This window comes from Chenopodium album, chromosome 19, assembly GCF_948465745.1.
Source record: "Chenopodium album chromosome 19, dcCheAlbu1.1, whole genome shotgun sequence".
NCBI lineage: Eukaryota > Viridiplantae > Streptophyta > Magnoliopsida > Caryophyllales > Amaranthaceae > Chenopodium > Chenopodium album.
The window spans coordinates 38,709,044-38,781,132 of NC_137852.1; the positions used below are offsets into that span (position 1 = coordinate 38,709,044).

The 72,089-nt window shown below is 33.4% G+C and overlaps 4 protein-coding genes across 4 annotated transcripts in view; all 4 read left to right on the forward strand.

Annotated features, from left to right (window-relative positions):
- The first annotated feature begins 7,070 nt into the window (after window positions 1–7,070).
- LOC145595467 (RNA-dependent RNA polymerase 1-like) lies at window positions 7,071–14,324 on the forward strand. Its single transcript, XM_081651885.1, has 5 exons — window positions 7,071–7,221; window positions 8,958–9,506; window positions 10,196–12,060; window positions 12,541–12,691; window positions 13,314–14,324. The coding sequence occupies exons 2-5, from the start codon at window positions 8,985–8,987 to the stop codon at window positions 14,142–14,144; spliced, it is 3,369 nt and encodes a 1,122-aa protein (XP_081508011.1). The 5' UTR covers window positions 7,071–7,221; window positions 8,958–8,984; the 3' UTR covers window positions 14,145–14,324.
- Window positions 14,325–19,327: 5,003 nt separating this feature from the next.
- On the forward strand, window positions 19,328–27,730 carry LOC145593640 (ABC transporter B family member 15-like). The gene is made up of 7 exons (XM_081649933.1): window positions 19,328–19,764; window positions 21,825–21,879; window positions 22,194–22,372; window positions 22,736–23,193; window positions 23,770–24,310; window positions 24,570–25,478; window positions 26,233–27,730. Exons 1-7 carry the CDS (start codon window positions 19,519–19,521, stop codon window positions 27,616–27,618), a joined length of 3,774 nt encoding a protein of 1,257 aa, XP_081506059.1. The 5' UTR covers window positions 19,328–19,518; the 3' UTR covers window positions 27,619–27,730.
- Window positions 27,731–46,780: 19,050 nt separating this feature from the next.
- Window positions 46,781–57,879, forward strand: LOC145595468 (ABC transporter B family member 15-like). The gene is made up of 7 exons (XM_081651886.1): window positions 46,781–47,277; window positions 51,657–51,711; window positions 52,641–52,819; window positions 53,118–53,575; window positions 53,995–54,535; window positions 54,905–55,816; window positions 56,143–57,879. Exons 1-7 carry the CDS (start codon window positions 47,062–47,064, stop codon window positions 57,508–57,510), a joined length of 3,729 nt encoding a protein of 1,242 aa, XP_081508012.1. The 5' UTR covers window positions 46,781–47,061; the 3' UTR covers window positions 57,511–57,879.
- Window positions 57,880–61,547: 3,668 nt separating this feature from the next.
- Window positions 61,548–72,089, forward strand: part of LOC145593642 (ABC transporter B family member 15-like) — an 11,477-nt gene continuing 935 nt past the window's right edge. Inside the window, exons 1-7 of the mRNA XM_081649934.1 lie at window positions 61,548–61,751; window positions 65,096–65,150; window positions 67,722–67,900; window positions 68,157–68,614; window positions 69,167–69,707; window positions 70,168–71,079; window positions 71,440–72,089. The exon at window positions 71,440–72,089 is cut by the window's right edge and continues 935 nt beyond it. Coding sequence (XP_081506060.1) covers window positions 61,548–61,751; window positions 65,096–65,150; window positions 67,722–67,900; window positions 68,157–68,614; window positions 69,167–69,707; window positions 70,168–71,079; window positions 71,440–72,089 — 2,999 coding nt within the window. The remainder of the gene's footprint in view (window positions 61,752–65,095; window positions 65,151–67,721; window positions 67,901–68,156; window positions 68,615–69,166; window positions 69,708–70,167; window positions 71,080–71,439) is intronic.

Genomic DNA, 72,089 nt, shown 5'->3' on the forward strand with positions numbered 1-72,089 from the left:
GGGTGCACCATCAAAAGAACATTTAGTATCTTTAAAAGAATATGGGTAAAAAATGAACATGTTTTTATTTTCTTGCAACTGCAAATCCATCACTCTCTTCTCCTGCAATTTCTCACTCCTCGTTCCCTTCCTATCACTCTCTTTAATTTCTTGCTGCCAATTTTCTCTCTCTTTTACACCATCGTTTTCATCTAAGAATTTCAATGAAAGTCTCAAATTGGTCTCACTTTACTGTCAATCTCGTAATACTAGAACTTCTTCTATTGTTTGGGTAAAAATCATTTCCAAAGTACTCATTTTCTCTCTCTAGTACTTTTCTCTCTATCTTTTTCAATTTTTCAGAAAAATTTCAAAATAGCAAAATTGTTCATCTTCAAAGTGAAACCCAAGAAAAAAATTAAACTTATTTCAACAATTCAACCTTCAAAGTTGAACAAATGGTGGATTCAAGTAAAATATAAGTATAAATTTTGTACATGCGAATTGTTTTTCATCAATAATTTTAAAGTCAAAGTGTTTAATTTTGTGAATTTGGGGTTTTTTTTTAAAGAAAAAAAATTAATTAAAGCTATGAAGTACAAGTTGTTCAAAAAAGAACAATTGGAGGAGAAAGAAGAATAGTAACGAATTGAAGCCAACTGGAAGATAACTAAGCAAGGTTAATTTTTCAAATACTAGCTTGTTCTTTTTCAAACACTAACGTGTTCTTTTTATTCCACGTTCTCTAAAATATGCCTAATGTTCTTTTCGGAGGCCATGTTCTTTGTTAAACACAACATGTTCTTTTGTTGAACACTATTATGCATGTTCTTTTTCAAATACTAGCATGTTCTTTTTCAAACACTAACATGTTCTTTTTATTCCATGTTCTTTAACATATGTCTAATGTTCTTTTCAGAAGCCATGTTTTTTGTCAAACACAAACATGGTCTTTTGTTGAACACTATTATGCATGTTCTTTTTCAAATACTAGCATGTTCTTTTTCAAACACTCGTATGTTCTTTTTTTTTCTCTCATGTTCTTTAAAATAAGCCTAATGTTCTTTCCGGGTGTACCATGCGCATGGTGCACTCGGGTGCACTATACTATTTTCAAATAGTAGGCCTTAAATTTATGGATCTTAAATATCTAACTAACGCCCGCAAAGTAAACTAAAATTACAAATTTACCCTTTTTAATCAAAAAAATTACCCCCTCAATTTAACCCCCAATCCTCACTCCTTATTCACTTTCTTAAACATTATTCTCTCTCTAAACAACAACAACCACCACTACCTCTTCATACTACCCACCACTGCCACAACCACCCCCTCCTCCTCGATCTTTTAACCACCAACTCCTTACCTCTGGTTTCACGATCTACACAGCCGCGGTAATGACGAGTAAGGACAAAGGGTAGTCGGTCGCCGGCGGAGAAAAGGTTTTTTTTTTTAATTTTCTTAATTCGCGGCAAATGCCTAGATTTTTCACACATCCTAGGCTCAAACGCCTAGTTCGTGTAAACAACCGTGTGGTTGTATGAAAAATCTGGGTGTGTTGGTCGCCGGCGGAGAAAAGGTTTTTTTTTTTATTTTCTTAATTCGCGGCAAATGCCTAGATTTTTCACACATCCTTGGCTCAAACGCCTAGTTCGTGCAAACAACCATGTGGTTGTATGAAAAATCTGGGCGTTTGAGGTGAAATGCCTAGTTTGTTAGAATACCCTAGGCTGAAACGCCTAGTTTGTTAGAATACCCTAAGCTGAAACGCCTAGTTTTTTCGAATAGCCTAGGATGTTTCAAAAAAATTAGGAGTTTCAGCTTGGGGTATTCGAAAATCCTAGGCGTTTTTTGGGTTTCGAATTTTTTTAAAAAATTTATCGCGGCGTACCGATTCTGTACGATTCGACGAGCTTTCGGCGAGCGTCTAAGGTTGTGTTTCTGGTATTTCGTCGTTGTCCATAAGATCTAACGAATTTGATTTTGCAAAATTTAAAAAATTTGTTTGATTTTGAAACTCACGGTGGTTGGGGTGGTTGACCAATGAGCATTGGTGGCCGTTGACCACTACAGAGAACAATAAAAAGTTTTGTGTACAGTAAAAGTGTGAAACTGAGATAAAATTGATTATTATTATAATCGTTATTATAAGGATAAATACGTAATTTCAATTTATTATGCGGGCGTTAGTTAGATATTAGAAAGTGATATTTAACAACCCCTTCAATTTGCTTTTCTTTTCTTTGCTTTTGTTTTTTGTTTTTGTTTTTTTTTTCGGTGATAGAATGAGGCTTGCTCCACATGACAAATTGGTATGGAACGATCATTTATTTTGTCTATTCTATCATATACAAAGTATTATTCATAATTTCATATCTTTTTTTTTTTTTCCTTTTAACGGATTCATAATTTCATATCTTTATACTCATTGGATCCGTACAGAATCCTTGAGACCTTTTTTCCCCTGTTTAAAAAAAAAGGGTATTCTTCGTACTTCTTCTTTATAAAAAAAAAAAGAGGATCCATTCAATAAAAAAAAGAGGATAATGATAAAGTTCATTGCTCCCTGGGTCCTACCAAGTAGCTTGGAGATTAAGGAAATAAAGTGCTTTGAAATTCTTGCTCTGTTTGTAGTCGCACATTGTTATGAATGCTTACGAGTCGCACCATTTTTGGAAACACAACTAATTTATACGGTAAATAAATAATGTGATAACTCTATTAAGGGTTTGTTCATATTTACTGAACTGAAGTGATTGGAGTTGAACTGAACTGAATTGATTGAAGTTGAACTGAACTGAACTGAACTGAAATGAATATTTTATGAGAGAAAAAAAAAATTAGGAGCTGAACTGAATTGAACTGATTGGAGCTGAATTGAACTGAACTGAACTGATTGGAGCTGAACTGAACTGAAATTAAGTAAATCTGAATAGGCCCTAAGACCCTGTTCTTTTGAGCTTCTGGGCGGAGCAGAGCAGATTGAAGCAGAGCAGTGCAGATTTCAGCAGAGCAGAGCAAATTGAAGCAGAGCAGAGCAGTTTAAAAGAACGGGGCCTAAGTATTTTAATAAAAGTTGTATCTCGAAAGTGTAAAGGATAAAAAGGAACGGATGAAGTAATGTACGGTAAACTATATAAATTATTGCAAATTATGTATTCCCTTTGTTTTTTATATAATACTCCCTCCGTCCCCGATTGATAGTCACTTTTGAAGAAAAATCACGGGAATTAAGGATAATTAAAGAAAGTACATTGAAAAAGTAAATTTACATTGAGTGTGTAAAAAAGTAGAGAGAGAAAGTAATTAAAGAAATTAAAGTACATGGAAAAGTAAATTTACATGAGAAAGTTAAATTTGCACAAATATTTTTGCAAATGTTAGAGAATTTTGGTAAAAATAAAATAATATTAATGGTACTTCAATAAAGCAAATGTGACTAACATTTTGAGTCACTAAAAATGGCAAATGTGACTACCATTTTGAGATTTTGCACTATTTATATGTTATCTTTAACTTAATTTTTATTTTATTTTATTTTATTTTATTTTATTTTTTTTTTAAATAGGAGTATTATGTAATATATAATTTATTATAATCATATAACGTCTATTTTATAAATAATTTTTTTTTAGTTTCACTAATATCTGATTAAAAATAGGGTAATTCTAAGTTATGCCTCCATTTATGGTTGTTGAGTTTTTAAGGGGTATCCATGCTTTTTCAGAATTACAAGATGTACCCTCTAACTTAAGGTGTTTATTTAATCGTACCCTTTAACGTCAAGCCAACGCTAGCAATTGTCTTAACTGTTAATTACCCCACTTTGGAGGGAAATTTCACACCCAAATTGAGTTAGAATTAGATAAGAGAATTAACATTAAGAATTTTTTCTACATTTTCTCATCTACTTATTCTTTTTCCAAAAGCAACTTTGATATGTCAAGCTCTCAGTGTCCTTTTTTTTTTTTAATTTTATTTTTTTTCTCATCCGCTTATTACTACTTCCTATTTTCTTACAATTATTAATATCAAGTTAACATCAGAGGGTACAGTTGATTAAATAACTTAAGTTGGAGGGCACAACTTGTAATTTTGAAAAACCATAGGCACACCACCTTATAAACTCAACAACCTTAAGGGTATAGCTTAGAAAAACCCTTAAATATTACTCCCTTAGTCCCTTTTTTACATTCTTATTTCTAAAGTTACACGAGAATTAAGGAACTTGGAATAAAACAAAGAACAATAAAAGAAAAATTTGCAAATTGCAGCCATTCAAAACTTGTATTTTGAATTGCAGCCATTTAAAAAATAAATTGCAAATTGCAGCCTAAAAGTTGTTATAAATTGTAAATTGTAGCCTAATTCAATTTTTTATCGGTATGCGTGTCAAAAAGTGTCTGTTTAAGGTTTTAGGGGCCATTATTTTTGCCCTTAAGTTTCAGAATTTAGCTCGGAATGGGCAAAAAATAGCGTAAATGTCTCGTTTTGCGTAATAAAAATGTATCGATTTGTGGGTAATTATTTTTTTTTCTAGTAAAAACGAGGCACTTACGTTAATTTTTGCCAATTTCGAGCTCAATCTAAGTTCTTAAGGGCTAAAACAGCCTCTAAATCCTTAACCGAATATTTTTCGACACGCAAACCGATTAAAAATTGAATTAGGCTGTAATTTACAATTTATAACAACTTTTGGGTTGCAATTTGCAAAATACAAGTTTTAAATGACTGCAATTTACAAATTTTCTAACAATAAAACAAAGTACAATGAGAATTACAAAACATTAATTGATGTCTTTGAATAAAACAAAGATTGAATAATATTTAATGAAGCACATGTCATCAATCCTTTGAAAAGAAAAAGGACAAATAACATTTTTTGGTGAAAAATAAAATGACCAATCATATTCATCTAAAGTGATGCACATGGATTCTGAATTTTTTTAAAGGCATTAATAAGAGTGAGAAGTTAAAATAGAGAAAACATTAATTACAAAACAAAAAAATAGGGATAATTTGGGATATTTGGCAAAAATTTACTTGCTAAAAAAGGAAAGTAGGGAATTCAATTTTGAAATACCCAAAAAGGAAGGAGGCCAGGAATGTAAATAAGGGACAGAAGGAGTAATGATCAAAGTTGTGCCTCGGTAAATGTGCAAACTCTAAGTGTAGCATTTAAAAAAATGAAGGGAGTAATATCTCAATTTTTTCTAGAATCTCGTGAAAATTTCAAAATAGGAAAAACAAAGGGTGTAAAATTATGTATAATTCATAGAATTTTTTTTCCAGAACTACTCAATAAAATGCCTGTTTTATGAAATAGTCGATTTTGTTTTGTAAACAACTATCTCATAAAAGCAAAAACATTGTCTATCTAAGTAATTTAATGTGTGTAATTCATCTGCAATGTAAAAGAATAGAGTTTATCATTTTCTTAAATTATCATAATTAGGGATTCAATTTAGGGTGTAGGGTTTCATTAGAATTAGGGATTGTATATTTTAGGGCTTTAAGTGGTGTTTGGTTCATCAAATTGAAATGGATTGGCCTGGTATGAAATATCATACTAGAAAGTTTTGGATTCTAAAATTCATATTACTCTTTGGTTTTATTGTTGGTATAGGTTTCATACTTCATTAATAGAATGGATTAGAATTCTTAGCTAGGGGGAGAGGTGGTTTTAGTACATGGGGTTTCAATTGAATTAGGGGTTTTGCATTTCAGGGCTTTTCTTAATTCTCATAATTAGGGACTCAATTTAGGCAGAAAAATAAAAAGGCGATTGAGCTATTAAAATACTAATAAAAAAGGGAAGAAAAAAAAATTGAGTATAAAAAATGGAATAAGTAACAGAGGAAATAGTTAGAAAGGTGGAGTGAATTACATTGGGAGGAAAAACAAAAAATGTGAGCCCCGGCCGTAAACGACAAAAGTAGTGACCAGCACATATAAAAGTTAGTGATGTGTCTATGTTTAGTTCACCTTATTTTTTTTCCTTTTGTCCGGGAACTATTTTTTCTTTAATTTGATATGATGTGAATTTATAGTTTAATAAAAGCTAAAATGTTTTTTTTTATTTATTTATTTATTTATTTATTTTTATGATATAATTTGATTGCTTAATTGGACTAAAACTTGTTCATTTTTGTATGCTAACCCTTAAAAAAATGTATATCAACTGAAGTCTTATTATTATTAGTACATATAGTGTAAAATGATAAACTAAAGCTATCAAAAAGTTTAGTCGTGTCGGCTTGTTGGGTTCGTGTTTTGCCTCGTGTTCATTTGTGGTGGTCATAAAAAATCTGAACAAAACTATATAAAATAATTGAATAATTTGAATGATTTAGTTAGACGGGTCTTGTTTAGATTAGTTTCGTGTCATGTTGACTTTGCATTTTCTTTCAATATTTTTGTGTTTAGATTGGTTCGGTTTCAATCATGTTCTGTCAAAGATTGCCATTTTTTAATAGGGTTGTGATTTGAAATAATTAATTAAGTACAATTTGTGAATCTTATGCTTTGCCACATGTAATTTAGTGTCTTGTGATACATGCATTATGCTTAATCAATACTTTGAAGTCCCAAAAACTCAAAGAGCTTCTACTAAATAAAATTAATCAATTAATTAGCGTTCGTTTAGTATCATTGTGGTTTTCTGTTTTTTGGTTTTTTCTTTTTTAAAATGGTATGATATATGTCATATAATGAATAAAAAATTATTTAATTTTTTTGAAATCAAGATCATGTTGAAAACTGACAACAGAAAAGTGAAAACACCTTTTTTTTTGTTTCTTATTTTTGGTTTTTAGTTTTTAAAAATAAATAGAAAACTGAAATAAAAAACGATGCCAAACAAGCCCTAAACTAATGTTGACTATTATTAAAACCCAAAGTCACCAAGGTTTAAAAACATCAGTACCAAACAACCAAATAACACCGCCAATGAAACGAAAAGACGAGGAAAACAATGTTCAAATCAAATAATTTAGCTTCATTTTTACACATCACTAAAGCAAAAGAAGAAAAGAATAATTCTTCAATCTTTGCAAATTTTTTTTTTTTTTTTTTTTTTTTTTTTTTTTTTTTTAAAATTGACCTTGACGTTGACGAGTGACGACTATATTGGAGACCAAAGATCATAATTCTCCTCACTCTCTTCTCCCCACTTCACTCCCACAATTCTGACTTTCACTCTCTTCCAAATGATCGTTGCAGTTATTCTGATTCTTAATTAAGGTAATAATTCTTTCTTTTTCATCTTTTTATTTCTGGGTTTTGTCGTTTTAATGGGGTTTAATGCATGATAATTGGGGTTTAAAATTTTGAATTTTTTTTTTTTGTTTTTTTTGTTTTTTTTTTTTTACTATTTACAGCAATATTAATGAAATATGTTTATGGGTTTTGATTGTTATTGATGTTGACTGACAACACTTTAATTTCTCTTAGTTTTGGGTAAGGAATATAAGATGACTTAACTTGATTTAGTAAGGTTGAAATTCTGTAATTCATGATCGTTGTATATTTATTTTACCTTTAAAAAGTATATAGCATATTCTAAACCTATGATCTTAAGTTGGTTTTGTTGCAATTATGCTTTGTAATTTTTTGCTTTTGAGGGTTGTGAGGTATAAGTGTGCCTAGTCAAAATGTACATCGTAGTAATTATTATGAGACGGAAGGAGTACCATTAGTTACTTGAAATCCGGAATTACCCGGATAAATAACTTAGAATCTGGAAAAATATAACAAGATTTGCAAGACTGGTAGATGCATTATGTGTTTCCCTTGTGAAGTTGTGAGGACTAAGGAGGGTCTCCTAATTTTTCTTTTTGATTAATTAGATATCTGATTTAATCAGAGAATATTAGAGGAAAAAATGGATTATAGGGGAAAATTAACAGTTAAGGATAAGGGTTAACCCTTACATGCCTCAATTTCCTGTTTACAATCAAGATATATTATATGTTGAGGTTGTATCAATGTTTGAATAGCAATATGTCACTAAAAATCATCATATATCAATGTGATCATCTCTATCTTTTATATTGTTTGGTGATTATTATCGGAATAAGTTGAAATGAGCAGTAAATAATATAAATTTTGAGATAGCTGATCATTAATTTCACTTAGATGAACTATGTAATTCAAATGTTTCTGAACAGGGATTCATTTGTTTGAAATTGTGTTAAGGTCTGCCTGGTGAAATTGCCTTCTTTCCTACAAAGAAAATGTCTTCCTTTCTGTTAAGAAAAGGCCTTTTTCTTAATTCTATTGCTTATTTAAGCAAATAACTCAAATGGGGCAGAGTTTTTCTTTCATCAAAAGATGTCCAGTAAATGGTTTACCTATTAAAGCAGTGATTGGAAGTGTTTCAGGTACCTTCATACTGGTATACTTGGAAGTCAGATACACTTAAACCTCATGTATATGAGGATAAAACATTCTGCTTTTTTTCTTTGATCAACCAAAGAATATTTTCAGTAATTCAGTAAAAAAACTTAAAATTGTACTTCGTATATGGCTAATGTAACTAACTTGTTCAGTGATGGAAAACATTGATCATCATAATGGAAGATCTATTCTAGCTTAAGTGTCATGTTCACTTTTAGATTTATGTTTCTCAATCATTATGCTCCTAAGAGTGAGATAATGCTAGACATATAACTGCCTTTTTAACTCTTAGCAGCAAAAAAGTCTCTTTTCTCCTCAATTATCTTGTTATTGGAATCCAATTTGCTGCTTTGCTGGAAATCTTTTTAGTTTATCTGGCTAACTGCTCTATGCTAATGCAAACCACTTGCATTTATTTCTATTGAGTCAATATCTTTGACTCCAAATGTAGATGTATAGTCAGATATATGATACACTGAGATCGCTGTTGTTTTGGAAAAGCTTGTATTCCATTTCTTTGTTGTTGCGTGTGTGAAAATTGGTGTTGAGTATAATTTTATACCTGACTTGGCATATTGCAGTAATATTGATTAATATAGCTCAACTTCATGGGTAAGACACTTCAGCTGTCGGGTTTTCCTTCTACTGTGACTGTTGAAAATGTCACCGCATATCTGGAGGATATAACTGGTAAAGAAACTGTTTATGCTCTGAAATTAAGGCAGTTTAAAAGTGGTGGGTCGAGATGTTATGCTGTTGTGCAATTCACCTCTGTCAGGTTGGCAAGTCTTATCCTCAGTCTCTCTCAGCCTCCAAAGAAACTTTGGTATTATTCCAATTACTTGAAGGTACGAGAGTTGGAATATGATATTGTGCCCAAGCCAAGAATTTATCAGCATAAAATGGACAACATAATGCTTCATGTTGGATGTCAGACTTCAAATGACAACTTCAGAGCATTTTGGAGTGTTCAGGATGTTTCTTTATCATTTGGCTCAGGATTGAGGAAGTTATACTTCTCCTTAGAATATAACTTTAGGGAATATAAACTTGAACTTTCTTATGAGAGTATTTGGCAGATTGAGCTAAGACGTCCACGTGGTTATCATTTGAAATATCTTCTAATTCAGGTTTGGTTTCTATCCTGGTTATATTTTAACAAATTTTCATAAATCTGGAAAAAAGTGATCTTATGACATAATTATGATATGTTCTTGGCAAAATTGGTTAACAGTTAGCGCCTATGAGGCTTCAAGGTGCATTGGAAGCATGCCCTCCCAGCCTCCCTTTGAGGGACCCCGTTGACAATTCTTGACCCTTCTATATTGTTAAATTCATTGCCTCATAAGATATTAGCTGTATCCGTAGGCGCACCTTACATCTGTGGTAATACAATACGAAGTAAATTATTTTGAAGGGCAATTTTGTTGGCATTGGATTTTCTTTTTCCTAGTTTCTTGGCAAAAATGAGCTGCATATAGCTCTCTGTTTCTGGACAGAGGCAATTGGCAGCTCTCTTTGTCCTCAAAACTTTGTTCATTTAGGTGCTAAGCTTGACCCATTTCCCAACACCTCACAATACCATTTGAGGCTTTAAGCAAACAGTTGACTGTATACTCTTGTGGTCAGCACATGCAGGCAAGCAACCATAAATCAAGAATCTGTTGGCTAATTTAATTGCTAACTTAACGGAGAATATGACATACATATATATTTTTTATTGTATCTTTTTTTTCCCCCTTGATTACTTGTAGCATGTTGGTTATAATGAATTGATGAAATTTATGATAGTCTTAGATCTGTACTTTGAATTTTTCAGCTGCTTGGGATGCCTAGGATATATGAGAAGGATGCATGCTCTTTAGGACTGGCCTTTGACTATTATAAGGATGGACAAGAGGATCAATGGGACAGGACGACAGATTTCACCTCCTTAAGTTGTATTGGTCAGTCATCTTTTTTATGTTTGGAGCTTCCATATAACTGCCAACTACCAGACTTTAGAGCCAACTTTGCATATTTTAAGGAGGATGATGGCCAATTTACTATAGAAAATGGCAGTACCTTCTCCCACAACATGGGACTTGTTCCAATTGTAATTCTTCCAAGAGGGGTTGATTTACCATTTAATATCTTGTTTAAGGTAAATAATTTGGTTCAATCTGGATGTCTTCCTGGCCCAAACCTTGACCGGAGTTTCTATCAGATGGTTGATCCGAGGAGATTTGATATTGTTTTTATTGAGTATGCACTTGAAAATCTGTATTTTCTGAAGGAGTGCTGCTACAACCCAGTTGGGTGGCTAAGACAGCAGTACACAAAATACCTTACATCTAAGAGAAGTCCTGGGAAGCCAACCCTTTCATTGGATGCAGGATTGGTTTATGTACGCAGAGTACAAATAACTCCATCTAGAGTGTACTTTTTTGGCCCAGAGGTGAATGTTTCCAATCGGGTATTGCGAAATTATCCTGATGACATTGATAACTTCCTTCGCATTTCTTTTGTTGATGAGAATCTAGAAAAGTTATACTCAACAGATTTATCTCCACGTGCCGGAAAGCGGACTGAGATCGATGGAAGGATTCGTTCTGTTCTCAGCAATGGAATACATATCGGTGATAAGAAGTTCGAGTTCTTGGCCTTTTCATCAAGCCAATTGAGGGAAAACTCTGCATGGATGTTTGCTTCTAGGCCAGGATTGTCTGCCACAGACATCAGAAATTGGATGGGTGACTTTAGAGAAATAAGAAATGTTGCAAAGTATGCTGCCAGGCTTGGTCAATCTTTCGGCTCATCCACGGAGACTCTAACTGTTCCTATTGAGGAAGTTGAGATGATACCTGATGTGAAAGTTAGTGCTGGGAGAAATACATACATCTTTTCAGATGGAATTGGGAAGATATCAGCTGATTTTGCTTGCAAAGTGGCAAAAAAATGTGGTTACAGCTCCACCCCATCGGCCTTCCAGATTAGATATGGTGGATTTAAGGGTGTTGTCGCTATTGATCCCCTGTCATCTAAGAAGTTATCATTGCGAAGAAGCATGCTCAAGTATAAATCAGATAATGATAAACTTGATGTACTAGGACATAGTAAATATCAACCGTGCTATATGAATCGTCAGATAATTACTCTCTTGTCCACTCTTGGAGTGCAAGATCGTGTATTTGAGAAAAAGCAAAAAGAAGCAGTAAATAACCTAGATGCAATCCTAAAAGATCCACTAAAGGCACAAGAAGCGTTGGAGCTCATGTGTCCTGGGGAGGTTACAAGCATTCTCAATGAAATGCTTAAATGTGGCTACAAGCCTGATGGTGAACCATTCCTTTCAATGATGTTGCAAACTTTTCGGGCTGCAAAGTTGCAGGAATTGCTGACCAAATCAAGGATATTTGTGCCACGTGGTAGAACAATGATGGGATGTCTAGATGAAACTAAAGCCTTGGAATATGGTCAGGTGTTTTTGCAGGTTTCAGGCTCAAAATTTAGGAATGTTGGTAATGAACTCCTCACTTGCACTGACTATGAATCTGAACCCAATAACTATGTTGTGAAGGGAAAAGTAGTTGTTGCGAAGAACCCTTGTTTACATCCTGGTGATGTCCGTGTTCTGATGGCAGTAGATGTGCCTGCTTTGCGTCACATGGTTGACTGTGTTGTGTTTCCACAGAAAGGAAATAGGTATATGCATTACTTGATTCTCTACTATCTTAAACTTTATTGTCAAGACATCTGTTTTAGAAGATTTGTGGTTGTCTTTAATTGAATTTGAATTGAAGCATATGCTGTTAGTGTGACACAATGCTGGGGATCTTACTGCTGCTCAAAAGTGTGATTAGTTATTAGCTGTCATGATTTCCTTATCTATGAATAAAGCTTCCTTTTTTCTTGCTCAAGAGCATGATCTCATGTAACTAAGCAGCTATATTTATTCAGAGTCTATTAATTTATTCATTTTCTATCCTCATTCATATTTTCTTCGCAATTCCAAGCATGATTAGTAGTTTAAAGTTCATTAAAAGCAATCAAAGTAAAGATTAATTTGATCAACACATATAAGTTTTTGCAAAGAATAAATGGCACATGGCTTGGCATATGAGTTTGAAATTTATTCTCAGTCTCTCAGATATGCTTTCCTTGCACATTAAATGTAAATTTCAGGCCTCATCCAAATGAATGCTCTGGAAGTGATTTGGATGGTGATTTATACTTTGTTTGTTGGGATGCCGAGCTGATACCACCTCGCCAAGAAGAACCTATGGATTATACCGCAGCTGAAAGCACAATACTGGATCATGATGTTACCATGGAGGTTGTTTTCTTTGCCTCTGATACTTTCTACTTTATATATTTGTGTTAGGCTTTTAAGACTTCTAATTTTCTGTTCGTAAGCATTTGCACTACAATCTGTCTGATCAAGCCCTATATGTTATATGCTAGTTTCTCAGATGATGGGAAATACATCTAATTTTAAGGTTTAGTTATTGATGATTGTATATTTGTATATATACTTATTGCAAACCACATAAATACCAGTGTTCTGATGCATGTCCTGATAGAATGGCTACCTGATACATTAAACGTTGCACCTTGTGACTGGAATACTTTAGGGTGAAAATGAAATAATGCAGAAAGATATACTAGGATGTTTCAACTACGAGTAAATATCAGTAAAAAGTTAACACCATTGTTTTTTCTTGACCTTGTTGATGGTATTGATATCTGTAATTCTGCTGATCAACCAGTAATAAATTTTTTTTCCTTCTGCTGTTGAATTATGGAGGTTTCAGAGTTTTTATTAATTTCCTATATACATTTCTCTTAAAGCTTATCTGTAATTCTGTGCTCATGATAGATGTTTGTCTGAGTAGCTGAATAACTGTATTCCTCTGTGCTTGACTTACATCATAGTGGTATATGCTATTGATGTGCAGGAAGTGATTGATTATTTCACCAACTATATAATCAACGACAGCTTAGGCAGGATTGCTAATGCACACACAGCCTTCGCAGATAAGGAGCATGCAAAGGCAATGAGTAGCCCATGCATACAGCTCGCTCAACTTTTTTCGATTGCTGTTGACTTCCCCAAAACTGGCATCCCTGCAGTTACACCACCTTCCCTCAAAGTAAAAGAATACCCTGATTTCATGGAAAAGCCTGATAAGCCAACTTATGAATCACACAACATTATTGGCAAACTGTTTAGGGAGGTCAAGGAAAGATCCCCTAGTTCAAAATCCATTAGATTATTTACCAGAGAAATTGCTGCGCGTTCCTATGATCCCGGCATGGAATATGATGGCTTTGAGGATCATCTAGATGATGCTGAGTTTTACAAGAGCCAATATGATTATAAGCTTGGTAATCTAATGGATTACTATGGGATCACCACTGAAGCAGAGATTTTGAGTGGGAATATTTTGAGAATGTCTAAGTCTTTTGATAGAAGGAACGATGCAGAAGCTGTAACTATGGCTGTCAGATCCTTGAGGAAGGAAGCTCGGGCATGGTTTAATAAAAGCGAATATGACTCAGAAGGTGACGACCTGTATGCAAAAGCATCAGCTTGGTATCATGTTACGTACCATCCAAGTTTTTTTGGCAAGTATAATGAAGGGATGAATCGGGATCATCTCCTTAGCTTTCCATGGTGTGTTTATGACAAATTGATCACCATTAAGAAGAGGAACAGACGGTCTCATGCTTCACTGTTGGAAAGCCTGGAATATCAAATGAGGAATGGATTCAATCTTAATGGTTAAAGATTGTACTTATATCGGTATGTTACTGAACCTCATCTATCATCCATTTGTAAATTTACTCGATATCTTTTATCGTGCATTGTCATTTAGAATCAAGAAACCTTCTATTAAATATCTTGGTTTTCCTTGCTTGTCCACGAGATTATGTAAATAAGACTTTATAAAGCGTTTCACCACTAAATTTTCCATTAGATTTGTAAATATCTATACTTGTCAGTTTCTTTCAAATCAATAGTGAGTAAGTTCACTTTTCTTGGCACCTCTGAATATAGGGTTGGTGAAAGTTGACTCGGCCCAATAACTTGTCATTAGAAAAGTGGATTCGGACTGAGATATTAACCCATTTAAGTACGAGTTAATCCAATCACCAATTAAATCAAATGAGTTGGGTTAAGGTTGAAAATTTGATCTCGTAAATAACCCGAACCATTCGGCTACTTGGCCACTGAGGGGAAATGATATGACAGAAACTAGTTAGTGGTAGGATTGAAAGGACTGAAAGGTGAGTGGCAATATCCTCCATTTGGTTCCCCATGCTATGTTGTTTGGCGAGTGGGAGTTGCTTCTCTCAAATTACGGATGAACAAAATTTCTTTCATTATTAGTCAGCAAGCATATGATCATCATAGAATAGACATGCAATAAATTAAAGTAATAATAGCATTTATATGCAATTTGGTTCATCCCCCTCCTTTCTCATACAATAAGTACATAATTCAAATGGATAAATGTAAACGCAATTTTATTTGGGTATTATAGATTTTTGAAGAAGTATGTGTTGTGAATTATGCCTAATTGTTGCACTTTAAGAAGGAAAAATAGTGATAAACATGTTTTTCATGGGTATTGCCATACTGGGATATGCTGATATGCATGAGGAAGAAACTTGTCTTGTTTTTAGTATGCCCCATTTGTTCCCCGAAACTTAGCTCCAATTACATCCAGATTCGACCTTGGTCGCATACCTGGTTTATGTGGGTGAGTTATCAACAAGAATTTTCTGCATTCGGAGAGGTTCGAACTTGATACCTCCCTTAAGCGATATCAAACTGCTTACCACTGTTTAAAGGTTAACTTGACCTGAAATGACCCGATTTGAATTTGATCCAAAGTCTTGAAAAAAACTCAAATTGACCCGAAATGTCTGAACTTGAAGTCTTGACCCTAAATTTGACAGGAAGTTTCGACTTAAAGTCCAACTCGACCCGAATATTAATTGACACAAACTTACTCAAGCTAACCTGACTTGAATGTATAATAGACTTGAAATTATTTACTTGATCCTTACCCAACCTGAATGACTTTATTGCCATGTCTAATTAAAATTATGAGTTGACAAATAACAATTGACATCTATTCTTGCAATCTTGCTTATTGCAAACGACATACGGAGTATTATCTATATGGAACATGGTAAGTGTAACTTATTATTATTGAAATAATAAACTTACATTTTATAAATATAAACTCCATTGACTTTACGTACTCCGTATCAAGTATGTATGAATTAGGAGAAACACCGGTCTCAAATAAGTCTGCATCTTAATTCTGAAATTTATGGCTATGGAACAAGAGGGCCCACTCCCTCATTAACTTAAACATATTAATTAAAACAATAATTAACTAATTCATTAAATTACTAATTATGCCAAATGTTCTTTCAATTGTCCATCTGGCTAAATTTTTGTTCTTTAATTAATTTATTGGTGTACATTAATAAACTTTATTGTAGCTTAGTTTGCAAAACACATAAAACGTCACTAATGACGATAACTAGGTTGAAGGGCTACTTTGGTCAACCGTCATGCTATATGTAAGCCTCCCTTCACAAGCTCACATGTCCCATTCATAGATATACTCGAAACGTTTTCTTTTTGCATAAAATATTAATTTTTGTTTTATCGACTTTTTTTTTTACTTTATTTACTACTTCCTCCATATTTTTGTAGTTGCAACACACACTTTATCACGGTATTTAAGAAAAGTGGACCTCACATGTCATAATACACATAAAATGGGGTTAAAAGGTTGTTAGGAGTATAATCAAGTGGGTCATGTGCTTTAATTAAAGGTAATAGTATAATTTTCACCATTAAAACCTTCCTTTTATGGTGTGTTGCAACTATTGTGACATTTCCATTTTAGGAAAGTATTGCAATTATAAAAAAACGGAGGAAGTATAACATTTTTTATCAAAAATTAGTTCTCACATTGTATTGTCTCACTATTTATATTAAGCATGTGATACAATTTTATGAATAATAGTTGGATAATTCTCAAATTTTTACAACCTAAAATCCAAATTTATCTCCTTGATAAACTTATGGCCAAAGTATAATAGTTTGGGATAAAAATGATAAAAAAATTGCAAAAATTAGGGTAAAACTACTAAATTTACCTTTTATTAACTCCAAATTAATATCTAGTGATTTTACCTCTTACATATGTTTATCAGGAGATTAATTGGAACTCCCTCCTTTAGTCCATTATTTTTACCACACCACTCAATCTTCACAAGAGTACAATAACATACTTTTGTCACAACCCTTTTTAATTAACACTAAAGGCAAGTCAATTACAAACAATTAACCATATTATTATGATACTTCCTCCGTTCTATTAATATTGCAACAAGGATGAAATTAGTAAATTACGCATCCCAAAGCACAGTTTATCTGCTAAATATCTATAATTGTGTAAGAGTAAAAATTATAAAAAGTTGATATTGTGAAAGTATTTTATGAGACGAATCCAATAAGATCCTACATGACTATATTTTGCTTAACGTATAAATTATATTATATGGTTAAACAAGAGTGATAAATAGTGCAAAAGTCCATTGTTATAATATTAATAAACGGAGGAAGTAGTATTTATCGAGATGGTTATAAGGTTATAAGTATAAATAATTGAATAATGTAAAAGTTAAAGTGAATAAGGAAAAGAATGGAGGGTATGCATGTCTCAAAATGAGCAATTAATCAAAATTATTAAATCAATTAAATGAATGATAATGACCATTCCCTTTAATTTGCTACCATTCACATATTTACAAGCTCTATTCTTATCATTATAGTTTTTCTTTGAGTCTCTGCTTCTTTTGATGGAATACATTTTTCATGGAAAATCAATTTTTTAAAAAAGTTATTATTAATGGAAAACATAAATGTATGGAGAAAAAGGAAAATGAACTTATAAGGAAAGTGAAAAATAGAGAAGAAAAAGTAGCTAGAATTGTGACAATTAAAAAAAGTAACTTTTTACTTATGAAAGGGAAATGGTTATCTTTCTATAAAAAGTAACTTTTTACTTATGAGAAATTTATTTTACTCATTTTAAACACAAGAAGGAAAATGAAGGAAAAAAAATGTTTCCACCAAAACAAACAAAGCCTTAACTTGTTTATGTTAAGATAACTTAATTAACTCATTATAGAGAATATTAGAATAAAGGTTAAAAAAAAAAGTGTATATCATTAAGGAAAAAAAAAAGTGAGTACTAGTAAAACATTTAAGAACCAAAAAAATAAAAAAAAAATAAAAAAAATAAAAAAAATACTACAATACTCAGTACATTATTGGAATACCTGTTCTGTAATAGATTATGAGTTTATAATGATGCTCTCTCCCATTTTTCCAAATTTATTTATTTATTTATTTTTTATTATTTCCATTTTTCCGTTTAGTTGTGTTCTTAATTGATATTCTTGCTTGCTTTATTCCTTTTAAAGGGGGAATAAAACTCTTTCTTTTACTTTCTCATCGGAAATTGATTTTGGCACATCTTTAATTGATTTTGGCACACCCCTATGTGAGAAGAGCATAGAAAAATGTGCTCTCACATAGGGGTGTGCCAAAATCAATTAGGGGTGTGCCAAAATCATTTCGCACAAGTAGTTTTCAATTCGTTTATTTAAGTTTGTCTCAATTTGAATATATAGGCCTCATTTGATAAAGAGTTTTTTGGAATCCTTTTAGTTTATTGAACTTATTAGAGGTTTCACCATTATCATTATTAAAATGCTAATTTTAGTATTTGGTAAAAACTAAAAAGCGGCTTAATTAGTGAAAGAGCTAGGTTATTAGTACTCAAATACCTCTTTTTGAAGATGCTCAAACATGAGCTTTTTAAAATTAGCTTATTGAACATTTATTTTTTTTTAGTTGTTTCATATACAAAACAAGTAACAATTTACCAACTATTTACTAAACACTATTACAAAACCATATATTTACAACTAGCTATTCATTTATATATATATCTGTTAGTCAAACTAGTTTATATATAACCGTTACTCAAAGCAGCTAATGATTGTTATTAGAATCACATCCGGGATCGTAGGATTCAGTTTTTACCAAAGGATTCAGCCGTTAACAAAATTGCAATTAAGGTGGGATTGTAGTAGGATCGTATAGGATCGCTAGGATCATACAGTCCCATCGATCCTACCTGATACTGCAAAACAACTAAATGGTGAGGAATATCAGCCCAAGTTATATATGGTAGGATCGTTGTAGGATCAGATAGGATCATGTAGGATCGTACTATCCTACTTGATCCTATCTAATCCTACTTAGATTTTTAGATTATTTAATATTTTAAATTAATTTTTGGGTTGTATTGTTAGATGGTTAATTATTTCAAAATTATTGATTTTAGCATCAATTTCACCCCAAATCACATGTAATAAATCTTACTATTGTCTTTTATCACCCCTTTCATGAGTTTATGTAGATCTTACGATTCGATTTTACCGATCCAAGCAATCTATTCACCCCTTTTCAATCTAAAGTACGATGCCGATAACATTGCAGCAGCCAGCAGTTACCAGCTAATTAATTACCAAACAGGGACATATATCCTGTTATTTATTTGATTTGTAAGCTGAAAATTAAATAAAAAGTTGATTTATTTATTGATAATCTAGTCAAACAATTAAGATTAATTGAATACTAACATCAAATTTCATTATTCTTTATTTATATACAAGTTCTATTCTTTATCCCCTCAAAAAAAAAAGTTCTATTCTTTATCATTACTATAGTACAAGTATTATAATTAGATGACAACATGAATAATATAAATAGTTACACTGATTAAAGTGAGGCCGAATCTATATTCCCCAAAACAGCTCCCCCACAATAAAAAAAAAAAAATAATATCTCCCCATTTATACAGCATAATCCTTGGGTCCACACCTCTATATATACAAGTACGATCTCTTCTCTACTCTATCTATCTATAAACGTTACAAATTAACTTTAAACACCTTTTTCATTTTTTTTTTGGAAAGAGCTAGTATTTTTTTCTAAGAAAGAAATTTTTGGTAGTAGAAAATTTGTATGGTTTTTTATGATCAATTAGTGTTGATTATATGTTAGAGATGGATGAAAAGAGCATTTCGAAGACGACGGCGAAGAAGAAAAAAGGATCAATATGGAGCATCTTCATGCATGCGGACGGTGTAGATTTAATTTTGATGTTGTTTGGGTTCATCGGAGCCGTTGGTGATGGTTGTACAATACCGTTGACATTGTTCATCACTAGTAAGTTGATGAATAATATTGGAGGAAGTTCCAATTTCAATAGCTCTGATTCTTTTACCAGCCATATTAATCAGGTTTGTTATTTACTTTATTGTTCTATCACTATCGTATTTATTAGAGAGTGAAGGATAGCTCAGCTGGTTAGAGCTTCCTTCCCGGTTTCAGGAGATCCTAAGATCGATTCTCGCCCCCGCCCTTGTGGCTCTCTAAACACCAAAAAAAAAAAAATTATCGTATTTATTACTACCTTTGTTTCCTCATAAGTTTGGACAATTAAAATTGTTTCACAAAAAAATTAAAGCAGAATAATGAACTTTTTAAAAAAGAGGGAATATCATTTTATGCATGTAAACTTGTTGTAATATTAGGAGGGTCTTTATTTGAAATAGTTGAGTATTCTATTGTCAATAAAAACACTTTTTGATTATTAAAAGAGAAAAAAAAAATGGAACATTCACTTTTTTTTTAATAGAAATGGAACATTAGTTGGATATATTATTGTCAACCCACTATTTGAACATACTTGTAATTAAACTTGCATGTAAATATGCAATGAAATTAATTAACTAGATCCCATCATTGAGAGTGAAAGATAGCTTAAGTGGTTACTGTTTCTCTTTCTGTCCCAAAAAATCTTAAAATCGATTCTCATTACCTGTTCTTATGGCTTTCTAAACTAGATCCCATCATTTGGTAATATAATCTATATTTTTGATATGTAGTTAATTATAAAATACAGATAAGTTTGACCGTATAAATAGTAAATAGGGTGAATCTTAAATAATAAAGTTGAGTAAATCACCCTCTTTCTACAACCCAAAAAAATTAAAAATTTTATTTTCTTAATTTTATATTGGGGTTGTTTAGTGATCACAAAATAATTTAATGGGTGATTGGACTGATTTTGGTTGTCCATGACTACCGATGGTAGTGAGTTGTAAACTTTTACTTTAAAATTCTATTGATAGTAAATTTATTTTAATTTTGTGGATGAATAAATAAATGGAGATTTATTTCCTTATTGGGTATAATTGTGTCTTTCTTTTTATAAAGTCAAAATATAACTAGTTAATTGTTCTATTTAATTTTTTTTTTAAAAAAAATACTTTGTCGCATTAAATATTTTCGGTTGATATCACCATTTTGCCGCTTAAAGTAGCGTAATTCTAAAGAATATGTCTAACACAAGTATGATTGTTATTGTCTTGTACAAATCTAAGACTAAATCCTCTGCCCCATTGTTGTTATATCACGTGTGTTCTACCTCTTTTTATTTGTTGATGCTACTTCGTAGCACAACATACGGAGTACTAACTAATAACCTATTTTATCAAAAATTTAAGGCATATAAAGTCTAGCTATCTTTTTTTTTTTTTTTTTTTTTTTTTTTAATCTCTTTTTTTTTTAATCTCTTTTTTTTTTTTTTTTTTTTTTTTGAAAGAAAATTTTAGCTATCTTTAAGCACATAAAAAGTTTATATAAAATATTTATGGGTTTTTTTTTATTTTTTTATTTTTTTTTATAATTATAATACTCATATATGGTAAAAAATGATTTTAACGTGTGTTTTATTAATTTGATGTTTAGTCATCTAAAATCTATTAAATTGAAGGCTTAGTTGAATTAATTTTAGGTGTACTTAAACTTGGATAGTGCTTATTGTTCCTTAACTTTATATGAGCGTGTATCTCCTACATTTACCTTGTCATCAATTCTTTATTCTTATTCAATCTTATGTCAACTTTTTTTTTAATTCCGTAATATACTCCATAGTTAAAGTAATTAATTTATTGCATATCACCACATACATGCATGTACTCCCTCTGTAACCTTAGTTTAAAAAAGAATACTCGAAGGTTAGGAGATTTCATCCAAAAATAATGTGGTAATACATAAGAGAGTAGTATCTTTGTTTAATTAAGTTTTTAAATTTCTGTTCTTCTATTAATGTGAGACAATCATATATGTATGTGTTGTTTAGGAAGGTTATATTTTAACAACTTATACAATTTAATATTAAAAGAAAAATAAAGCATCACCTCTTTTTAGTTGACAAAAAGAAGTTGCTGTTTTCATTTTTGTTTTTAACTAAAAAGTCGTCTAAACATATGATTTAATTTTTGTTTGATGACAGAATGTAACAGTTTTATTGATGATTGGAGCAGGAGCATGGGTACTTTGTTTCCTTGGTGCGTGTACACTTGTATTTCATTTTATTTTACAAGTATAATATGAAATAATGACATGCATTGACTTCTTTTTTTCTTAGTTTACTCTTAAATAATCACATTTGTTGACTTTTAATAATTGGTTAATCAGATAAATTGACAAGCAAAATTAATTATCTCTATTGTTAGAATATAATATCAATCATGGGCTCTAACCATCAGCTTAATCTTTTAGCTGAGTTGGTCCTTTGACATCTACAAAGTTACAAAGTATTCACTATAATAGTCGCGACCTTCATTTCTTAATTCAGAATTTATAATTGATTGGCATGCAGAGGGATATTGTTGGACAAGGACAGCAGAAAGACAAGCAGCAAGAATGAGATATAGATACTTAAAAGCAGTGTTGAGGCAAGATGTGAGCTACTTTGATTTGCATGTTGGAAGTACCTCCGAAGTTATTGTTAGTGTTTCTAGTGATAGCCTTACCATTCAAGATGTAATCAGTGAAAAGGTAAGCCTCCTTCTAGTAATGTCGTACAAGTACATAATTTGCACGGCGTATAATTCAAATAATTTGGCTCTTGATACCATGTATAGAATAATGAGCGGCTCAACCCTAAGCCCTATCGCATGTATATCTAATGATTATTAAAAGGTTACGTTACACTTTTAGTACATAGTTGTAAATCACATAAATTGTCTATTAGTATAGAAAATCTAATTGTCATATGATAGTCATTCTAGTTATGGTATGTACTTACCTATAAGAAAAGAAAAATGAAAGGCATGCCATAAATTTCTTGATAATATTGTGCTTGTTGGAATGAAAAATATGTTTTTCCTGATGTTTTGTATTGTGAAAATATATAATTAGGTACCGAATTTTGTGATGAACACGTCCACTTTCTTTGGAAGCTATTTGGTAGCATTCCTATTGCTATGGAAGCTAGCAATAGCCGGTTTGCCCTTCATAGTTCTGCTCATTATACCGGGATTGTTGTATGGAAGGATATTGATGGGGCTAGCGAGGAAGCTAACTCTCGAGTACAACAAGGCAGGGAGTGTTGTGGAGCAAGCAATATCGTCTTTAAGAACAGTGTATGCCTTTGTAGGAGAGAACAAAACAATGGATAAGTTCTCAACTGCTTTGGAAGGGTCAGTGAAGTTAGGGCTTAAGCAAGGTTTGGCTAAGGGTGTCGCGATTGGTAGCAATGGTCTGAGCTTTGCTGTTTGGGCTTTTAGTACTTGGTATGGTAGTAAGCTTGTCATGTATCATGGTGCTAAAGGTGGTACCGTCTTTGCCGTTGGTGCTGCCCTCTCTATGGGAGGACTGTAAGCTCCTTTCCCTTTATTCTTCCTTAAAGTTTTTGTTGTTCATATATTCTTTTTTGATCCAAATATATGTGCTAAATTAAAGTTGGTTATTTTGTTTTATGTTCATTATTGTTGTTGAAGTGATGTTAAAGTTGACATATTTTTTCAACATTGATGTTCCCTTAACTTTGCTTTTGTAGTGTGAGACTTTGAGGCATCTTGAAAAGGCAATTTAATTTTTTATTTTTAATTAAAGTGTCTCCTTGTACAATACGACGAATATACCTAATGGAAATTGTGAAGACTAACAATAGTACATAGTTTGTGGAATTGGCTAGTGAAAAACAATTTTGTGGAATTGGCTAGTGAAAAACAATTTTCTATGTACAATTGGTCGTACCTTATTATAACCGTTGAGCTTGCATGATTTTTGTACAAGAAATTAGATAAATTTGACTAGTTCTATGTTGGATACTCAGAATTGAATTTATGTATTGTAAGATTTTAATAATTTACATAACTCTTACAAGAAAATTTATGCCCAAGTCATATATATATTGACTTTGTAATTATATTTTTGTAACACATTTATAGGTCTCTTGGTTCTGGTTTATCAAATGTCAAGTACTTCTCAGAAGCAGCTTCAGCTGGAGAGAAAATAATGGAAGTAATTAAGAGGGTACCGGAAATTGATTCTGAAAACATGGATGGACTTACCTTGGACAATATTTCAGGGGAGGTTGAGTTTAAGCATGTCAACTTCTTTTACCCTTCAAGACCAGATTCAATAATATTCCGCGACTTTTCACTGCAAGTTCCTGCAGGGAAGACAGTCGCGTTAGTTGGGGGAAGTGGTTCAGGGAAGTCCACTGTAGTAGGTTTGCTTCAAAGGTTCTATAACCCACTTGATGGGGAGATACTTTTAGACGGGGTGTCTATTGATAAGCTCCAACTTAAGTGGTTGAGGTCACAAATGGGGTTAGTCAGCCAAGAACCTGCATTATTCGCGACTACAATTAAGGAGAACATACTTTTTGGTAAGGAAGATGCTACTATGGATGAGGTTATTGAAGCTGCAAAAGCGTCTAATGCTTACAATTTCATTAGCCAATTGCCTCTTGGTTTTGATACTCAGGTATATGTTGCATTCCTCAAGTTTTAGCACAATATACTCTTCTTGAAATTCTGTCATTTTAGAGGTATTGGGATAATGATAACATAAATGTATTGATGTATCATACTTCGTACTAATGTATCAAACAAAAGCTTAAGTTGATGGTTGAGGCCCAAGAATATGTTTTATACTCTATCAGATCTATTATAAACTAACAATATAGTCGTGTTTAAAAATGTCTATAACAAGTCGCTCATTTTTCCTGTATCTTGTCTTACAGGTTGGAGAAAGGGGAGTCCAAATGTCAGGAGGACAAAAGCAGAGGATTGCAATAGCAAGAGCTATAATCAAGAAACCTCGAGTTCTGCTTCTAGATGAAGCAACAAGCGCGTTAGATTCAGAGTCTGAACGAGTTGTCCAAGAAGCACTTGACAAGGCTGCTGTAGGAAGGACTACAATAGTGATTGCTCATCGACTGTCAACAATTCGCAATGCTGATACTATTGCTGTCATTCAGAATGGTCAGGTGATGGAGAGTGGTTCTCATGATGTGTTGATTCAACGCGATGATGGGTTGTACACTTCATTAGTCCGATTACAACAGATGGAAAAGTCTAAAGACGAGAGAGGTCTATCTCACCCTTCAACATCAAACTCATCGATTATGAACAATATGGAATTGAGGTACAACACGAGTAGTCGTAGAAGCTCATTGGTGAGTCGGTCAAGCTCAGCTAGTTCATTCCGGTCAGTTCATGATGATGTTGTCCATGAACCCGTGGGTGAAGAGAAGGTGCCTGTCCCGTCATTTAGAAGATTATTGGCCTTGAACTTACCCGAGTGGAAGCAAGCCAGTCTGGGTTGTGTTGGTGCCATGCTCTTTGGCGCGGTCCAGCCACTTTATGCATTTGCTATGGGTTCCACAATATCTGTGTACTTCTTGCCAGACAATGAAGAGATTAAGAGGAAGACTACAATTTACGCGTCATGTTTTCTAGGGCTGGCCGTGTTCTCATTTATAGTGAATATTGTTCAGCATTACAATTTTGCTTACATGGGGGAGTTCTTGACTAAGAGGGTAAGAGAAAGGATGCTGTCCAAGATGCTCACTTTCGAGGTTGGGTGGTTCGATCGAGATGAAAATAGTACTGGTACCATTTGCTCTAGGCTTGCCAAGGATGCCAATGTGGTAAGTTATCCTCTAAGGTTTGATATAGTTCCATCTGATAGTATACTTTGGTAAGCTTTTAGTTTTTACTGCTTTATTTTACTTGTAGTAGTTTGATAGAAAATGTTGTTCTGTTTAACTGCCTAACAATCTAACAACTACCACTAGGTACAGTGTATGTTTTTACCATATGCCCTATTTTGACAACATTTAAGACAATTCGCTCCCTGTTAGTTGACTAACTAGTTAGGTAAATAGACTCTTTTTTCCAAACGGAAGTCCCTGTCTAGTTTTCAATCTTATCATGACTTGAAGACGAGCATTTACATCTTCCCTTATAATTTTTGTCACATCTAATGCTAATTGTTGGTAGTTGTGATTCAGTTGATTGTAAATGTATCTAGGGACCAAAATGAATTCTGGTAATTTGACTTAAACAAGTATGTTTTTCTATTGGTCTAATAATGAAAAATTATAGGACCACAAATTACAAATGTTGATTTGAAATTGCCAAAATTTAGGCAGTTAACAACCAAGTGTGAATATTAAATCACCTAGTGTTGCCTTGGAATGGTAAAATATTGCAACTTGCATCAATGCATTTGGATGAACAAACATAATTCACCTGCTCATAATAATGCATGATTGAGCAATGAACTAAATAGAGTTATTTTGAAATTCTAGCAATGTATTTCCCTGATTTATCATGTTTGTTTTCCTGTATCTAAACAGAGGAAATTTTGTCCTAAACTCGTGTTTTTTCGACTATATGTAGGTGAGGTCGTTGGTTGGAGATCGAATTGCACTTGTAGTCCAAACCATCTCAGCAGTTGTAATTGCATTTACAATGGGCTTAATCATTGCTTGGAGGCTAGCTATAGTTATGATTGCAATCCAACCCTTAATCATAGTCAGTTTCTACACGAGACGGGTTTTACTTAAGAGCATGTCTAAGAAGGCAATCAAGGCACAAAATGAGAGCAGCAAGTTGGCTGCAGAAGCTGTATCAAATCTCCGTACTGTCACGTCTTTCTCATCCCAGGCTCGAATCCTAGCTTTACTCGAAAAGGCTCAGGAAGGCCCTCGAAAGGAGAGTATTCGACAATCATGGTACGCAGGCATTGGACTAGGAACCTCTCAGGGACTTAATATTTGTACTTGGGCCTTGGACTTTTGGTATGGTGGTAGGCTAATTAGTCAAGGTTACATCACTGCCAAGGAGTTATTTGAAACTTTTATGATTCTAGTTAGCACGGGCCGTGTCATTGCTGATGCAGGGAGCATGACCACGGACCTTGCTAAGGGAGCTGATGCTGTCGCGTCTGTTTTTGCTGTCCTGGACCGAAAAACCCAAATTGATCCGGACAATACCGAAGGGTACATACCTGAGAAAATAATTGGTCACATAGAGGTCCTAAATGTGGACTTTTCATACCCTACTAGGCCCGATGTAGTGATCTTCAAGGGGTTCTCAATCAACATTGAGGCAGGGAAATCGACGGCTCTAGTAGGCCATAGTGGGTCAGGTAAGTCGACAATTATTGGATTGATCGAAAGGTTCTATGATCCCCTTAAGGGTTGTGTGAAAATTGATGGACGTGATATTCGAACATACAATCTTAGGTCCTTAAGGAAACATATAGCTCTAGTGAGCCAAGAGCCTACATTATTTGCCGGTACCATACGTGATAATATCATTTATGGAGCAAGTGATAACGTCGATGAATCAGAAATCGTCGAGGCAGCAAAGGCAGCCAATGCTCATGATTTCTTGTCCGGACTAAAAGACGGATATGATACGTGGTGTGGGGATAGAGGGGTTCAATTATCGGGAGGACAAAAGCAAAGAATAGCTATAGCACGAGCTATTCTAAGAAACCCGGCAGTACTATTACTAGATGAAGCAACAAGTGCACTCGATAGCCAGTCTGAAAAGATCGTGCAAGATGCACTCGAACGAGTAATGGTTGGTAGGACGAGTGTTGTAGTGGCTCATAGGTTGAGTACGATACAAAATTGTGACTTCATTGCCGTGTTAGATAAAGGCAAAGTTGTAGAGAAAGGTAAACATTCCTCTCTTTTGGCCAAGGGACCTAAAGGAGCTTACTATTCTTTGGTAAATCTTCAAAGAACACCACATCCTTCAAATTATGAAAATTAGAAATTTATTTTTGTTGTTTACCCCAAAAAAAAAAGAGACATAGTTTATGGAATGTCTTGTATGGTAAGAACTTGTATTGAATGAAATGATCGTTTCATATTCAGTTATATGATGAGCATCATCCGTCTAAATAAATTGCCAAATCTATACTTTATTAGTATTTAAAAACTATAACCAAGAAACCACTAAAGACACATGTCCTCATCCATTATATTACACTTCTCTAACTATAGTGCCACATGTCATCTTACACTATTAATTTTTTATTGCACCATTTTTTTTAATTCTTTCATTAAACTTATACTTAATCTTTCATACACACTTCATCTCTTCATCTTCATCTCTCCCCTTTAATTCAACCTTTTCCTATTTTCTCTTTAATTTTAGCTCTACCACCTTCTATTTAAGCCTCTTTTTCGATTAAAGTTCCATAATTTTAATTTCTTTAATCATGTTTCTGATTACATATTATACCCTATAATGAATTACTGATATTTCTTCACTTATCTTTCAATACAATTTTATATGAATAACCCGTGCATTGCACGGGGCCAGAAGGCTAGTTACAATTGATATGTAGACTTTGTTACTTTTTCCATTCCTAGTTGATTGCAACACTTGTCTTTTTTCATATGTTTATATTTAATTGTAATATTTTCCATCCACCATTATCTTGTTATTGTATTCCTCTTCCACCAATCACCTCAAGTGCACGGTTGCACTTGCAGTTGCACTAGCCTCTAACAATTAAATCATATCTATACCTTGACTCATTTAATTTAATTGAAGAGTTATAAATTTTCACTTTCAATTATATCCTACAGTTTCCCTTAAACGTATTGTAAATTGACTATTGCAATGAATTAAAAATGAATAGAAGGAAGTAATTGTTTGTTTAATATTACAATAGTTAAATTTATAACAAAAAAAAATATCACTTGTTAAATTGCAAATAAAAGGTCTAAAGGACTCATAGTTTTGGGGTCAATTAAAATACTTGTAATTTGTAACAGGCTTTATTTATTTATTTTTTTAATTGAAAAAGAACACGGTACTAGTAATCTCCCTATATCAGAAAAGACTACTAGAATTTAAAAGTCTCCCTATCTCAGGAAAAGGAATTAAGGCAAGTTGAGAGTACTAACGTTTGGGAAAAGTTGCACAAAAGGGACTCAAGTTTCACAAGTTGCACATAGGGTACTGAACCTGTTATAGGAGGTAAAGAATCTTGTACTAACTTGTTAAAACCGGTTAAAACAATTTTTTGGTTTTACAAAAAAAAAAGGAAAATAAAAAAACAAGCTACCCTCATCATTTCTTTTTACAGAAAAGAAAAAAACAGAGCTCTTCCTTCCCCTTGAAGCTCAACGCCATTAATGTGGAAATTCGGTTCAGAAACATCATCCAAGAAACAGTAGTGATTTACGTTTGCCAATTGGTATATTCTATTTGTATTTACTCTTTTCAACAATGCTTCCAATTCTTCCCTTTTTTTTTTTTTTTTTTTCCAAATAGGAGGCTCAGATCCACATCTCATCAAATATTCAAATTAGGTAGAAATTTTCATGGTGGGATAATCAACCATGGCGGCAAATCGCACCCAAATAATTTCCAACCAAACCAAACCAAACCAATCCAAAACACAAAACAAAACAAAACCAACATTTTCTCTTCTTTTTCTTTTCTGCCAAGCCAAATGGAAAAATTACCCCAAAACCCTCAAAAAAATTCTCGTGACCCAGATTAAATTTGACCGTTTTAGAGGTGGTCGGAGAAATCACCGGCAAAATACAACCGCCGTTGTCGGTGGTCGTCTAAGGAGCGGGGCAAAACGGTCCTCGGAAAACTCCCATGGCCTCTCCTTACCTCATTAATACCACTTCGTATTTCCTGTAATTTTTGTAATTATTTCTTCTGTGTTTTTTTTTTTTCAATAGATGCAAGGTGGAGAAGATGGCTATGGAGATGAGTACATAAAACAATTACAAACGTCAGTACCTTCTGACTTTATGTCAGAATTTTAATTTCCTTTTTTTTTGTTTGGTTAACCTGTTGTAGAAGGTCACTTATGTGGTGAGTACTCTATCTGCAACTTGCCAAACTTTTCAGGAACTTTTTGTGCAACTTTTCCCAAACGTTAGTACTCTCAACTTGCCTTAATTCTCAGGAAAAGACTAATAGATTCATGTAAATCCAACACCAACAAGGGCAACAACCCTTCATATGTACGTACCGTTCATGCAATGAATAGTCGAGCTGAGACGTGTTGCTTCGATTATGACTTTTTTTTTTAATAAAATTATTAGTTAAAATAGTAGGTGACCCGTACAATTACCACCTTCTATTATGTCCATTTTAGCAATTACCACCTTGTATTTTTTTTTTTTTTGAAAATTACCACCTTCTATTTTCAAAAACATCAAAAGTTACCTCCTTCTTGCCTCCCAATTACCACATGACGTCATTTTGAGCTCATTCTTTCTCTTCCTTCCCTATTTCCCTCACATTTCTCATTCCTAACTCGATTCTCATCCCCCTTTCACTTTGATTCCTCCAAAAAATCAAAAATACTTCAATTCACTCCTCCAAATCAAAATTTACGAACAATTATTGGTTGTTTGGGGGGAAAAAAGTAAAAGGAGATATGAGAATCCAAATAGGAATGAGAAATGAGAGGGAAGGTAAAGAATGGGCCCAAAATGACGTCATGTGGTAGTTGGGAGGCAAGAAGGTGGTAACCGGTATTTGGGATTGAAGAAAAAGAACACCCCCAAAGTTCGGATTATTCCAGAATAATCCAAAATTGGGATTATTCAACCAAAATTGATGAAAGTTGGGATTATTTTTTTATATTTTTCCTTATATTTATGACGAGCTTTATTTGTGTAAATAAAAAACCAAGTTGCAATTTGTTTCAAATAAAAAAAACCAAGTTGCAATTAATATATGGACTTTATCACTAATTCAATTTTGATTAATTGCAACCTTAGGTTTTTTTTTTGGATTTTTTTTTCTTTCTAAAACTACCGTATAAATTTGAGATTTTGTAGAAACTACCATATAAATTTGAGATTTTGCGAGAACTAAAAGAAAATCTTAACCGGTAAAATAAGTTGTAGCTAAAAAGAATCATCTTAAGAACATATGTTTTAAATACGCTACTAAAAAACTAAGGTCGATTTTAGAATATGAATGTGGAGTGAAAAAAATAAAAAAAAATAAAAGCCACTTATCTTGAGAACAAAGGGAGTATATAACAAGGGTTATAGACTTATAGGTATGATAACGTGAGAGCACTGGTAGATCGAATAAGAGGAAGCCCCAGTTTCTCACCGTGATTCGTTTCTTATGGGGGCATTTTTGTGAATAATTAAACAACAACTTTTTCAACTTTATTCAATTGTGGAGCCCACAATATTGAAAAAGTTGTTGATTTATTCACGAAAATGCCCTCATGGGAAACAAATTTTATTTCTCACCATGAGAAACAGGGAATTTCCCATCGAATAATTGTGGTTGCTTACAGGAGTTTGAGCTGCAGGAATCTAATCTTCTGGTGGTGGCGTGTCTGGCATCGGCATTGTATCGTTTTCATTACCTGTTGGTGTTTGAACATTATTGCTTGGCGTTGGGGTAACAGGTGGAGCGATTGGTGGTGGAGTCATAGCAATTACACCAGAACCTGGTGCCGGAGTAATGCCAACACCTATCGGAGGAGGGGGATCATCTTCGGGTGGTTCAGGCACTGGCACTGGATTCTTTCCCCCTGACGGTACTGGAGGAAGGGGATCATCTGCAGATGGAGGTGAAGGGGGCATTATTGCCCTTGGAGGAGGAGGAGGAGGAGGAGGCGCCGTAGTTGGAGTTGGTGGTAAATCTGTTTGAGAGATGTTAAGAAAAAATAGTGCCAGACTAAACACCTTAGCAGGTGGCAATGCTAAGGCTGGCGCGAGCGCAGGAGGCATGGCCATTTGAGGTTGGGATTGGGAGGTGAAAGCCATAGTTGCCAGTAGTGGTGGGCATGGGCCGTGCCGGGCCTGCCGTGGGCCGTGCCTAGGCGGGCCATGAACAGTGTCGTGCCGGGCCGTGCCGGCCCACGGTGGAGGCGGGCCGTGCCGTGCCGTGCCGGCCTTCAAGGTTTCCCTGTCCACGGCACGGCACGGCCCACCGTGCCGGTCGTGCCGTGCCGGGCCGCCCGTCGTGCCGGCCACCGTGCCGGCCCACGGTGGAGGCGGGCCGTGCCGGCCCACGGGCCACGGCTTACCCTTTTTTCTTTTTTTTTTTTTAAAAAAAAAATTAAAAAAAACTTTAAAAAAACTTGAATTTTTTTTATGAAAGAAAAAATTGAATTGAATAATTATACAATTTAATATTTGAATTTAATAATTATTAAATTTTTTATGGAGTTAAGTTATATTAAATATTGTTTAAATTATATTAATATTTATTGTTCATTCATAATTTACTATATATCATATTATTCATATAACTATATAAGTATTAGACAAAAATTAAATAACAATATAACATATTCCATAAAATTAAAAGTTGAAAAAATTCATTCATAAAAATTTATTAAGTAAAAGATAATATGAAGTACAAGGGTACAACTAACAGTAATTGATGAATAACTTATTTTGTTATTTTATTATACGGCTAATGTTAATAGAGTACATAGCCAACATAGGAAATACTAACATTTTCACTAATTAATAGAGTACATAGGAAATACTAGAATTTTCGCTAATTAATATTAATTCTCGAGTTGTTGGTAATCTTCAATCAAGGTCTTCATTATCTTCTTCGTCTTCATCTTCGGCTTCATGTTCACTAGCTAATGCGGAGGAGCTAGTTGAACCAGAACGATCGGAACCATCGATGTTGTCGTTGGCCGTAAAAGTACGATCTTGGATGCGTTCTTGGGCATCCATCCAATCCTTCAAGCAAACACACATTTCTAGTGTTTCGGGCTTCAAACTTGTTCTTCTATCGTCTAGAACCCTTCCCGAAGCACTAAAAGCTCGTTCCGGGCAACGGAGGAGGCTTGGATGCTGAAAATATCACGTGCCATTGCCGCCAAAATTGGATGCTTTGTGCTTTGGGATTTCCACCAATCTAGGATGTCCATCCCCAACCTCGAATCTTCGTCCAAGCCTTTCATGAAGTCGTAGTTTAAGTACATTTGCAACTCCGAAACATCGCTTTGTGTTCGCCTTGATGATGATCCACTACCTGAAAACTTAGATAACATGTTAGCAGCTTGGGCCGCCAAACTTTTGCCCGTTTTACTTACGCTTTTGGATGTTTGAGAAGGGGCAAAATGAGTGACGGTTCCATATTTAGATTCATAAACTCTATATAACTCAAAAAATTTATCTTTCACATGATTTTTATATTGTTCGACACCATCACCGAGTTGCATGCATTCATAGTAAATATCAATTAGCATAAATGTGCCATCATACTTTGATCTAGGATCTAAAATAGAAGCAAACATATAAACCATAGGAAGCTTAGTGTAATATTTACGCCATTTAGCCTCCATTTGTGGAACATAATCATTGTAATCTTGTTGTGATCGATGTTCATAAAGAAGTTGAGCAAATAAACATGCATTTTGAAGGAAAGAATGAATGCAAGGAACATAAACAGAAGAAAAACAGTGAGTCATACTATATAATAATTGTAAAAATTGCATATATTTTTCACAATTATCCCAATCGGAGTCTGCTATCATGAATTGTGGATACTTATTATTGTAAAACAATGAAAATGGAACTCTATACGAAAGTGCCTGACTCAACATGTCATAGGTGGAGTTCCACCTAGTTGGACAATCCGTTTTAATTCTAATAGGCTTTATCTTATTTTGCTTAAGATATCGCCTCCATTCCTGATACCTACTGCTAGAAGACATAATAGACAAAACAGCATTTCGAATTTTGGAATAAGTATGGACCAATTGCTTCTTGTCCATCCTTAACACACAAGTTTAAAACATGACAAATGCATCTAATATGTAATGCATCTCCATCCATTATGACATTATGCAAGTTTGGTTTAATTAGATTAGCACTAGCTGTCATGGATGTTGCATTATCAAACGTCATGGACATGATTTTGTCCCTAAGACAATATTCATCAAGAGCACTCATAATACAATTAGAAATATTAAAGGCCGTATGGGGGTATTCAAGCAATTTGAAATAAATAATACGTTTTTGCAATAACCATTCACTATCAACCCAATGACAAGTAACACACAAATAATGTAAACCATAACCACCATCCCATGCATCAGAAGTTATAGAAACTCTTGAAGTAAGAGTTTTAAGTTCTTCAATTAATTTCATTTTGTATTCTAAGTAAGTTTTCATGGCAGCTGTTTTAACGGTTTTTCGGGAGATTTTTTTGTGTTGGGGTTGTAGTGCTCGTTTAATGTAATTGTTAAACGGATCACTTTCAGCAAAAAGAAAAGGTTGTTCGGCTTGGACTATCATTCTCCCAAGTTCATCCCTATCCCTCTCATAATTGTAAGTGAAGCCATAAGGATGGAATTGAGAAATTTTTGGTTGAGTTGGGTCAGTACTAGGGGCACCACATTTTTCACTGTGTCGGTTTAGGTGCCCCGTACCGCCTTTGGCTGGAGCCGAATAAATATTACCACAAGTTTTACACTTGGCTTTTTCACCATCTCTACTTAACAAGAAATATTGCCAACATTTACTCTTTCGGTTTTTCAAAAGGGTCATTTCTTCTTCGGTGTACCATTCAATGAATGGGTTATCAGATGGGGGAATAGTATTTTGGACGGATGGGTCACTAGAGCCGGCAGGTTGTGTGTTGCTTGCTTGAGTTGTTTGATAGTTAAATTCAAAAGGCATATCATGTGCGGAGGCATAATAAGGTGGAGATTGGGTGCTTTGCCATGGTTGGAATGTCCCTTGTTGATCTAATCCGGTGGGAAAACCGGTAGAAAACCCGGGGTGGGTGGGATTGGCCATTGTAGGGATTTGCATAGTAGGGATTTGCATTGTAGGGGGGGGCATAGAAGAGCCTTCCAATGGTCGTTTAGATTTGGCTTTTTTAGAGGAGGATTGGTTCGAGTTTGATGCCATGATTAATTAAGATTATTAACTAATAAATAATAATTAACAACAATATTAACAATTATAACAAATTAACAATTATAAGTTTATAACACTAACAAAGTAACAAATTATAACAAATTATAACAATTAACAAGTATAAGTAAGTTTTTTTTCTTAATTATTATTTAATTAGTAAGTTAATAAATTTTCAAAAATAATTATAATAATAGTAGATTATCTAAATCAATGAGATCCCAGGTAGGTTATGGTTAGGATCGACGTTGTCCAGAGCCCAAATCCCGCCTTAGACAGATTTCAACAATCCAAATAACCCACAATTAAAATAGAAAGTAGTTTTTATGTAATTAAGTAGTTCCAAGTATACAACAATAATAATAATAATAATAATAATAATAATAATAACAATAATAATAACAATAACAATAACAAATTAAAATAAAGTTGAGTTAGATCTTACAATGACGCTTCAATGCTTTCCCAAATTTATAATTTCTCGAATTTATAATTTCCCGAAATTATAATTTCCCGAATGTAAATATAACAATTTTTTTTTTTTTTGGTAGTAGACTAATAATATTAAAAATGTAAAATTTATAATAGAATAAGAGATTAAGAAATATTAAGAGATTATAATTTATAAATTATAATATATGAGAATAAGAGAGTAAGAGAGTAAGAGAATGAGATGAGAAGATGAGTATTGAGTTGTGGAAAGAATTGGAAGTTGAGGGTGGTATTTATAGGTGAAAATAGAGCCGTTTATAGCCGTTTATGGCCGTTGGAGGGAAAAAACAAGAGCAGCGCCAGTTTATAGCCGTTAGCCCGCGGGCCGTGCCTGCGGGCCGTGCCACGGGCTATTGGCCGGGCTCGTGCCGTGCCGGGCCACTTTTGGGTTTTTTTTCACCGCAGCCCGCACGAGGCACGAGGGGCGTGCCATCGTGCCGGGCCGGGCCTGCCGTCGGGCCGTGCCGTGCCGGGCCATCCTCGTGCCGTGCCCGGGCCGCCCGCGTGCTGACCCGGCCCATGCCCAGCTCTAGTTGCCAGTATTATAACCATTAATAGTAAACTCACCATACTATTATGGTTTGCCATTTCAATAATTTTATTCTGATCCTACAAAGTTTGTGACTTTATATAATAACTCTTGGGAAGGTTTCGTAAGGTCATTTGACTTGGAAATTGTAGAGTTGTAACTTGTAAGTGCCTTTCCACTAATCAATTAAGAAGAGAATTAGTAGTAGTGGGCTTGCAAAGTGTTCGCTTAAAATTCAATAATTAAAGATTATATGTTCTCTAATTTTATGTCTTCAGTTTATTTTACTCCCATTTCTGAGAATATCACAATATAATGCTTCATATCATATTACAAATTTACAAGTAGCCTCTTTTATTCTTTAAAAAAAAAAAATAGCCTTTTTTTCCTTGATATATTGGGTTATATTTGGTCAGTTAATGCTTGTTATATTGTTGAGGACACCCACTTAAATGATACTAGAATGATATAGCTGTTAGAAGCTGACTCCACCTGAAAAATGTATCCGAATCTGATTATTAACCGTTTGTTTCAATCCGGATAAATGGTGACCCAAACCCGATATGACCCGACCTAAAAACCTACCCTACAGCCGAGTTAACCCGAGTATTTGAGACTCGAACTCGAATATGAACCGACCTGGAGCCCAACCAGAATATAACCCGTAAATTATTGACCAAAACCGAACCCGACCTGAACCGAGATTGACCCAAACCTGTTTTGACCCGTCAAAATCCAAATTTAACCCCACCTGTTACTAACCCGATCTGAATTCAACCTAACCTATTATTAACCCAACCTAAATTCAACCCGATTTGTTACTAACCCGACCCAAAATCAACTCGACTTGTAATTGACCCGACCCAAATTCAACCCAACATGTTCCCGACCCATTTCGAACTCAACCTAGCTAACTTGTTATTGACTTGACCCGATTTCAAATCACCTTAAATTCAAATTAGACCACCTTATTATTAATATATAGTAACATACTCCTCTCTACTAAGGACGATGGATTTGATGTTCGCCGCGCAAATAAGAATATAAGATTATATATTATTTGAAATTACAACATTTTAAATTTTTCGATATTTTCACTATATACACCTAAAAATTTTCAAATTCATTATATACCCTTGAGTTCTTAATAAATTCACCATATATCCGTAATGACAATAAGATAAGTGGAATTCGGTTATTATGCTTCGAAACAACCTAAGATCTCTTCCCCCATCCCTGAAACCACTCATCTCCTTTCTCCAACCTTTGAAACCACTCCAAATCTCCATAACCATATCTGATGATTCATTATGAGGATAAGAAAATGAAATTTGGGGTGGTTTTGAGGGTGGGAAAAAGGAATGTGGGTGATTGCAGGGGTAAGGGAAAGTATTTGGGGTGGTTTTGGGGCCATAATTAACATTAATGACTGACAAATTTAACAATCATTAGTCATCAAGAATATATGGTGTATTTTTGTGAAAACTCTGAGGTAGATAATGAATTTAAAAAAGTTAAGGGGTATATGGTGAAAACTCTGAGGTATATAATGAATTTAAAAAAGTTCATGGGTATATGGTGAAAAAATCGTAAATCCATATATGAACTCATTAGTTCAAAATTTGAACTTACATGTAATTATTTATCCTAATATAAGTGGGAAAAAATGTAATTTAATTAAAACTTGATCAACTCGAATATGAATTTATCTGAAATTAAATCTCTTACAATAAATGAAGAAATTGATAATTATTAATTTAAACGTGAACGTCATACCCGAATTCAATATGACCCAACCTGAAATCAAACTGAGACCAGATTACCCAATATTTGAGACCCGAACCCATCTCAAACCCAAGAATGACTCTAACTCGATTTAACCGGTTAAAACTCGAATTAAACCCAACCTCCCGACTCAAAAGTAACCTGACCTATTACTGACCAGACCTAAACTCGACCCTAACTCGATAAGATGCATGACCCGATGCGACCCTACTCAAGCATGACCCAACCCGAACCTGACCCGCATAGGTTACGACATTAACTCAAATTTACCCGACTCGAGCTGACCTGACTGACCCAAACCCTACCCGTTTACCCGTATTAACTGTTCTACTAGAATGTACAAAATTTAATTTTTTAATAAATCATAGAAAAATTTGTCAAGAATAAGCCAACTTTTGTGTGATTAGCTCAAAATTAAATAAGCCAACCTTTTAATTAACTGAAAATAAGTTATATTTTAATACAAGTATGTATTTCCTTTTAATAGGTCAAATTGCCCACAACCTACCAAACAAGTTACTTTATTAAAAATAAATTATTTAATTTTCTTTTAAAAAAAAGTCCAAGTCACATAACATACCAGTCCACCCCATCCCTACCACCGCACCCATCTCTCCCACCCCAACCCCGCCAGGCCACCACCGCACGCACCTTCCCCACCGGCCACCTTCCCTTTCTTTCTTTCTCCTCCCACCATCATCCCTCCAATCCCTCACCCCTGAGCCATTTCGACGTCGGCCGACCCCTTTCTTTGCTTCCTCTTTTCATACCGCTCTTTGCTGGATGAAACCCACCTGAATACCACCAAATCCACCTCGAATCCCCACCATGCATAACCTCCGAAATATCACCCAAAACCAGTGCCTGGCCACTGCAACCCACTCCTGACCACTGAAAACCCAGCCCACACCCCAAATCAACCTAACCTAAAAAGTTTAAAAAAAGAGAGATTGGCGAGGGGAGAGAGAGAGAGAAAGAAAGGGGTGAACAGCGGCGGCGGGTGAGGGGTTATTGGCGACGGCCGGTAGGGGGTGGGGGTTGACGGGTTGTTCTACTGGGATGAGAAGGGTTTTTTTAATAAAAAAAAAATTACAAAAAAGTTAATTAAACAACTAATTTGATTAAATTTTTTAAAATGTATGAACCAATAACATTATAATACGTGGCATATTTAACCTATGAAATTGGTACCTCCGAGGCTAACAAGTCATGACTCATTTCGAGAAGATATGCTATAAAGATCAACTTATTTTCAATTAATAAAAAAGTTGACTTATTTTGAGCTAATTAACTGCACAAAGGTTAGCTTAATTTTGACAAATTTTCCTATTCATATTAATTAAGAAATTTGATTCAAACTGCTTAGATTTAGGCCCTGTTTGATTCACCTTAATTTTGCTGAAATGAACTTAATTTTACTGAACTGAACTTATTTTTACTGAACTGAACTTAATTTTACTGAACTTAAATTATTTTTACTGAACTTAAATTATTTTTACTGAACTGAAATTATTTTTACTGATTTTTTATTATAATTCTTCTTTAAGAAAACTGAATTTTACTAAACTGAAATTAATTTTACTGAACTGAAATTATTTTTACCGAACTGAAATTAATTTTACTGAACTGAACTTATTTTTATTGAACTGAAATTATTTTTACTTAATATTATTTTTTTAAGGTGAAGAGAACAGGGTCTTAATTAGTAGGCATCCGGATTAATTTATTTTCTGTTGTTTTTTTCTTTTTTTTTAAATGACATATTAAATGCTAGAAATGCAAATTTATTAGAAATTTATATTCCTATCAATCCTATATAATTGGAATTGCTAGGAAATGTCAAATTGTGTTTGGTTAACCATGGTGTTAAATTAAGGAAAAAAAATATATCTTTTATATTTTCTCATTATATTTTTTCCATTCGTAATATTCGGTCACATCACAATATATATATAGACAATAGTAATATGTAACCCTAAAATTCCTAAATATCTTAACTTCCTAAATAAATATAACAATAGCTCACATATATCTTTTCACAAGATATACTCCAAAACATTATCGCAAGAAAATATCACACTTCATCCTATCTCTTAATACTAGAATCCTAGTATTACAATAATATCTCATATATATAATATTATTCTCATAATATCATATCACAATATACATTCCTATCTTACCATGGGAAATTACACTTACTTAGATCTCCCTAGTTAATTTTCCTCCAATCGGTAGGAAATGAAATTTCATTCCTAGGAATGACTACTTTCCATGAATTTGTCAATCAAATAATAACACAAATAAAAAAAATTTAATTTCTAAAAATTTTAATTTTTTTTACGAGGACTCCTAAGAATTTCAACTTTCCATATTTTTTTTCAAACAAACAACATCTTAAGCAGACAAATAACTATATATATTCCTTTCGGAAAAAAAAAAAACAAAAAGTTACACTACTGTCTCTGTTTTTTAGAGATGAGAAAATAAAGATGATAAAAAAAAATGGACTCGTGTGATAGGAGAGGGAGAGAGAGTTTATTAACTTACAAGGAAAGTGATGCAACTAATTTAAAACTTCTGTTTCAGAAAAGAGAAGCAACTAAAAACAAACGATTGAAGTATATTATTAAAAAGAGATAAAATTGACTAGTAGGTGCGCCCTGTCAGAATCACACTAGCCCTCTACACCTTGTGGATGCGACACCAAGCAAATGTCTTACGTACTGCAGGGTCAAATATTAGCAATTATCCACTTAAGACTAACTGCAGCATAAGAACGAGAATATGAATCCATATAAAACTGTAATTGTTGTTGAAAAAAACTGGTTGATTCCAAGCAGTGGCAGATCCACGAAGGCACAAGGGGTAGCACATGTTACCCTTGGAAAAAAAAAGTTCAAAGAGACTTGTTATCTCAAATAACGGGTCTCTTAGAGTCTTCTATAACAAATGCCAACAATCCCGCTTCTTACCTAGTTAATAGAAAAGAGACATGTTTATATAAAACAGGTTTCTTAGGTTCTAACCTTTTCTTTTTATGATTTCCTTGTTAAAAGAAAAGAGTCCTATTTATTAGTTTGATTTTTTTTTCTTTTTGAAACAAATTAATTATAGTTATAATTGTTTATAATATAATTTTTGTAAAAACCCTCATTTAAGTAAACTTACAAGTTAGTAGAATCTTAAAATTTTAAATTATATATACTTATACTTTAATTATTTTTGTTTCAAAAAAAAAAATACTTTAATTATTTTAATCACCGTACATAATACAGTACCAAATATAATAATAATAATAATAATAATAATAATAATAATAATAATAATAATAATATAAGAATAGAATATTATTCTTAAAAACTCCTTCTTTGATGAAACTTCTTCCCATTTGTGTTGCACTTTTCAAGGCACATATTTATTTGGTAAGTAATTAATATATTTTTTAGTTTCATTTGAGTAAATCAATAACTTATTTTAAATAAAATAATTTGAAAATTTTGACTTTTAGCACCAAAAAAATTCATGAAATTATTTTTTACCACCATGTATTTTAAAATTTTATTTTACCACCCAAGAAAAAATTAAAAATTGTTTTTTTAATCACCTGTCGCCAAAAATCTAACAGAATACTTTAAATTCTTTGATTTTCATGCGCAAAACATGTTTTTCATAGGTTTAAGGAAGCATTTTGGCACTATAGTTCCAATTTGAAGTCAAAATTGACAAAAATGATCGTAAATGCCTCGTTTTGTGTGTCTAACAATACCTCAAATTGCGTGAAACACGCAAGACGAGGCATTTTGATCAATTTTTTGTCAATTTAGGACCCATAGGGCCAAAAATGCCCCCCCTAAACCTTTGAAAAATATGTTTTGCACAAGAAAATCGAAGAATTTTTTTTAACACTACTAGATTTAACGGTAGGTGGTAAAAACAATTTTTAGATTTTTATTTGGTGGTAAAATAAAACTTTTAAAATATATGGTGCTAAAAGTCAAAATTTCTTTGTAGTTTTATATTTACCTTTTGAATAGTAAATTCAGAGGAATACATACAAAAATATACTATTAAACCTATGAAATAGTTTTTGATTTGATCATATTCATTAATAGAATATAACTTATTCAATATTCGTTAAATGAAAATTCATCTACAAAAATGAATTTTTTAAAATTTTAAGGCTAATGATAATAATAGTATATAATGTAGAGCTTTTTTAAAATTTCACCTTTTTCCCTATATTATTCTATGTTACCCCTAGTTAAAAGTCCTGGATCCGCCAGTGATTCCAAGTATACAATATTGTAGACACCTGGTTGTGTCTCCCCAAAAATCAAACCCAGTGATGAATATCTTTCACGTCATTGATTATCAAACGAAGTGAAATGTGAAAGAGTCTTGTGATACACTTGTTTTTAACAAAAATACTTCTTTCTATTTTCGAAAATATTTCTCTTCGTACCCTATTTATGAAATATGTCTAGTTCAGTTTAGTTTGATCCATGATAAGGGTCCAATAATTGTCAGGTTTTTTTTAGTTACGTTTGCCAATGCACAAATTCAACTATTAATATCTTTAATTACTTGTAGCAAAAAAATTATGAAGAATTGATATTAGAAAACATATATATATCGTGACGTATATAACAAGATCTTACATGACTATATTTTTCATTACGTATAAAGCGCAAAACATGGTCAAAAAAGGAGTGTGAATAGTATTAAAATCAAAATGTGTTAGCTAAATAAACGGAGCTATACCAAATAAAGAAGGAAACTGCTATATATAACTTTAAGGACATGTATAAGAAACTAAATAAAAGAGGAATATTAATGAAACATATTCATTAAATACACTAATTTGTGATTTTTTTTAAACGATTTGTACGTGATTTTATCATGCATTTTTAAATTTTTACCAAAAAAGGAAAAAAACATTAAACGCTTATTTGTAGCTCTGAGAGCTATATATAGAAAGCATAATAAATTACTCCATACTCAGTAAGAGAATTGAACAAATTTCTTCAAAATGAAATAGGACATGTTTATTGGGATTTGTGACACTACAAATTGGAAATGAAGCAAATTAATTGTGGCGAATGTTTCAAAATAAATGTTTCACTTTGATTTACTTAAGTGATTATGGAGTACCAGTAATAAATAAGATTTTCATGTAGTACTTGCTATAATGGTTTCAGTGTATCATTTTTAAATACTCCGTATCAACTTATATAATTGGCAAAAGCTAACAAATATTATGAGCGTGTTAGATAAGATAACTAAAAATAGATAGAACTATTGAATTAAAAATGAACATCAATTACATCTACCGACACATGATTTTGGCATCCATTTCTAAATTAATACCCCATACCATTTAGAAAATATTGTAAACGCTTATCTAACGCTCCAGGGACGTTTGTTAACAAATCAATAATTTTCAAGTATGTTTATTGATAATTAATTAGAAACATTATTGGCCAAAATTTATGTTGACAAATACCAATTAAATAGAGAAATCTAAAATATTATTAAAACTCAATAATTTCTTCAAAATGAAATAGGACATGTTTATTGGGATTTGTGACACTACAAATTGGAAATGAAGCAAATTAATTGTGGCGAATGTTTCAAAATAAATGTTTCACTTTGATTAACTTAAGTGATTATGGAGTACCAGTAATAAATAAGATTTTCATGTAGTACTTGCTATAATGGTTTCAGTGTATCATTTTTAAATACTCCGTATCAACTTATATAATTGGCAAAAGCTAACAAATATTATGAGCGTGTTAGATAGATAACTAAAAATAGATAGAACTATTGAATTAAAATGAACATCAATTACATCTACCGACACATGATTTTGGCATCCATTTCTAAATTAATACCCCATACCATTTAGAAAATATTGTAAATGCTTATCTAACGCTCCAGGGACGTTTGTTAACAAATCAATAATTTCCAAGTATGTTTATTGATAATTAATTAGAAACATTATTGGCCAAAATTTATGTTGACAAATACCAATTAAATAGAGAAATCTAAAATATTATTAAAACTCAAAGTGACAACATCATGTGTCATCGTTCTTTCCATATGTTTTGGCGCCACATGAGCATTATGTGTCACATTATGCATCTTCACTCATCATCCTAAAACTCTTCATATGTGTACTTTTTGTATTTAATTTTCTCATAAAATGTAACTCCTAAGTAATTGCATAATAATCTACAATTTAATTTGTAATACATTAATCAAACACTAATCTATACTAATATATTAAAAAGGCGTTATTAAAAACGTCTATGTGCCACGTAGAGCACGCCACGTCACCTACGTCTATGTGCCACGTAGAGCACCCCACATCACCTACTCCATCTCTCATTATGCCACATCATCATTACTCAATCAACCAAAATATTACAAAAATGAAGATAAAGGGATTTGAACACCCAACCTTTTATAAGAAAGATGGTTACTGATAGGCGTGTCGCGTACCTAACAAAAATAAACCTAACTAAACCACTACTATGTAGACGGGCAAGCAAGGGTCGGATCCCAAGAGACTATGGTCCAACTAATTAAATAGACTCAAGCAATTACTAAGCAAGTAACCAAATCAAACGAATGAGAGTCAATAACTAAAGAACTAATTAACGCGATTAAACTAAATAATATGATAAATCAATGCTAAAAACATCCAAGATCAAGCATCACCACGAATACAATTAATGCAATAGTCGTTCTACCCCTAACATATAATTCAATTGATTGATGAGGAAAAGTAATCCCTATATAATACCAATGGTCTCTCCCGAGTTATCAATGGCTTCTCTAATCACAATCAAGCCTACTTCCGTGGAATCATGCAAATTAAAGACCTTGAGCACATTACTCTAACTTCCTAATCATCCGTTCAACTACTCCCGTGATGAACTTCAAACCCTTAATTGAATTATTCAAACCCGTCAAAACCCAACTCCCGTTGTGATTAAAACAATGGATTAATAACAATACTAATTATCCCTAATCTAATATTGGCATGAGCACAATCAATTAAGCATATCAATTGCAATTATCATCAAAGAATTTAAAGAATTAAATCATGCATTAATCATATTCGGGTTCCGCTAGATCTTGGAACAAGGAAACTACTCACACATATTAATGAAAACAATAACGATAATCAATAAAGAAAACATAATTAACAATAATAAAATAAGAGAATTGAGAGAAGAAATCAGTACTTGGAATTAATTATGAAATCTTGAATCTTGAAAGCAAAACCCTAGAAAATAATATGGAAGAACGTAAAACCCAAAAAGAAGTCTAAAAAAAATATCTGAAATATGAATAAAAGTGTTAAAATAAAAGGTTATCTAAAACCTATTTATATCCTATCATAAAACTAGGTATTTTTATCTAAATAGGACTCTCAAACGCCACCAAAACGAGCTGCCACAAGTGGGTTGTGGCACGAAGAAAACTGCCACAACCAGGCTGTGGAACGGGCTGTCCTTTGCCTCTCCCTTGCTCCAATATAGACGCCCACAACCAGGTTGTGGCCAACAGATTGCACGCCACAACCGAGCTGTGGAGTAGGCTTCCAAAATGCTCCATTGATGCTCCATTGGCGCTAGAAACGCTCCATATAAAGAAATATCTCGCGATTAAAATAAATTCCACGTAAATCAAGCCCTATTCCTATAAAAACAAAAGCAAACAAACCGAGAAGAGCAATATCGAAATAGGAAGAATAATAGCTCAAAAAGATTAGGAAAATGAAGAAAACACAATAAAATATGACCAAATATCACATATAAATCATGTATAATATCGTGTTATCAATTACTTAACCATCTAAGCTAATCACAAACTATGTTATAAACATGAAAATAAATGTATATAATAATCACAAGGTCTAATTAAAGTAGCAACCGGTGCAACGGCCGGGCTACACACTAGTGTTTACTTGTATGCTAATCTTCTAAGTTCAATACAAGTCAAGCAATTATACAAAGTATAGTAATATTTATATAAGTAATTATTTTTTAATGCAAAGTAAAAAAAAAAAAAAAAAATACTAGCACCCATTATTCTTAAATTTATTCTTATATTTTTGAAGGAATATTATTTTTATTAGTATTGTTGAACACAAACTTTCTTAATTTAAATTTAATCAAACTTAAAAATTTATGATGATACGGGGCATCGCCCCAGCCAATTAATAGTTTATTATAAGAACAAAAGGAGCATATAGCTGATAATTACACCCTCCGTCCCCTTTTGATAGTCCCTTATGGGCAAATTTTAGTCCCATAATGTTCACCCCATTTGCTTTTTTCCAACAACCAATAATATTAATTTTTTACCAAAATTCCCTCCACTTTGCAACAATACTTGTGCAAATTTAGATTTCACATGTAAATTTTGTTTCCCCATATACTTTTATTACTTTCTCTCTCTACTTTTTTGCATACTTAATGTCAATTTACTTTTTCAATGTACTTTTACAATTCTTATTTGTGTTTATTAATTCCCGTGAAAAATGCCCATAAGGGACTATCAACCCTAAGGGTAAAGCTAAAAATGGAAAGAATAAATATTAAATTAACATTTATTACACCGATTTACTCGTGAATTATCGATAAATTCCCAACTTAATACACTAAAAGGAAGTATGTTAAATGCTTATATGCAACCCTTTAATTAAATAAGCTAAGAAAATTATAGACATAGCTATGTATAAATAAACATTAAAATATTAAATTAGAAAATATTAAGAATAAATAAACATTAACTATATCAATTAATGCACATTGTTTGTCATGAATTCTTAATTGTACGGAGTATTATTTTATTTTAAGTGGTCCAATAAGGTTATATAAATTAGGAAAATTTGAGAATTACCACCTTCTATTATGTCAATTTTAGCAATTACCACCTTCTATTTTTTTTTTTTTTTTTTTGAAAATTACCACCTTCTTTTTTCAAAAACATCAAAAGTTACCACCTTCTTGCCCCTCTACTACCACGTGATGTCATTTTGGGCTCATTCTTTCCCTTTCCTCCCTATTTTCCAGTAAGGTTATATAAATTATTCAGCTTTGACCTTTCTATACAGTCAATACATGTCACTAATGTTAGTCACTAGCCAATACCTCATTTTATAGAAAATCATTGAAGATATTAATTATAATACTTATTATAGAGGGATTGTATTAAATGTTTTTTTTTTAATTTTTTTTTATTTGTGTAAAATGATGCAAGTCATATATTAAGGAGTTGATTCCCATTTCCCATATCTCTATTTTATAAAGTTTCAACTTCAAATTTCATCAAAAAAACAAAGTTCAACTTAAAAGTCCAAAAACAACTTATTTTTTGAAAAACCAAAAACAACTTTTTATTTCCTCTCCTCTTCTCTTCTTGGTTTTTTTCTTTCTTATTTTTTTTTTTTTTTTTTTGTCGTACAATTCTCTTCTTGTTTTTGTCTTAAAAATAAAAATGAAGGATGTAATGGAGAAAAAAGGGTCAATATGGAGCATCTTCATGCATGCGGACGGTGTGGATGTAATATTGATGGTCCTTGGTTTCATCGGAGCCGTTTATGATGGTTGCACATTGCCTATCACTTATGGTTTCACTAATAATTTAATAAACAATGTTGGCAGTAGTTCTACTTTCAGTTCCCCTCAAGCATTTATCAAAAGTGTCAACAAGGTTTGTTTATTATTGCATTTTTAATAATTCTTTTCCATTTCTCTACGCTTTTTTTTTTTTTTTTTTGAGTTAATTTAAATTTATTTACCCAGATTTTCTCTATGTCTTTTATCTTTGGTTTTGAGTTTCTCACAAAATGATGAAAATATTTTGATGGATAAATTATTACTGACTTTTATTATTTTCATTTGTATTTTACACATTTTTGAGGGATGAATTAATGAATGAACATGCTAAAGGTCAAGCTCACAATTAAATTGTGATAAATTAAAACGTTATTCCTCTTTTCTCTTATAATAAATGTCACTATTTTGTCAATGCAGAATTTTGACTATTAATATTTTTATGTGTAAAAATAAAATGTACTCCGTACTAGTAACAAAGTTGATATTCAAAAATTTTCCAAAAAACGTTTATGTGCCACGTGGCAACCTCGTCACGTCATCTTTTATTTATTTTATTTTAAAAATTTTCCAAAAAACGTTTATGTGCCACGTGGTAACCTCGTCACGTCATCTTTTATATATAAATTATTTATTTTTTTTTATTATTTTATTTTTCAAATGAGACAATAAACCAAGAAAAAAAAATCTTATAACTATGAACATATTCTAGTTAATGAAAATTTTTTAGCATGAAATTTGAACTCACAACCACTAAAACATGTACTAGAAGTCATACCATCTTATCTATGGATTAATCATGCTTTTAATACTCATCTCATAAATATATATATATGGATTGGATATATGAACATTTAATAAGTAAATTTTTTTTAAAAATCGATTCTATTATTTGCTAATACTACTCACTAACTCACCAAAGTAATGAATACAAGAAGAATTAACAATTGTTCTAAACTTATTTTAGTTGTTTAATTTCTTTGTGTTTCATTATATTATAAATAAATTATATATGAAGGACATGCTTACCTAATTAGTCAATAGTTGTTCTCAAAGGTTTTATGAAAAATTATAATAAATAAACAAATAATAAATAAATAAATAAAGAATGAACTTATATTTCCTTAAAAAAAATAAAAAAAAATAAAAAATAAAAAAATAAAAAGAAAAGAACTTATCGATTTAAATACAAGTATTGTTCAAAGTCACAACTCGGGGCGTCGCCCAAGCTATACACTAGTTAGATATTAAAACAATTCTAACAAATACACATATGACTTTATTAGTTTAATTTGTTTAATCTTATGTATAATTGTATCAGGAATCATTGGTCAAACTAGTGTATGTGAATTGTATAAATGTCAAAATGAGACATTATTATTATTATTATTATTATTATTATTATTATTATTATTATTATTATTATTATTATTATTATTATTTACGGGGACATTTAGGGCCTGTTCATATTTACTTAATTTCAGTTCAGTTCAGCTCAGCTCAGCTCCAATCAGTTCAGTTCAGTTCAGTTCCAATCAGTTCAGCTCAGTTCAGTTCAGCTCCTAATTTCCCTGCCACATAAAATATTCATTTCAGTTCAATTCAGTTTAGTTCCAATCAGTTCAGTTCAGTTCAGCTTCAATCAGTTCAGTTCAGTTCAGCTCAGTTCAGTAAATATGAACAGGCCCTTATTCAAACTAAGGGGGTACAATTTTATGGTTGATAATGAGGTGGCGTCTGGCGTGGTGAGTAAGAGGATTGAATGGGAAATAAAAATGTTATATCATAGAAAATGCTATATGTAGTCCTAAGGGCTATGTATATGAATTTTAAAAAGGAAAGTATTACTCCATCCGTCCCTTTTTTATAGTCCCTTATGGACATTTTTCATGGTAATTAATAAACACAAATAAGAATAGTGAAAGTATATTGAAAAAGTAAATTTACATTGGGTATGCAAAAAAGTAGAGAGTGAAAATAATAAATACATGGGAAAACAAAATTTACATGAGAAATTTAAATTTGCACATATATTATTGCAAATTGGGGGGAATTTTGGTAAAAAAATTAATATTAATAGTTGTTGGAAAAAGCAAATGGGGTGAACATTTTGGGACTAAAATTTGCCCATAAGGGACTATCAAAAGGGGGCGGAGGACTCCTTCATTAATAATTACACTGATTTGCGCGTGATTTTGTTATGCGTTTCTAAATTTTATACCAAAAAGGAAAAGATACTAAATGCTTATTTGTATCCCTAAGAGCTATGTATATCATTACCCTTATATTATTAGGAATTAGATATTCCTAACATATATATATAGTTTGGTTTTTTTAATAATAATAATAAAAAAGAAACCCTACTCCATAATCTTGGACAATCAATTAGAAAAACTTGAGGGGCTTATTTGACAATGTTATTGTTTTCATCTTTATGAGATTTTGAAAATAAAAATTAGGAAAAAAAAAAAAGAAAACAAAAAGTTGTTTCTAATTTTTATTTTGTCAATGTTCAAATCATCATGATTTTAATAAATTTAACTAATTTTTTATTCATTATATAACATACATTTGATCGGCACATAGTTTAGACAATTCAATTGACTTAAATAAAATAAAAAGTTGGGTAGAGCCATAGAGCTAGGCGTGGGTCGTGCCGACCCATGAGCGGCACGGGCCCGGCACAAAATTGGCCCGGCACGGCACGAGCCCGCCAACGGCACCACGGTGACTGAGGAGTGGGCCATGCCGTGAACACGATTTCGAAATCCGGCACGAGCATGACACGAATCTACGGACAACACGGTAGTTTGGCGAGCCAACACGGCACGCCCAGCACAAACATAAAAATAAACATAAACAATAATAAAGAACTATAATAATAAAAGAACAATAATAATATAATAATAGAAAAACATAAACGTAATAAAATTATTTAAATAGTATATCCATTTTAAAAGTTGTTCAAAAAAATATTTAAAAATACTATGGGCGGCTCGGTGCCCGGCACGGTACGCCAGGTATGTGGGCAGTGCCGTGCTGTGAGTTGGGGTGTGCTAAGTGGTGGCCCCGCACGCCAAGATGCAAACACGGCATGAGCCACCACCAGGCACGGCCCACAGCGGCCTGGCACAGCATGTTGCTCACCTCTAGCTAGTGAGTTTGGATGGGGAACCAAGGAAAGAGATATAATATTATAATGTAGGCTTTAAAAAATAAAAATAAAAATAAAAAAACTATCGCACTTGACAAGTATAACACTTTAAAAATATAAAAGAATTATGATTTTGACAAAAAAAAAAAAAAAAAAAAAAAAAAAAAAAAAGATAGAAAATCACGACGATACTAAACAAGCCCTAAAAATCTTCATTTATCTCAAAATACCTCATTATTATTAGAGATATCAAGAGATTATAAATTGTACTCTAATAACAATGTTACGATGGCAGTGGTTGTGCAAACTTTGGCTCAGTGTCACAGTTCGGAATTTTGAATACCGAAACGTGTGTCATGCTCTTGCCCTCTAAAAAGCAAAATTTTACATTTACATTGAATCTCTGGTGAACGCATAAAAGACAATAACATAAAAGACATATATGGTGCTAACACTTGGTAGCGCAAGACACCATATAAAGGGTAGATCATGACCAATAGTGGTATCTTTTGGTTGGAAAGGATTACAAAAGTCGTTTGGTTGAGGTTAATAATCAAAGAGAAAGAAAGTAGGAGATAGCTTAAGTCGTTAGAACTATCCTCCCGATTTCAAGAGATTTAAAAATCGATTCTGACCTCGCCCTTATAACTCCCTGAAGGAAAGAGAATGAACCAAACTCATTTTTTTAGTGCTATTGTTTGTCACTTTTTGTTATTCTTTTTACCTATTTATATGAACTCAATCATCATTTTACATTGATTCCCCACCCTATAGGCCATACCTTTTGCATTCCCTTGACTTAGCCACCACACCAAATTGTCACCAATATCGGCAGTATGCCCACACCAGCCACCACCGTTCTACCCTACCTCCATCGCCCAGCCACCTCGCCGCCCTCCGATAAGCCCTCCCCTCCCCCACCACCTAGCAGCTAGGGTTGCTTGCGGTAGCTGCCGGCTGCCGCTGTGGTCGTGTTAGGTGATCAGTGGCGAGCTGCAATTGTGGTTGTCAGCGTATGCCGTCGTCGGTGTTGTTGGAGCCGGGAAGCGGTGAAAGGGTTTTTTTTATCCATTCTCTTTCGTTCCTTTTCTTCATTTCATTCCGTTTACCCCATGCAAACCAAACGGCTTCTTATATTCTTTTAATTTTCGATGGGTTGTGCATGTTATATGGTAAACATTAGTATTTCAACCTTTAATTTTCCATTAGAATTAACTTGTTAGTACAATATTTAGTATGTTTAAGGTGACAAATTGTTGAGAAAAAGATGTAGCTATTTTCACATTTTTCATTTGATTATTGTTCATTTGATTTCTCTACAGCAAGTAATAAATTTATGCATAGTGGGAGCAGGAGCATTGTTTCTTTGTTTCCTTGGTAAGTAAACACTATCTTAGTATCTTACATTTTTTAATTTTCCTCTGTTTTTACTGTATAATTCATTTTGCTATGATATACTTAATTTAATATTAGTACTAAGGGTCTGTTCTCTTACGTTGAAATTCAGTTCAGCTCAGCTCCTAATTTCCTTCTCTTATAAAATATTCATTTCCTTCTCTTATAAAATATTCTTTTCAGTTCAGTTCAGTCAACGAGAACAGGCCTTAAGGTTACATAAAGTAGCTAAGATCAATTTACAAAGAGATGACATAAACTGTGCACTCAATCGAAAGATAACATACATTGTGCAAAGTATATGTGACTTGGAAAATGAACATCAAGTTAATTCATAGCATGTTACATTAAAATTTTAAAATCACATTTAACACCTAATGTGATTCATGTTTGGTGGCATTATATTCATTGAACGTGTTAGCACCATAAAATGAAATTATAGAGCTTTAGCAAATCATAAGTAAGTGTATGTATGTGTTTTCTAATTCTTCCCATATATACTAAATCTTTTTGTCGAGGAGTGTCATTATGAATCTTGTGATGTTTAATGCCCTTTTCAAAGTAATTAACATGTCTCTTTGGCTTTCCTTGACCTCGCGTTCTTAACACAAGCAACAAGTTAAAATATTCTATATGGGATTCAAAATTAAACCAACAACCCCAAGTCATCCTTGTGAAAACATCCGCAATAGTCAGTAAAAACCTATACATGTTACAAGGAAAACTCTTGTAACAAATGTTTACACAAAGTGACGACTAAAATGCCTTATGAGTCTTAATACTACTAGAATTGACGGATGGAATACGTACTCAGAGGTTGTGACAGGGCTGCTGCTTCCCCTGTAGTGATATACTTAACAATCTGGTTTATTTTTGTAATTGCTTTATTTTTTTGGCTTTGCAATTTGCAGAGGGATATTGTTGGACAAGGACAGCTGAAAGACAAACCTCGAGACTACGATATAAGTACTTGAAAGCAGTGTTGAGGCAAGATGTGGGTTACTTTGATTTGCATGTTAGTAGTATTTCTGATGTAATCATCAGTGTTACCAATGACAGCCTTATCATCCAAGATGTAATAGGTGAAAAGGTATACCTTCTTATAATTGCTTTTATAATTTTCTTTCTTGCCCTCTGGCTAGCTATTGTGTGAAATTCAAAGGAATTCCTGTGTTTAATTCACGCCAGTGGTTAGTGTTCGATTCTCATTAGGTTCACTCTTAGTCTCTTACGGCCTATTTATTTGGTAAGCAGTCATCAACTGTGTGTAAACTCATCATCCATGATACTGCGAGTCCATTTCTATTATACATGATAAATTGTAGAATTGTAGATAGCTAACTTGAGTTTTGCACCCCAATGCTACCTCTGATCTGCTGATGAATCAGGTACCAAATTTTTTGAGGAACGCATCCCTATTCGTCTCAAGCTATGTGGCAGCATTTGCATTGCTATGGAGGTTAGCAATAGTTGGGTCTCCCTTTGTAGTTTTCCTCATTATACCGGGCTTGATGTACGGAAGGATGTTGATGAAGCTATCAAGGAAGCTGACTCTTGAGTACAATAAGGCTGCAGGCATAGCAGAACAAGCGATTTCTTCCATAAGAACAGTCTATGCCTTTGTAGAAGAACACAACACATTATCCAAATTCTCAGCTGCTTTGGACGGATCAGTTAAGTTGGGACTCCGGCAAGGTTTGGCTAAGGGTCTCGCTCTTGGTAGTGGCGGCGTATGTTTTGCTGTTTGGGCTTTCTGTACTTGGTATGGTACCAAACTTGTTTTAAACCACACTGCTAGAGGCGGTACCATTTATATGGTTGGCGCTGCCCTTGTTATGGGAGGACTGTAAGTTCCTTTGCTCATTTTTCCTTAAACTTTTTTATACATTGTTATATTTGTTGCTTCCTTTCTTCTATATAGAAACAAATTATTAGGCAACAATCCAATGTATGAAAGACTTAAATTTGTGTATAGTGATTTATGAAGTTTAGAGATTATTTGATATTTTAGGGGTTACAAGTCTCGTAACTCTTTTGATTTCTCTCTTTTATGACTTGTCCTACCTATACCTGTGAAAGTAGGATAAGTTGCTGGCATGAACATACAATATAATTTCTTTTCTTCACTTCTATTGTTGCTTTCTACACAGAATAATCACTTTTGGTTCATGTATCCAATCCCACTTATGGGATTAAGGCTTTGATTGATTGATTGACTTCTGTTGTTGCTTAGCATATTTCTTAATCTTTTGATGCTGTTGGCAGAGCTCTGGGTTCTAGTTTACCGAACATTAAATACTTCTCAGAAGCTGCTTCAGCAGGAGAGAAGATGATGGAATTGATTAACCGGGTGCCGGATATTGACTCAGAAAAAATGGATGGCCTGACCTTAGATAATATTTCTGGGGAGGTTGACTTTAAGCATGTCAGTTTCGCTTACCCTTCAAGGCCAGATTCAATAATTTTCCGTGACTTCTCACTGCAAGTTCCAGCAGGGAAGACAGTCGCATTAGTTGGAGGGAGTGGTTCTGGAAAATCCACTGCAGTAGCTTTGCTTCAAAGGTTCTATAACCCACTTGGTGGGGAGATACTTTTAGACGGGGTGTCTACTGATAAGCTTCAACTTAAGTGGTTGAGATCACAGATGGGTTTAGTCAGCCAGGAACCTGCACTTTTCGCAACTACAATTAAAGAGAACATACTCTTTGGCAAAGTAGATGCTACGATGGATGAGGTCATTGAAGCTGCTACAGCATCGAATGCTCACAATTTCATCAGTCAATTGCCTCAGGGCTATGATACACAGGTATATGCACCATGATTTGCACATGTATTAGATTCGTAGTCTTGAGCATTGCTGAATTCTTCTTGGAATATTATCATAAGAACAAGTAATGTCTAATTACTGTTAAAGATTATCATAATACAATCTCTTAGAGACATACAATGAATATATTATGGTACAATCTTGATACTTGTATGTGACGTTCATATTGCTGTAGTAAATTAATATGCAAGTATAAAATTTCTCTGTTTTAATGGAGCTTACATCCTTGGAGTTATTAAGGGGTTTTGAGATAATGTTGGTGTTGATGTATAATTGTGTCGATCATCAATCCTTACATTGAAGAGTTAGTGAAGTAAATTTTGCACATTTTTCTTGTACTGTCTGTAGGTTGGAGAAAGAGGAGTCCAAATGTCGGGTGGACAAAAGCAAAGAATAGCAATAGCAAGAGCAATTGTCAAGAAACCGCGTGTCCTGCTCCTAGATGAGGCAACCAGTGCATTAGACTCTGAGTCGGAACGAGATGTCCAAGAAGCACTTGACAAGGCTGCTCTGGGACGAACCACAATAGTTATCGCCCACAGACTCTCCACCATTCGTAATGCTGACACTATTGCCGTTATCCAAAATGGCCAGGTGATGGAGATCGGTTCCCATGATGAGTTGATCCAACACAAAGAAGGGATGTACACTTCATTAGTCCGGTTACAGCAGATGGAAAAGTCTAAAGATGATCACAAAAGTTTGTCTCACCCTTCAACCTCAAACGTACCTACGTCTTACAATGCGGATTCAAGACATAGCATAAGTAGCCGTACACTCTCATTAGGGAGTCGCTCGAGTTCAGTCAAATCGGATCATGACTTGGCCAATGAACTTGATACCAAGCCTAAGGGCGATGAAATATTGCCTGACCCATCATTTGGTAGATTGTTGGCTCTGAACTTACCCGAGTGGAAACAAGCCACTTTGGGTTGTTTGGGTGCTATGCTATATGGAGCAGTCCAACCAGTTTATGCATTCTCTATGGGGTCGCTGATATCCGTGTTTTTCTTGGAAGACAAAGAAGAGATTAAGAGGAAGGCTACAAATTATGCTTGGTTCTTTTTTGGATTGGCTGTGATCACATTTATAGCGAATATTGTTCAACATTACTACTTTGGATATATGGGGGAGTTCTTGACCAAGAGAGTACGAGAAAGGATGCTCGCTAAATTGCTTGATTTTGAGGTTGGGTGGTTCGATCAAGATGAAAATAGTACTGGTGCAATTTGCTCTAGGCTTGCTGTAGATGCCAATGTTGTAAGTTCTATATCCCCTTCTAAACAGTTCCATTTCTATGTGCTAGTATTTTGTGCTTTTTTCTTTGTTAGAGAAATAGGCGTCTACTTTAATATTTTTGCAGCTACCTTTTGTGGGGAAAAAACACATTGAATGTGTCATTTCATTACTCTTAATAAGCACCCCTAAACATTACTCGCATCAACTTCCTTAAACATAACCATAAAATGGAGACGACCAAAATAGAATAAGTAACCATAGAAAAGTAAGGAATGGAGTATTATTTTTCCTTCAACATTGATGAGCTTTTTTTGTGACTTGTGAACTCATAGACGTACTATTTGCAGGTAAGATCGTTGGTTGGAGATCGGATGTCACTTATAGTACAATCAATTTCAGCTGTTGGAACTGCAGTTACAATGGGCTTATTCATTTCATGGAAGCTGGCCATTTTCATGCTAGCAACCCAACCCCTAATTATGTTTAGTTTCTACGCGAGGGGTGCTTTACTTAAAAAAATGTCTAAGAAGGCAAACAAGGCCCAAGATGAGAGTAGTAAGTTAGCTGCTGAAGCTGTATCCAACCTTCGCATAGTCACTGCTTTCTCATCCCAGGACCGAATCCTAGCAATGCTTGACAAGGCACAAGAAGGCCCTCGAAAGGAAAGTATTCGACAGTCATGGTATGCAGGCTTTGGTTTGGGAGCCGCTCAGAGCTTGTTCGTTATTATTTGGGGCACTGATTTTTGGTTTGGTAGTTGGTTAATTGTTCACGGTCAAATAACTGGTAAGGCATTGTTCCAGAACATCATAATTTTAGTGACCACCGGGCGTGTCATTGCTGAGGCCGGGAGCATGACCTCTGACCTTGCCAAGGGTGTGGATGTTGTTAGATCAGTGTTTGCAGTCCTAGACCGTATTACCAAGATTGATCCGGACAGTTCTGACGGATACCATCCGGAGAAAATAAGTGGTCACATAGAAATCCAAGATGTATACTTTTCGTACCCTACTAGGCCCGATGTTATGATATTCAAAGGCTTCTCAATCAATATGGAGGCTGGTAAATCATCCGCGCTAGTGGGCCAAAGTGGGTCGGGTAAGTCAACAATTATTGGATTGATCGAAAGGTTCTATGTTCCTCTCAAGGGGTCTGTGAAAATTGATGGACGTGACATACAGACGTACAACCTTAGGTCCCTAAGGAAACATATAGCTCTAGTGAACCAAGAGCCTTCATTATTCGCCGATACCATAAGGGGTAATATAGCCTATGGAGCTAGTAATGAGATTGATGAATCAGAGATTATCGAGGCTGCAAAGGCAGCTAATGCTCATGACTTCATATCCGGACAAAAAGACGGGTATGATACATGGTGTGGAGATAGAGGGGTTCAATTATCAGGAGGACAAAAGCAACGAATTGCAATAGCAAGAGCTATTCTAAGAAACCCGGCAATACTATTGCTAGATGAGGCAACAAGTGCACTTGATAGCCAGTCTGAAAGTATTGTGCAAGAGGCACTCGAACGAGTAATGGTTGGTAGAACAAGTGTTGTAGTGGCACATAGGTTGAGCACCATACAAAAGTGTGATCTCATCGCGGTGTTAGAGAAAGGCGAAGTTGTAGAGAAAGGTACACATTCCTCTCTTTTGGCTAAGGGGCCTAAAGGAGCCTATTATTCTTTGGTGAACCTTCATGGCACACCACAGTGAACATGTATTAATGGAACGTCATGTTAATGACTTGTATTGAATGATTAATTGATCATGTTTTAGCTTCAGGTATATGATAAATTGAACGTTTGGTTTTTTTTTTTTTTTTTTCTCTTTTATTTATGATCAATTATAAAATTTCTCTTAATTTTCATTTGATTTGTATCTTATACTTCATAAATGAACTTAGCTTTGTGTTTATTAAAAGTCAAAGTGTTGCAAGTACGTTTAGTATTATTCGTAAAATTTTTTATTTTATTTTTTACCTCCTCTGTTTTTTACTAGCAACACTTCGGTTTCTAGTATTCTACAGATACTATTTATATTATATTTTATTTTGCCTAACCCGACCCATTTAATAAACGTATTGTGTCGTGTTGTGTGTCACTTGTTTAGTTAAACGTGTCAGAAACCCTTGACACTAACCCGTTTTTTCATGTTGGTTTGTCGTGTGTTATCGTGTTATATGAAAAAATATAACCCTTATTCAATAAATTTATCAAAATTTCCATAATTTATTAGTTTTTTTTTACTTTTTTTTTTCTTAGGCGGTTGAGTCGTGTTAATTTCGCGTTAGGAATCTCAACACACTAAGGGCTTGTTCTCATTGACTGAACTGAGCTGAACTGAACTGAGCTGAGATGAGCTAAACTGAACTGAACTGAAATGAATACTTTATAAGAGAAGAAAATTAGGAACTGAACTGAAGTGAACTGAGCTGAACTGAACAGAATTTCAATGTAAGAGAACAGACCCTAACTCGACCTGTTTGAATAAAAGTGTCGTGTCTTGTTGATCCATTTAATTAAACGTATTGAAAACCCTTGACACAAACCTAGCTAATATATCCATATTCGGTTCGTGTCGTGTCAACTTTTGTCGGCTCTAGCCAAAATGCACCAATTAAGATTGAATGTTTATTGTAAGTTTATAACGAAAATGATCACATGTTGAATTGTGTAAATTAAAGATCGAGCCCGTAGTTTGGGGTCAACCATTGAATAATTTATGAAGGCATTATGTAAATCCTTCACGTGTACGGAGTGCCCCTCATGCATGCAGACAATGCAGTGGATATAAGTAACGGTGTTGCTTCGGTATTGTAACTTTTTTTTTTTCTTTTCTTTTATTTTCTTTTTTTAATCAAAACTAGTAGGTGGCATGTAAAATGGATATTTTTGTAAATGGCATGCATATTGTATCCAATTAAAAAAAATATTATTCAAAAATAATAAAAATGAATAATTTAATATTATTGCATAGTTGTATATGAGTTCAAAAGACTTCGAATAAATTACAGAATGAAAATTAGCAATTTGAAGAACTAGTAAATTAAAAAAATGTAAAAAAAAAAAAATAGATAGTTACATTTGATTCGAGTATAAAAGCGAAAGGAAGAAGTATTATTTTCCTATAACTTAATAGTTAATAACTCTTTTTTTTTTCCTTCATAAAATTCTTTCTTAAACTAACCTACATTTATTTTAAATTATACTTACAAGTTTAGAGACGCACGAACATTCGTGCGTGTGAATCTATCAAGTACAATTCTTTGGTTTTTTCAAATAGAATTTTTTTTTTGTTTTTCACATGTTAGTTTTTTAGATGGTAGTTTTTACAAAATGATGGTATTGTGTTAGTTTTTTTTAGATGGGAGTAGTTTTTTTTTTTTTTAAAGGATGGTATTTTTATTTTCTTAAAAAAAAAAAACAAAAATGAGAGGGGTATTTTGGAAAAGTGAAATTTATCACCCAAAACCCCCTTTCACTTTATATATAGGATCACTTTATATATTTACCACATATTCATTTGCATTATTATAAGCTAACAGAAAAACGAAAGTATTAATGTAATATCATATACAAAAGGTTTTGTGTGAGACCGGACTCACGTGAGACCGGGCTCAATAACAAAAGTCCAATAAAAAGGCGCAGGCTAACTAAACCCGATCGCGAGGCCCGCAACACCAAAAACATGATAGTGGACTCACGTGAGTCCGTCTCACCCAAAACTTTACCTATCATATATCATTATCACACCAATTTGCGCCTGATTTTATCATGAATCTAAATAAGAAAGACATTTAATTTAATGCTTGATTATAATTTTAAAGTACACATAATATTACCCCAAAAAATTGTTACATACCCATAGGAAAACAAATTTCTCTAAAAAGGAATGGGACATGTGTATTGGGATTTGGGACATTACAAATTGGAAATTGGAAATTGGAGCAAGTTAATTATGACGAAATGAGTAATGGATTCGAATTCAAAATAAATTTTCCTCTTTAGCTTTCATTATACTATTCACTTTGATTATTTTTGTGGTTAATACATAAGATTGCATGTAGTACGTATTTGCTAAAATCGTTTCATTGTATCATTTTCAAATACTCCCTCCGTCCCTTTTTGATAGTTTCTTATTGGCATTTTTCACGGGAATTAATAAACACAAATAATTATAGTTAAAGTACATTGAAAAAGTAAATGGACATTTTCACCAAAAAAAAAATAAAAGTAAATTGACATTGGGTATGCAAAAAAGTAGAGAGAGAAAGTAATAAAAGTACATGGGAAAACAAAATTTGCATGGAAAATTTAAATTTACACAAGTTTTGTTGCAAATTGGAGGGAATTTTGGTAAAAAATTAATATTAATGGTTGTTGGAAAAACCAAAGGGGTGAATATTTTGGGACTAAAATTTGCCCATAAGGGACTATCAAAAGGGGACGGAGGGAGTAGAATTTTGTTAAATGCTCACAAGGTGTTAGATAAGCATTAAAATATTCCTAAAGTAGTATTAATTTGGAAATGCATGTTAAAATCACATGTCAATCGAGTATAATTAATGGTCATTTTAATATGATAGATATTTCTACTTTTAGTTATCTTATCCAATGTCTCTATGGCGTTCATTAGCTTTTGCCTTTCAAATATTAACTTTATACTATATTTATTGAGAATTAATTATAGATATTATTGGTCAAAATTTTATATTAACAAATGTACCAATCAAATTGAAAATTTATTTTAAAACAAAAAGTGGATGTAGCTTCTAATTTAAATAAGGAAATTCATAAACATAGCCATATATGTATAAGAAGCCAATAAGAAAAAATATTTAAAAAAAAAAAAGGATAAATAAACATTAACTACATCGATTTGTGCATAACTGTGTCATGAAATATCAACTATATTCCATTTTAATAATAAGGCTGCACCGCTACATATGTCATTACTTATTTACCTTATAAACAATTCAGTTTTGACTTAGGGCCTTCTCTTACGTTGAAATTCAGTTCAGTTCAGTTTAGTTCAGTTCAGTTCAGCTGAGTTCAGTTCAGTTCAGTTCAGTTCAGCTCAATTCAGTTCAGTTCAGCTCCTAATTTCCTTCTCTTATAAAATTTTCATTTCAGTGTAGTTCAGTTCAGCTGAGTTCAGTTCAGTTCAGTTCAGTTCAGCTGAGTTCAGTTCAGTTCAATTCAGTTCAGCTGAGTTCAGTCAATGAGAACAGGCCCTTAGGGCGTGTTCACATTTACTGAACTGAGCTGAGCTAAAGTGAACTGAACTGATTGAAGCTGAACTGAACAGATTGGAGCTGAACTGAATTGGACCGAACTGAACTGAGCTGAAATGAATATTATATAATTAAGAGAAGAAAATTAGGAGTTGAACTAAACTAAAATTAAGCTGAAGTGAACAGGGCCTTATTATACAGTCAATATGTGACACTAATGTTAACAACTAGATATGATCTCATTGGATTTTATTGAAGAAACTATTTATAATAATTAAGAATGGACAAGATCTCATTGGATTTTGTTTTTGTTTTTTTTAAAATAAAAAGGGAAATAAGTCACATTTAAAGGAGTTGATTCCCATTTGGCCATTTCCCACATCTCCATGTTATAAAGTCATACTTAAAGTTTCTGTCAAAAAAAAAAAAAAAAAAGTTCAACTTAAAGTCCATAAACAATTTTTTATACACTCTTCTCTTCTTGTTTTTGTTAATAAGAATAAGAATGAAGGGTGTAATGGGGAAAAAAGGGTCATTGTGGAGCATCTTTATGCATGCGGACGGTGTGGATTTAATTTTGATGGTCCTTGGTTTCATCGGAGCCGTTGGTGACGGTTGCACATTGCCGATGACTTTTGGTTTCACTAATAAGTTGATAAACAATTTTGGCAGTAATTCTAATTTCAATTCTCCTCAAGCATTTACCAAGATTGTCAACAAGGTTTGTTTATTATTGCATTTTCAACAATGCTTTTCCATTTCTCTATTTTTTTTTAATTACAAATTCTTATATAGAGTTACTTCATGAGTGTTATAAGGATTACTCGATCAGTATTACATAAGTTACTTCTTTAGTGCGTGTTACAGGAGTTACTTGATTAATGTTATAGGGGTTACTTTGTTTTTTTATAAACGGTCACATGGTGTGGCCAGCCGCACACAAGACACTTTTTTTTTTTTGAGTTAATATGAATTTATTTACCAAAATTTTCTATGTATTAAGTTTTTCTTATTGATTATCTATTTTGTTTGTTTTTTAAGTTACTGATTAATTTTATTAATTAAAACTTATTTTTACTAATTTAACTTTGCTGAACTTTACTTGTCTAAAATTTTTGTTACTTATTACTAAAATTAATGAATATTATTTGAATAAGATGTTGAAAACATGACCATAGCTTTCACAATTTACTATAGAGTGACTTCGTGAGTGCTATAAGCATGTCATTATGTTAAAGCTTTCACATTTTACTACTCCCTCCGTCTTTGAAAGAACGACCCATTTGGCTTAATTTTAGTCCCGAAAAAGAATGACCCATTTGCATTAAAACACCCACCAATTTGCAATAACATTTGTGCAAAATTAGCTTCCCCATATAAAAATTTGATTTTCCATATAATTTTATTACTTTCTCTCTCTATTTTTTTTTTACAAACCCCATGTAAATTTATATTTTCAATATACTTTTACTTCTACTTATTTAACAATCTTAATACCCACGTAATCAATTCAAATGGGTCGTTCTTTCGGGGACGGAGGAAGTAGTTTAATTAGCAATTTTAGCATATAATGTCTTGGAATTAGATGCATAGAAAAAAGATGCATAAGATGAAAAATTGGAGTAAACAATGTAGGTTGAACGGCCGACTTTGGATCCCAATGTTTGGGGCTTGTGAAGATCAGATGCAACATCTTATTCAGATTCATATTGTATCATGTTACTCCGTATTTATTATGCATGCCCTAACTTTTGTTTTAATCGACTCCTTCCATCTCTTAGTTACATTCCTGCTTTTCTTTTTAGGTGTTTCAAAATTACATTCATAATTAAATGAATTTTTACCAAATATCCCTAAGTAATTATGATGTGCCGTTACTTTAATTATTTTCCATTTTGCAATTAATGTTTGCACATAAACCATAATTTTCATTCACCCTTTTGAACATTCTAAATCCATGTTTAGCACTATAATTGAATATGATTGGCCTTTTTATTTTTGATAAATACTCCGTAAATGTGATTGGTCTTTTTTCTTTTTAAAGGATTGATGACATGTGCTTCATTTAATATCATTATATCTTTGTTTTAAAGACATCAATAAATGTCCTGTAATTCCCATTATCTTTCTAATCATGGGTTTTAAGGTTACTTTAAGTTCCTTAAAACCCATGTAAATTTAGAAATAGGAATGTAATTAAGGGACGGAGGGAGTACTATTTGTTCATAGGTTTATATCATCTATATGAATAATAGAGACATTATCTCCCCCAAAAATGACCTGGTTTTGATCCTCAACCCACCCCTCTGTGATAGGAGGGACAACCCCGTATATTACCGTTTAAGAAAATAAATAAAAACTAATAGAGACTAGACGTCTAGATAGAGCTATTCACTTGAGGACGATCTACTAAGACTTGGACAATTAATGAGGAAAATCTAACATTTAAGGAAAATTAATGTGGCCCTTAGACCTTACCTTTCTTTACCAAAATATTGGGCTAGTTGTCTTGGGCTAGTTTTCTTTACCAAAATATTGGGCTAGTTGTCTTGGGCTAGTTTTCTTTACCAAAATATGGGGATACATGTGTAAATAAAATTAGAATTATGTTTTATAAAAGAACAAAAAGGTAGCCATAAAATCGATACATCAAAAACAGAAATCGTAATTATAGAAAAGTAACAAAGAGAGTATATACTTATGTTGTAAATAAAAAAGACTTTGTAATATGATATCACAAGGGTTTTTTGTTTTTTTTTTTTTTTTTTTTTTTTCCATCATAAAGACATCATTATATATACATGAAAAGGTGGCAAAATGGTTAATAAATAAATTGTTACCAGTTTTAGCACTCATGAATTTTTTTGTCTCCGAAGCGCATTTTAAATTGGTTTTATCTTCATATTTATACGTGTAAAAAAAATATGAAAACTAGATATTTAAAAATATATACATATAATGAGACGTATCTAACAAGATTCTACATAAATATCTTTTTTATCTTATATAGATTAAGAGTTTTTATGGTTAAAGATTTTAAACTTTGACTTAATTTTTTACAATGGGGCAAAAAAATTAAGGACATGAGGATTACCAACTAAGCAAACATCAAAACTTGTGCAATAATTTTTACTTAATTCATAATTACATTCTTAATTTTGGGCTCATTTTCAATTGGGCCTTAGGAGACCACCCCACAAAACAGCCATCCGGGCCGGCCTTAAGAATCCATCCCAAATAAGAAATTACTAGATAATTTCCTAACCATGCTTGTTTTTTTTAAATTATTGAAATTGATATATAGAAGTTTTATAGAGAAGATATTTTTTTAAGGAATGTTTCTTGAGAAATATAACACAATAGCAATTATAATAATAATCTTCAAAAAAGAATTATAATAATAAATTATGCTTCTTACCAAAAAAAAAAAAATATTTAGGAGGAAAATTTTTCCTTGATTACAAAGTTTTTGGAGATCACCTAAGATGTTTTATTATGTACTTCGTTACACAATTATTGCATCATTTTGAGGTTTATTTATTTATTAATTTATTTTACCATGCATATTTTTCAACATCCACTACTTTGATATGAAATATCTTTAATTATACTTCAATAATTATTATAAAAGAAAATGATGGCATTGGTTGTGCACTTGTGCTAACTTATGGCTAGGCTAGCCCATGATAGTGTTGTGTCATGGTAGCCCAAGGCATTATCTAAACTGTAGACCAGGCGATCCATAGTGTTGTCTTAATGTTTTTTCTTTTATTAAATCTGGCAATGAGATGTGCGTATATATATATTTTTTTGAACGAAAGTAATAATATCATTAAATAATAGTCATATGACATCTACAAGAATAAAGATTTGTAAACGATCAATATTATTGCAATCTTTAATTATCCATTAGTACTAACTTGTTACCACAAAAATTTGTATGGTAAGATAATAAATTGTTGAGAAAAAGAAATACTGTACTACCTAGCTATTTTCACATTTTCATTGTACTACCTAGCTATTTTCACATTTTCATTTAAGATTGTTCATTTGATTTCTCTACAGAACGTATTAGTTTTATGCATTATGGGAGCAGGAGCACTGGTTTTTGGTTTCCTTGGTGCGTCTACACTATCTTTCATTTTTATTTTTCTGTTTTTTTTACTTCTTTATTATTTCGTTTTGCTATGATATACTGTACTTATTTTAATTTCTATACTAAGGTAATATTTATACTTGTATAAAGTAGCTAACAATATATCAATTTACAAAGAGAGTGAAGGCATGAAGCTCACTAATTTAAGTACTTAGAATGAAACTACGGAGTAACACCAACTAAAACTGTATGTACTCAATCGAAAGATAACATTGTGCGAAGTATATTGAATTGGAAAATGAATATGGAAGCAAATTCATAGAAATTTTTTTTTTAGAAGTTTTATATGTAGCTGGTCATAACGTGTAACCGGAGCTACTTGGCTAGGGGTTACTTAATCGATAAGAGGTTATTCGGTCGAGAATAACTCGGTCAATCAGGGATTACTCGATTAAGGTTTCTCGAACGATCGGGGGTTACTGAATCAGGGATTACCCGGTCAATGTTTTGGGATGTGTCTGCCGGCCACACAAAAACACGTCGTATAAAAATAGATAATTTGCCAAAATTACCTTATAATTTTTTTTTTTTAATGGAACCTTATAATAGTTTTTGGCAACATTGACCACAACAACACGAACTTTTAAGTTTTAACAAGGTGCATTTAGCAGCATGAATTTTAACTAATAGTCGTAATAGCACAAACTTCTTTATCAGGTGCACAAAATATCATAAATGAAACCTACGACCGAAAGTTTTATCCAATACGATGATTTTGTTAATGTTTTTTACAAATTTTGATATCATATTTATTTAGTCCTCAAAGTCCAAATTGACCCAAGATCTTAACCGAGACATTTTTAGAGCACGCAAATCAATTTTTTTTCAATTTAATTTGCTAAATTTGATCTCAAAATTGACTAAATTGACCTCCAAAGCCTTGTTTGATAATTTTTTTTCCGCATACAAATCGAGGCACGCAATACCAGGCGATTTTTTTATGATAATAAAATATTAGATACCATGTCTTCGGCAAAGCTTTTGATATTTTGTGCACTTAACGAAGAAGTTTGTATTGTTATAACTACGGACTAGACTACTAGTGAAAGTTCATGCTACTACTTGCACCTTATTAAAAATTTGTGATGTTGAGGCCGATTTTGCCTATTTTTTTTAACAACATACCTTACGCTAGAATTTGAGTGTTGACCTTGTTTATTGACATCGACCTCGTCATGTGTGGGTCATCACCCAACAATTCTACTCCCATGAAAACAAAAATAAACCCAATAGAGGGAAAGAGAACACTCCTATCCTATGAACAAGAAAACCTTCAGCCATCCATTTCTGAAATAAATACCCAATTGATTCTTAAAGACAACATCTTGGGTGCTTCTTCGCTATTAGAGCTCGAATTCTTCAAACCCAATTCAGATTGCTCACTGATTGTTGAAGTACATAATGTAAATGGGTTTAATTTGTTGCTGGTTTTCAGAGGCACACCACCTGTTCGATGAAATGCCGCAGTGAGCGAACACCCTAATGAAAGGGTGATTACTCTCATATTTGTTAGGTGTGAGACCAACCCACTTAATTGGAGAGTTGTATCTAGGTTTTGCAGAAAATTAACTAGCGAGTAACGCTTTGTTTAATGTTCTTTCACCTTCTTTCTTTCTGTGAGATGGCGTTGGTGAGGGTGGCAGTGAAGTGGTGGTGGTGGGGTGGTGTTGGTGAGGGAGAAAGATACAGGGAGGCTGTTTTAAGAGAACACGTGACAAGGTCAATGCCGGAAAACATGGTCAACGCTCGGGTTCTGGCGTAAGTTTTGTCCTCCCTGAAAATTTAAGTTAAGGTGTATTCTTACAAACAAAAAAAAAAAAAAAAAAAAAAAAAAAAAAAAAAAAACTACCTCCGCCCTCCGATTCTTATTACTCGCAATATATTCCAAAAATGGATGGTTCACATTACTGGCACACACCCACAAAAAAAAAAAATGTTAATGTGTTATGAACCTTTTAGCAAAAAAATTACATCACATTTAACACCCAATGTGATGAGAGTGAGGGATAGCTAACAGTGGTAACAGCTACACACTCTGCTGTTCCTTGACATGCAACTTAAACTGAAATTATAGAGTTTTTTTTATTGAGGAGTGTCATTGTGAATCTTGTGATGTTTAAGTTTAATGCCCTTTTTGAAGCATCAAAGCATATTAATATGTCTCTTTGGCTTACTTTGACCTCATTGGTTTCATTTGGGTTTTTAACACAAGCAACAAGTTAAATATTCTGAATGGGATTCAAAATAAAACCAACCTAATTCATCCTTGTGAATCATCCGCAATAGTGAGTAAAAAAACCTATTACATATAACATGGAAAACTCTTGTAACAAATGTTTATAGGAAGTGACTGAAATGCCTTATGTGAGTCTTAATGCTACTAGAATGGACGGATGGAGTGCTCAGAGAGTAGAGTTTAGTAGCTGAGCTGAAACTTGTGACTATGCTGCTCCTTGCCTTGTAGACTGTAGTGCTATATTTACAATCTGGTTTATTTTTGTTATTGCTTTATTTGTTTGGCTTTGCAATTTGCAGAGGGATATTGTTGGACAAGGACAGCTGAAAGACAAGCCTCGAGACTGCGATATAGATACTTAAAAGCAGTGTTGAGGCAAGATGTGGGTTACTTTGATTTGCATGTTAGTAGTACTTCTGAAGTAATCATCAGTGTTACCAATGATAGCCTTATCATCCAAGATGTAATAAGTGAAAAGGTATACTTTCTTGTTATGATGCCTTTTTATTTTCCTTGCTTCTTGCCCTCTTGGCTATTGCATGAAATTCTAAGTAGCATTTGGCAAGCAGTCATAAATTGTAGCAATGGTAGTTAAACTGTGTGTAAGCTCATGAAGAACATTTTTTTTGTCAATCTCATCATCCATGATAATGTGAGACTATCCATGATAAATTGTAGAATTGTATGTAGCTAACATGAGTTTTGCACTCCAATGCCCTCTGCTGATGAATTAGGTACCAAATTTTGTGAGGAACGTATCCCTATTTGTCTCAAGCTATGTGGTAGCATTTTCATTGCTATGGAGGTTAGCAATAGTTGGGTTTCCCTTCATAGTTTTCCTTATTATACCGGGCTTGATGTACGGAAGGATATTGATGGGGCTATCTAGGAAGCTGACTCTTGAGTACAATAAGGCTGCAGGCATAGCAGAACAAGCAATATCCTCCATAAGAACAGTATATGCCTTTGTAGGAGAACACAAAACATTATCTAACTTCTCAACTGCTTTGGAAGGATCAGTGAAGTTGGGACTCCGGCAAGGTTTGGCTAAGGGTGTCGCTATTGGTAGCAACGGCATAATTTTTGCTGTTTGGGCTTTCTGTACTTGGTATGGTACCAAACTTGTTTTAAATCACACTGCTAAAGGTGGTACCATTTATATGGTTGGTGCTGCCCTTTGTGTGGGAGGACTGTAAGTTCCTTTGCTCATTTTTCCTGATGATTTTTTGAATTTATTGTTTTATTCTAGCTAACTTCCTTTGAAATACATTGTTGTTTCTTTCCTTCTAATTTATTATTAAAAAATAAGAAATCGAGTAGGCAACAATCTAATGTATGAAAGACTTAAATTTGTGTGTTGTGATTTGTGAAGTTTTGAGTTGTGTAGCTATATGCGTAAACCACAAAAAATCCAACCTACAACATTAATGTAAAGATTAAAGAAATAAGCAGAAAATTTGGGGGTTACAAGTTGTAACTCTCTCGATTTCTCTCTCTTTTATGACTTGTTCTTTTACCTGTTGAAACGCTAAGGATGATCCCTAAATCATTAAGATATCGTAACATTAACTAGTAATATTGTCCCCTTTTAGATAAATATGACATGACACCAATAATCAAATAATTTTGGTGTTTACAGTATGAAAGTAGGATAAGCTGATTCAATGAACATAAAATAAAAATTTCTCTTCTTGACTTCTATTGTTGCTTACTTCATTTCTTTATCTTTTGATGATATTGACAGGGCTCTGGGTTCTAGTTTACCGAACATTAAATACTTCTCAGAAGCTGCTTTAGCAGGAGAAAAGATGATGGAAGTGATAAACCGGGTGCCGGCTATTGACTCAGAAAAAATGGATGGGCTAACCTTAGATAATGTATCTGGGAAAGTTGAATTTAAGCATGTCAGTTTCACTTACCCTTCAAGACCAGATTCAATAATTTTCCGCGACTTCTCACTGCAAGTTCCTGCAGGGAAAACAGTCGCATTAGTTGGAGGGAGTGGTTCAGGAAAATCCACTGCAGTAGCTTTGCTTCAAAGGTTTTATAACCCACTTGGTGGGGAGATACTTTTAGACGGGGTGTCAATTGATAAGCTTCAACTTAAGTGGTTGAGATCACAAATGGGGTTAGTCAGCCAGGAACCTGCACTTTTCGCGACTACAATTAAAGAAAACATACTTTTTGGCAAAGAAGATGCTACGATGGATGAGGTCTTTGACGCTGCAAAAGCATCGAATGCTCACAATTTCATCAGTCAATTGCCTCTGGGCTATGATACACAGGTATATGCACCATAATTTGCACATGTATTGAGTCATTCTTAGTGTTGAGCATTATTGCAGAATTCTTCTTGGAATATTATCAGAAGAACAAGTAATGTCTGATTATTGTTAAAGATTATTATAGTACAATCTCTAAGAGACATACAATGAATACTACAGTTCAATTTTGATTGATGACATTCATATTGGAATAGTGAATTTATTTGCATGTATAAAATTATTTCTCTGTTTTGGTGAAGTGAAGGTAAGGCTGTATGTATGCATCTTCACTTTCCCTTCTCTTATTCTGCTGACATCCTTGGAGTCGTGAAGGGGTTTTGAGATAATGTTGGTGTTGATGTATATAGTACAACATATTTGATGTAGGTGTGTTAGGGGTATACTTGTGTTGATCATCAATCCTTACGTTCAAGAGTAAGTGAAGTAAATTTTGTTCATTTTTCGTGCATCATGTCTGCAGGTTGGAGAAAGAGGAGTCCAAATGTCAGGTGGACAAAAGCAAAGAATAGCAATAGCAAGAGCAATAGTCAAGAAACCACGTGTCCTGCTCCTAGATGAGGCAACCAGTGCATTAGACTCCGAGTCAGAACGAGTTGTCCAAGAAGCACTTGACAAGGCTGCTTTGGGACGAACCACAATAGTTATTGCCCACAGACTCTCCACAATTCGTAATGCTGACACTATTGCCGTTATCCAAAACGGCCAGGTGATGGAGATCGGTTCCCATGATGAGTTGATCCAACACAAAGAAGGGATGTACACTTCATTAGTTCGGCTACAGCAGATGGAAAAATCTAATGATAATCAAAGAAGTTTGTCTCACCCTTCCACCTCAAACTTACCTATGTCTTACAATGTGGATTCAAGACATAGCATGAGTAGCCGTACACTCTCATTAGGCAGTCGCTCAAGTTCACTCAAATCGGTTCATGACTTGGCCAATGAACTTGATACCAAGCCTAAGGGCGATGAAGTATTGCCTGTCCCATCATTTGGAAGATTGTTGTCTTTGAACTTACCCGAGTGGAAACAAGCCATTTTGGGTTGTTTGGGTGCTATACTATTTGGAGCAGTCCAACCACTTTATGCATTCACTATGGGGTCGTTGATATCCGTATATTTCTTGGAAGATAAAGAAGAGATCAAGAGGAAGACTACGATTTATGCTTGGTGTTTTTTTGGATTGGCTGTGTTCTCATTTATAGTGAATATTGTTCAACATTACAACTTCGCATATATGGGGGAGTTCTTGACTAAAAGAGTACGAGAAAGGATGCTAGCTAAAATGCTTGCCTTTGAGGTTGGGTGGTTCGATCAGGATGAAAATAGTACTGGTGCTATTTGCTCAAGGCTTGCTATAGATGCCAATGTTGTAAGTTATCTATCCCCTTGCTTCTTAATAGTTCCATTTCCATGTGCTAGTTGTTGTATTCTATTATATCTTTAATACTACATATTTAGTGCCTTTTTTTTCTTTTTGTCAGTGAAATATTTTAGTCAACCTTATTATTTTCACGGCTACCTTATGTGGGGAAAAAAATATTAATGTGTCATTTCGTTTACTCTTAAGCACCTCTAAACATTACTCGTATTAACTTCCTTAAAGGTGACCATAAAATCAAGACGTCCGAAGTAGAATACGTAACAAAAGTGATGGGAGGGAGAAATATTTTCCCTTCAACATTGATGAGCATTTTTGTGACTTGTTAACTCATATATTGACTATTTGCAGGTAAGATCGTTGGTTGGAGATCGGATGTCACTTATAGTCCAATCAATTTCAGCTGTAGTAACTGCAGTTACAATGGGTTTAGTCATTTCATGGAAGCTGGCCATTTTCATGATAGCAACCCAACCCCTAATTATAATTAGTTATTACGCAAGGGCTGTTTTACTTAAAAACATGTCTAAGAAGGCAAGCAAAGCCCAGAATGAGAGTAGTAAGTTGGCTGCTGAAGCTGTATCCAACCTTCGCACAGTCACTGCTTTCTCGTCCCAGGACCGAATCCTAGCAATGCTTGAGAAGGCACAAGAAGGCCCTCGAAAGGAAAGTATTCGACAGTCATGGTATGCAGGTCTTGGGCTGGGAGCCTCTCAGGGCATGTACATTTTTGTTTGGACTGCTGATTTTTGGTATGGTGGTAGGCTAATGGCTCATGGTCAGCTAACTTCTAAGGCATTGTTCCAGAACATCATAATCTTAGTGACCACCGGGCGTGTCATTGCTGAGGCCGGGAGCATGACCTCAGACCTTGCCAAGGGTGTGGATGTTGTTGGATCAGTGTTTGCAGTCCTAGACCGTGTTACCAAGATTGATCCCGACAGTTCTAACGGATACCAGCCTAAGAAAATAAGTGGTCACATAGAAATCCAAGATGTACA

Bases quoted from the DNA above. Each gene is read 5' to 3' on its own strand.
- LOC145595467 (XM_081651885.1), top strand. From the start codon at position 8,985: ATGGGTAAGACACTTCAGCTGTCGGGTTTTCCTTCTACTGTGACTGTT. The intron at 9,507-10,195 runs GTTTGGTTTCTA...TGAATTTTTCAG, and splicing joins TGAAATATCTTCTAATTCAG to CTGCTTGGGATGCCTAGGAT. The intron at 12,692-13,313 runs GTTGTTTTCTTT...ATTGATGTGCAG, and splicing joins ATCATGATGTTACCATGGAG to GAAGTGATTGATTATTTCAC.
- LOC145593640 (XM_081649933.1), top strand. From the start codon at position 19,519: ATGTTAGAGATGGATGAAAAGAGCATTTCGAAGACGACGGCGAAGAAG. The intron at 22,373-22,735 runs GTAAGCCTCCTT...ATATATAATTAG, and splicing joins AAGATGTAATCAGTGAAAAG to GTACCGAATTTTGTGATGAA. The intron at 24,311-24,569 runs GTATATGTTGCA...CTTGTCTTACAG, and splicing joins CTCTTGGTTTTGATACTCAG to GTTGGAGAAAGGGGAGTCCA.
- LOC145595468 (XM_081651886.1), top strand. From the start codon at position 47,062: ATGAAGGATGTAATGGAGAAAAAAGGGTCAATATGGAGCATCTTCATG. The intron at 47,278-51,656 runs GTTTGTTTATTA...ATTTCTCTACAG, and splicing joins TTATCAAAAGTGTCAACAAG to CAAGTAATAAATTTATGCAT. The intron at 53,576-53,994 runs GTAAGTTCCTTT...TGCTGTTGGCAG, and splicing joins GCCCTTGTTATGGGAGGACT to AGCTCTGGGTTCTAGTTTAC.